The sequence below is a fragment of the Amphiura filiformis genome, chromosome 13 (assembly GCF_039555335.1).
Source record: "Amphiura filiformis chromosome 13, Afil_fr2py, whole genome shotgun sequence".
Classification (NCBI taxonomy): domain Eukaryota; kingdom Metazoa; phylum Echinodermata; class Ophiuroidea; order Amphilepidida; family Amphiuridae; genus Amphiura; species Amphiura filiformis.
In genome coordinates, this window is record NC_092640.1 from 53,817,679 (window position 1) to 53,879,544 (window position 61,866).

A 61,866-nucleotide genomic window follows, 5' to 3' on the forward strand; every position below is an offset into this window, starting at 1 on the left:
GCAAGGAGCCTGTTTCCCACCAAAATTACCCCGATCATGCACCAAAATGAATGTAAAATACCAAATTTTTGCATTGTCTCAATAAAGACATTTTGGCCCGGTTTTTGGAGGCTCGAAAACTTAACAGTTTATATGTAGGCCCTACAGTCTCGCTAAAAAAAACCCAGTGTATGTACATATCGCATTAATAATACCGGTTCAAATTGATGATTATTTTTGTATTTTCCCCCAAAACCTTTATTTTTCCCCTCTGATCACGAAAGCTGACTACGCTCCTGATATGAACTCATTTTAACATAAGAAGAACGTTTTTCGTGCTACGCGAAATTTAGGTGCTACAAAATGTAAACTGTTTGCTTCATCGAGACGCTAAAAATTGCTTCACCGAGGTAGGCCTACTAAAATTGTCACGACTCAGCCCCCCCACCTTGATATCAAATGGTGCGTCCCTATATTGTACCATACCTGCCATGTATGCATGCATGCAGGGACCGTCTTTAAAATAAATTATATCAAGTTGGCAAGTTACTATTTTTGGTGAATATTTTGTATTGAACCATGATCTTTCTGACATAAACATTCAGAGAACACCTCAAGGAAATATGAAATGTCCCATATATATCTTTACTTTAAAGTCGAAGCTGCAAGATAGCCTGAATAAAATTTAAATTTGCCGGCCAAAAATGTGATATTGTAACTTTTTCTTGACCACTTTCATGGAAACAAAAACTTACAAGAAACCTCGGTAAAACTGACGATTTACAAGGAATTTCAAGTCTCAAAAGAAAATCTATCCGTGTTATTTTGCACACAAAATAGTTCTTGTCTCAAAATCCAAAAGAAGAATGTGTTTTATCTGTACTTTTTATAATAAAGCTTCGGGACTTTAGGTCTCGAATTTCGTACCACGACAAAAGAAGTACAGTACATACATCTGACACAAAGCATACATCCTTTTGGCCTGATATGGAAACGTAATTAGAAGGTAGCTATTGTATTCTAACAATAAGATCGGGGTCAAATAGCTTACAAAAGGCTCCTCCGATTTATAGTGATCTACAATCAATCGGCAAGCTGCGAGTTATTTATGTTTAATCAATTACGTATTGCACTCCCCAACGGTAACAGAAGGGTTTAGCCCAGGTTGAAATCTCATCTCCTCCCAGTCGTCATAAGCGAATTATAAGTATGAATTGAAATCCTCTAGAAGTGCCCAAAGTATACCGCACATGGCGCTATTTATAAACCTGAAAGATTTCTAGCACAGGTCGAATGCGAAAAAGACGGATGTGACATGTAAGGATGTGAAACGGATTTAGTACACCAGAACTCTTTTAATATAGGCTATAAACATTTAATATTGGTTTCACTAAAATACATTCAGCTCCGCTTCAGTATACACTACCAGGTTAAGTTCAACACGTAAATAGAATCACCTCGTTTGATACTGAATGAGTCTGGAATAAATTACGCATTAATATCAATAATATTGACGTGTTAGCATTTTTGTGCATTTAAAAAAAAAATCAATATGTATGTTGTATGATATTTTAAAGTATATTTTTTTTTGTATTTTATGTCTCAGTATCGAGCGCCTCGAAGAGGAGCTGTACGAGTAGGTCTACTAGTTTTCTGAGCGTATACAATACGGTTACGCAAATGACTGCTGGGAGCTGATCGTACAACACAAACATGGAATCGTCGCACACCACTCCACGCCATACATAAATTCTGCCAGTCACATTTCCCCAATATGAAATTTTTTAAAAGTAAAATTTCAATTTTAATTTTACTTCATTAAAGTTTGGCGGAGGCGGGGTTCGAACTCACGGCGGCGGACTGCTTTGGACACACTATGAACCCATCAGCGCCTTAGACCACTCGGCTACTTGTCTTGTTGGAATTCATTTGAAACTTATTCGAAGATATAATCGCAACTTCAACATAGGCCTACCACGTGACAAGCAAAGGCAGAAAACGTACCATATTTTGGAATTTTATTTCAAATAAAAACATTTATGTGTATTATTAGCGCTCAATTGTTGTTAACTGCGTGGTTTATACAAAAAAAATCAACGATAAGCATGATAACTGGGCGTCTATATGGACAATACATTATATCGATTTTGACACGCGCTTGTGTCTCAGTACATTTCCATGGTCAGTAAAATACTATAGAGAAAAACCTACCATTTTCTTGTATACACGTTCGATGTTTTGATCAAGTATGTGAATATTCGACATTAGACCCAAATTGTTTTTTCAGGAAATAAAAGATTAGATTACCATAAAAACGAAACAGTAATCTTTTGCCGGGTCTAATGTTATTTATACATAAATTTTCAACGTTTTTCTATCCTTATTCTTGCTCAATTAAAAAATATTTTGGCGTATATAAAATTGAAATAAAATTCTCTGTCTCATAAACGACATCAAATGTGCCACAATTGGGTATCACGAATCGTTATATATGATGTGCAGTTAATATTCATATTTTCTTTTATACAGAGGATGCTTCAGTTTTGACAGGAAAAATATTTTCTTGAAAACCCTCTCACTCGGTTATTTTAAAAAGGTAACCACGCTTCCCTAGAATGTGCAATAAATTAGCATTAAAATTTTTCTTATTCTAACAGCAAGCGTTTCTAGAATGTATTATGGCGAAATGTGGTGTAGAATCGTCGATAGATACAGGGTGGAGTTGGGTGGTTGTCATAGCTGTGTTTGGTACAAGCATGGAGGTATATATATACCTCCATGGTACAAGTGTTCTAAGTTTTGGTTTTCTTCAAAGTACCAGTGTTTTCTTCGTTGATTGGCAGGAAGATTTAAATGCCAGTGCACAGATGATTGGCTGGTGTAGTGCGATTTCAATAGCAGGATTTGGTTTAGCCGGTAGGTTCAAATGTACCTCTCTTTGAAGCACGACGACCAAAACATAGAGAGCCTACAAACTCTCTTCACATTCTGCAAAGAGCAAACTAAATAACTTTCACCTTTTATACTCGCAAAAACCCACAATTTATTAATAGACCATTCTGTCACATTCATTTTCTGGGGGGAATTCCCAAAATGATGTCATATTCACTTTACACTCTTGGGGATTTTCCTAATGGTACAATACAATGAATTTTCCAGAGGATTCACAACAATCCAAAAATGGCTAAGAGGGGATTCTCCAAATTCTCTCTAGAATAGTTTTTAATAACAAAGATAACTAATCAAATTAAATAGTTCGTTCATAGTTCATAGCTATTTTATTTCCATCATTAAAATACATACAAAATAGAAAATAACAAAATACAGAAGATGGAGGAGGTACAACGAAAGGCAATCAGCCTGCAAAATGTTGACCCCTATACAAAACTGAGAAAAATACTACCTTACAAAAATACTACCAAAAAACAAAGCCAAAACATATTTACTAAAAAACAAATCTTTTTTTTTTTTTTATGTTCACAGAGCACACAAGGTGCCCTGTGTATTTATTTATCAAACATGATCTCAGTTATACATAGTTATATAAGCCACAATTATACAGATAATTACAATAATATTACATTGATGAAAGTAACTGTTTACATATTTATAGAGTTCCATCTTTTATTCCATTCATACATTTTACCTTTATTGTTTGCAATGTGTTTTTCAGTCTCAACGACATTATTAAGCATACCTTTAAAACCGTGTATGTCCAGCTTATTTTTATTACATCTTGCATTATAAATAAACTTTTTCCCCTGAAGAACAACAAAATTATAATGACAATAATCAACATCTAATATGCCCATCAGAACATCCTTCATGGTAAGAGTTTCCTGGAAATTTTGGCTGAATATTCTATTGTCTTCGATCTTATTTGACATTTCACAAAATCCCATAAAATATTAGGATTCAACTCCTTATTACTATCATCATTAACAATATCATTAATACATTGTTTCACAACATTAACATATTCATTATCATGCAACAAGGATGTGTTAAATTTCCAAAATCCGCGCCCTCTAGCCTCGCTTGTTGTTACAACATTAAGGCTGATGGAGGAGTGATCTGTTTTAAACCCAGGGTTAATTTGACAGTCTTCAATCTGAGAAAATGAATTGAAGGAAACAAGAAAAAAGTCCAAACGACATTGAACAGGAGGCTTTGAGTTGGAGTGCCAAGTATATCTGAAAACATTAGGATTCCTCTTTCTCCAGATATCAATTAGATCGTAATCTTTCATAACATCCTGAATTCTGTTTTGAGAATTGAAATGGGTATGAGCACGACCACCTCTTTTATCCCACACAGCATCAAGGACACAATTGAAATCTCCTCCCCAGATAATTGATTCACAGTCAAAATCAGACAATTTTCTATGAATATTCTCAAAAAAAACTTGGGTCATCCTTATTTGTGACCGTACAGCACGAATGAGCCGTAAATGTCCTCAATTGTATTCCGAGTTACAGTGTAAAATGGGCATGAAGGTCATATTCATAGGTATTTCAATTTGGTGCTACGTGTACCTCATTTAATGAGATACACGTAGCACCAAATTGAAATACCTATGAATATGACCTTCATGCCCATTTTACACTGTAACTCGGAATACAATTGAGGACATTTACGGCTCATTCGTGCTGTACGGTCACATTTGGCCCATAGACATTAAAGAGTAACTTTATTATCATTTAAAATAAGATCCAAAATAATGACACGGCCCTCATCGTCATTAAATTTTTTATTAATTTGGAAATTGCACGAATTTTTAAATAAAATGCAAACACCTCTACTGTTGGATGTCCCATGCGAAAAATAAACATTATTGTTACCCCAATCATCAATCCATTTTTGTTCAATGTCTGATGTTGAATGAGTTTCCTGAATAAGAAAAATATCAGCATCCCTGTTTCTGAGCCAGGCAAACACCTGGTTGCGCTTATTTTGATCCCCCAAGCCACGTGCGTTCATTGAATAAATGCTAACGCCCGACTTATCCATTCAAATGCAAATATACATGTTCTCTGAAGCCAAGACTAAAATTCCACGAAGTATGCATTATCTGAAGATACATAAACAAACCGGTGTATTTTATATGACATGCAAACATTGTAGCTCAATAAACTTACAATATAATAGCAATTTGAATCAACAAGATTATAGATTATAATTTTTTCATATTTAGCGACCATAAGCGAAAATAAGCATTACACTGTCTGAAGATAAAGGACTAACATAGTTACACAGAGGTCTGAGCTGAGATATGCTGGTGACTGTGAGGATATTTATCTACAGCCAATACAGGAATCTATTAATAACCTGTGCAGAGGGCAGCACATTCTACAACTTTTACTCTTGACAGAATATTAAATGAATGTTATGTTACAGCAGAGGTAAATCAAATCAAAATTACAGACTTTCAGAGAAAACTCGGGTAAAGGGAAACTGGGAATCGATTTTCATTAGCCTTTAGTTTTGATCAACGAAACAGTTTTGAATGTTTTTGGAAAATCAACGCAAATGTAAAAAAATGTCAAAATCTGAAGTTATGAATTTAAGGGTTTCTGCTATTAAATCATGGAATGGCTAAAATAGTAATGCAATTTTTTTTCCTTAATTTTTAGGTTTGATATCTAGTGTAATAAGTTCCTATGTTAGTTGTCGATGGCAAGCCTTCATTGGAGGATTAGTCACAACTGTCGCATTGGCATGTTCAAACTGGGTTACACATGTGGTTCATCTGCATGCTATCATGTGCTTCATAGGTAAGAGCAAAGTGGGCAAAAGTACAAACTTAATTCTAAAATAACACGAAAACCACAGTTTCACCACTTTTTTACAGTAATTGACAGAACGTGTGGCAATTGTTTGACAATCGTGTGATTGTTTTAAAGCACCAAGTTGAGTGGCCCCTAAGATCTCCTTATTATATAATTCTTATTTTTATTCCAAATTCTCCGTTTTCTACAACATACTGTAGATGATGCAGTTTGTTCAGCAGGATCTTCGAAAACATGATTAATATTGTGTTGTTCCGCGTCAAACAAGAAGATCTTCTTGTTTGACGTCATCTACACCTACACATGTGACGTCACCGGAGGTGTCTCAACAAGTCAACATCACTAGCAACGACAAATCCTCTGAGAAATAACATCTGCTGAAGACGCCGGTTGAGCCGGTGAAAGCGCCCAGGTGAGTGTATCAAATTTGAGTAGCGTAGAAGCTTAATTTTGCTTTTAATTTAATGTTTGTTATTAATTTTTTTTTCCGATAGGTATCGGGACAGGAATTGCTTACATCAATTGCTTCGTTATCCTTGGTTTTTACTTTAACAAAAAACTTGGTCTTGCTAATGGACTTGGTGCCTGTGGAGCAGGAATGGGATTCTCATCTTATCACCATTAATACGATACTTAAACGATGAATATTCATGGAGAGGCGCCATGTTGATTTGCAGTGGCATTCTGGGTAATTTATGTGCTTTTGCTGCATTATTTCGAATGAGTAAAGCGGAAAAGAAAAGCATGATGGGATTTCGTCCGAAAAGTGAAAACAAAGAAGACAGCATGAAAAATAAAGAAATTGAAAATGACAGATCCAAACGCCGTATTAAGTCTGACACGACGCAACTGTCACAAAAACCGTCAAAACGTCGCCACTCTGTGGTTCAAAATGTTCAAAGACATTCTTCCGCATTTGTGAAGTCCTACACAACCGTTCTCTCCATCAGATTGGTAATGATTTGCATCGTGTACACATTCTTAATAGGTTTTGGCTATTATTCATCCATTATGTTCTTCGTCTCCAATGCTGTTAATCTTGGCATATCAAAGAGGGACGCCGCATTTCTATTCTCTATCGTTGGAATCAGTGGTGCAATAGGACGTCTGGGACACGGACCAATCCTTGACAAAAAGATCATGACTCCTTTTCAATTTTAAAGTCTCATGTTAGGTATCTCAGGTACATCGTGTCTTCTAGGATCTCTCGCCAGATCCTATCCGGCTCTTGTGGTATTTGCAGCGACGCTGGGGTTTTCAACGGCAACTTGTAATGTGGTTATCCCATTGATGGTGAGAGCAGTAGTTGGAGTGAACCACGTAAAGAAGATACTTGGTGTTGGGATTATCATAGAACAGAGTGGTGCCATTATTTCATTACCATTGATAGGTACGTATATCGAAAGTAGTTTCTACAAGCATGCATTTACAACACATATTGTGCCATACACTGTACACAATACCCGGGGCGTAACCAGACCTGACCTTCCGGGGGGCAAGATCGAAAAATTTCCCAATTTCTGATCATAAGTTGTAGCATTTATGTGCGAGCGATACTTGCCGCGAAGCGTTAAACGGGTGTGGTCCAGGGGCCCGCCTTAGGGCCCCTTGTGGGGTCCAGGAGCAAAGCCCCGGCGGGGGCTCAAGGGGGCGGAGCCCCCTGAAGCTCCTGTTTTTGGGATATTAGAAAAATCAGTGTTTCAGAGTACAAATTTCACAATGAAAGTAGTATAGATCTTCCCTCTTTCTTTCCTTTTCTCTTCCCCCTTCCCTTTCTCTTCTCCCTTCCTTTTTCTTTCCTCTTTTCTTTTCTTCTTTCCCTTTTCTTCTTTCCTCTTTTTCTCTTCTTTCCCTTTCTCTTCCCTCTTTTCTCTCCTTCCCCTTTCCCCCTTCCCAATTGTTTGCTCTTCTTCCCAGTTTTTTGTGCCGGGGGTATAGCTTGCCCCCGGGCCCCCACTGGTCACGCCACTGCCCCATACTTCGAAAAAGATAATGTTATGTTAAATCCAACAATAACTATTATGACATTTAAGGGAAAAGCGCGTGTAGAGTTTTCAAGCGTTTGTCAGAAGTGGCTCAGTGCTGCTGAAGGCGGATCACTTCTGATAAAAGGTTGACCCTACACGTGCTACGGCCTAACCATTGAGCCCGACCTTTGAAACTTATGGCCCGTTACGGATTCCTGTCGCAAGTTTAGGGTCTTGGTTAGAAGTGGCTCAGATGCTGATGAAGTTCGAAACACTTCTATTAGAAGTAGCCATTGAAACACATGGTGTGTCCCGTCGCACGTGTAGAGTTGTCAAGCCTCTGACAGAAGTGGCTCAGTGCGGCTTTTATCTAACACACGCGTCACGTCACGTCACGTCACGTCGCGTCACGTCGCGTCACGTCACGTCGCGTCACGTTGAAATGTTATCAAAAGTTCAAAGTGATAAATAGTCCGTGAAATAGTCCATGGAATTCCAGCTTTTCATCAATGCCGCAAAGCACAGCAAAGCTTCAATGAATAAAATAATCGGGATTGCTGGAACTACTTTTAAACCACAGCCCGTGTCCTAGTTTAGTGTAGCCTCTTTTGCAGGCGGTGCGTTTTCGCTTTTCTCAAACTATGAGTGTGATAAAAACACGAGTAGCCTGCGATGGAGGCTAAGTACAGTGCGCACACCACTAAATAATGCTCCCACTGAAACACACGTGAAAATGGCCTATCAAAACAAAATAAGCTACCTCATTCGCGTGTTTCAGACTTATAAAACACGTTAGCCATTTTGCAGAATCTGTGAGGTATATGATGCGGTATTATTTGGTCTTCTTTGATGGCGGTGTAAATAGCTGGTCATATAATTCGCAGTAGGGGATATTTGCTCTCGTCTCGGTTGTCTTTTGCTCCTTTTTGCATTTGGCAACAAATGTTGCCAAATCTTTCTTTCACCCGCATTTCTTTCTTCTGGCAACATTTCAAATCGCTATAACATCCACATACTAAGTTGGATTTTAACCAAACTTGGTCAGAATGACCACTGACCACTCCCATTTATGGTTTGTACCCCAATTTGACCTTTGACCTTGATTATATAGTTGAAAATGTGATTTTTTTTTTTTTTTTAAATACTAAGGCTTCTAGACGATTAAGCCGATTTCCACCAAAATATTTTAGAAGAATCCCCTACCCATGCTTCATATAGGATGTACACAAATAAGGGGTCAAAGGTCATTTTTCTTCTTTCTGGCAACATTTCAAAATGAGTCTAGCACCCGTATACTACATCGGATTTTGACCAGGCTTGGTCACAATAATCACTGACCACCCCCATTAATGTTGTGTGACCATGACCCTAATTTGACCTTTGACCTACTTGATATGGCCAAAATGTGATTTCACGACATTTTTTTCACATGCCACAAACCTTGTGGGAAGCACAAGTGGGTAAGTGGCTACTGTGGTGCGAATCGTCATCGTGGTTTAAAGCTGGTAGGACCTACATTTGTATAGGCCAAGTAAAATTAATAAGGAATATTTTTTCATACAAATACAAGTAAATATTTTGCCATAGAAAAAAGTCATTTTTTAAATAAATGATCGTGTCTGGAAATTCATGGAAGGTAAAATCGCGAATCTGTTTGCCCTTTTACGTGCATTTCGATGGGGCTTATTTGGTGGTGTGCGGCCGTCAGCAATCGCCACGCCGATAACCATTTCACTGTGGGCCTGGGATAATGACGGGTTCGATGCGGAAACACCCCGGGGAAAAGTAAACGAAATCGTGAACTGAATCCGTATGACTTGTTTGTAACTTTTAAGAAGATATCAACGTGACGTGACGCGACGCGACGCGACGCGACGCGACGTGACGTGACGTGACGTGACGTGACGCGACGCGTGTGTTAGATAAAAGCCCTCAGTGCTGGTGAAGTCGGAATCACTTATGATGAAATTTTGACCACCGTCATGACCGTACACGTGCGACGGCGTAACCATTGAAACTTTGGGCCTGTTACCATGGTTACGGATACCCGTCACACATATAGAGTTATTAAGCCTTGGTCAGAGGAAGCTCCGAAGGTCCGATTTTACATGTTTTGTTTTCTATATCAGATGAATGCCTACAATTACAATAACTCGTTTCCAAAATTTGAGTTGCATTCCTGCAGCGCACAGTGTCATCGCCCCGATATCTTCATGGCAGAAATCGCCATGGTAGGTTGAATCCACCGCCACGCTTGGCAATTTTGTTCCGACCTGTTTAATAGTTTTGAGACGCAGGACATCTGACTAAGGCTACTGACAATAAGCTACAATAGCCCCCGGTGACTGACCTCGCTGTGTGCATGGAACCATGGTACGCCATAGGTCATTCTGCTTTTAGACTACCTCCAAGATTGGCCTATACACTTCGCTATATCGGGCACATATAAAATCACAATTACTGTCTGTTTTTGAGTTCAAGACGCAGGCTTCTTTCTCAAGACGCAAGCTAACTGTTCACCACATATATCCAAGTGCAAGGAACCACATCTGGCTTCTTTAGACGAAATCATTTACGGGATATATTCATCATTTTCTACCCCGGTATCCAAAGATTTTCGTATGAATATCAACATCGTGCATAGCATATTCACGTGTATTGATCCCGGGTATTTATTTTAGTATCTCTGCATGTACCACGTAATTATTAGCCAGGTGATGTCGGTGTGCAGCGGTTTGATGAGAAGTAGGAACGCCAAATGTCGTTAAAGGGGTTCTTTTTCCTGCAAACCTGGGCCAATTGGGTATTGCTAAAGATCGTGCAATTCGAACGCAATCATGACTAGTTATATTTTTATCTGTATTATGAATAAATTTGAAATGATAAAAGTATCTAGAAGCTATCATCTCGTTGAGGTCTTTTAAGATAGAAAAAGAATGTTGTGCAAGTTCAGAATGAAAATATTAAATATTAAATAATCATATTGCAAAAGCTTAGACAGACAGATGTGTACGATGTTACACAGGTATTCCTATTGCATCTGTGTTATTAATTTACCTTCTTGATTGAAAAATGGTGTTTTTTTAATTATTGCCTTCTTCTTTATAGGTCATTTATATGACACAACAGGTGATTACGCAATGGCATTCTACATATCTGGTGGCGTCATGCTGTTAAACGGTACTATCTCACTATTGGACCCAGTATGGATCAAATTGGATAGAAGAAGACTTGGAACTAATGAACGTGATGGGTACGATGCTCAAGAATTGGAATGATTCAATTAAAAATTTAAATTAAAAATGATACATATGAGACGAAAGCTGATCGGGTCAGTCATATGTTGGCGGCAATTCCAAAGATTGCTATTGCTTACGCCATTGCTTCTTTCTACGCTAATTAAACCCACAAAGTTAAATCACTGAAAAATCATTGTGTTCCTTGTTCCTGATACAAGCAATAAGTACAGTCATTAGTGTACCAAACCAGAGTCCCGAAGCTGCTGAGTGACCGGCCCCCTGGTTTAACATTTTAGGCTTTGGGGCCCATTGTATTTGACCTATGAGGCTCAAGGTATAGGCCTAATGCTCCAATGTTATTAGTGTACCAACGTAGAGTGCTGTAGCTGCTCTAGTTACCGACAAACCGTCAGCCTTTTGTTTAGACCATAAGACCCATAATATTTAGCATATGGGGTTCATGTACATGTGTCAAAATAAAATCAAGGTCTACCAGTTTACAAATTTATTTAGAGTCTTGAAGTTGCTTTAATAACTAAGAAACCGTCATCCCCCCGATGCTTTGCCGTTTGCATGATTTGGGACCCTTGAGTCCGAAATCATAGGACGTATGGGGCTCAAATATCCATATAAAGGTAAGATACTGATGTTGCAAGGATAACGGTATATTTTAAGCTTTGTACATACATGTAATGTTTTGTTGAGCAAAACGTTGCGTTCCTGATGAGAGGATGTGAAATGTCAATAATAAATTCAGCTCAGCTCCGGGGCTCAGCTTAATGTTCAGACTGCCTGTCCATGGTATTGAATTTAGCACGTTTAGTAGCTTCGTCTTTTTTACACATTTTATGACCAAAATTTACTTTAATTATGCCCAAATTGGTGTGAAGGCATGAATTCGCAGTCTTCGTGTACATGCTCAAGGAAACGCCTTTTAAGACTATATAATTCATTCATTTGCGAACAAACCCCTGCTTAATCACGGTAATTAGTGAAAATTTATTATTACCATAATATTATCATGTGGAAATGTTAATAATAAACAGAACAAAGTTACAGAAAGTCAGAAATTGTGTCACATAAGATTTTACCCCGGGGGGGGGGGGGGGTGAAGAGTAATGAACCTAAGAACCAGAGCAGATTCAGCCTACTTTTATAAATCCGCCATTTAGGCAAATTCGCCACATTATGAGCATCATAATACAAACTCATGGAAAGCACATTTTCTATCAAACAATTATTTTACACCATCTCCCGACACATCCCAATTAATATTTTCTATATTCCGTGTGGTTTATGCAGATTCATTCTAGTTCTAGACTACACTCTAAATTTGAAGGATTTAAAATAAATCCCAAGGGACTGTGATTAGGGACCAATCAAAAGTTAGATTTAAAATTAAATCTTTAAGATTTAAAATTAAATCTTTTAGATTTAAAATTCAAATCTATAAGATTTATTTTAAATCTAAAATTGATTGGTCCCTAACTACAGTCTTAAGGATTTATTTTTAAATCCTTGTAATTTAGAGTGTAGTCTTGGCACTTCGTTAAGAAATATTCGATACTTTAGCTGCCAAGCTCCCAAATTTGGTACAAAGTGCACAATGAATCAGCTTAGTAGCTGTACTATTAAAGCCATAATATATGATCTTATGATATGAAATTGGTTAATATTTTTCAAACATGAAAATGTCCTAACTTGCACTTAAATGGAAATTGATGAATTTGCTGTCTTTGCAGGTCAATAGAGCAAAGTTCGACATAAAAAGTCATATTTTCTTTCATTATGACTTTATGTCTTCCCATAGAACTGCATGTTAAAGGTGAACCTCATTGAAAATAAAGTTATATATCAATGGAAAGCTTATGATGTCAGGAAGCAGAAAAGAATATTTTTTATTTGCCAAACGTACCAGGTTAGACATAATCTCAATGCAAAGATTGGATACTGGCACCCCCCTAAATCGTTCAAATTGGGCGCTTTCGATGATGACGTCAGCTCAGGGACACACAGCTACTTCCGTGTTTGATTGTAAATACAATGTCCATGCATCACTGTGTCATACATCGGGCCAAGAATACACGAAGTCAGTCATTATCATCTTATTTTACATGAAAAATATCTTTAATAAAATAAGAATAACACGAAGGAAACATCATGATCAAATCAAGAATGAAGTTCCTGAATAAAGTGCGTGGATTTAAAAATGGGAAACCTAAATGCTGGGGTGATTTGGGATGCATTGCGATTGCGAAGAAATTGCGGAGCCCGTACATGTAAAGCCAAGCCATCCAAGATTCGCCGAAGAACCGGAATGAAAACAGGCTGCAGAAATAACTGCTGTGCTACCAGTTCAGATCGTCACACCAAGTTGAGATGAGCTTATCACAATGAGAAAATGAAGAAATAGAATAAGGTACATGTACGGGATTTTTAAATTTTCTTGACATTACAACCGCCGGTGCGGCATGCGGGGAACCGGCCGGTGTAAATAGCTAAGTAGCTGCACTTGCTGAATCAGCGACGTACTTGCATGCAATAGATTTTATATTCCCATTCTGATATTTCCAACTTATTGCTATTTCATCAGCAAAATATATTCCTGTAAATGTTCCAAATATCAAGGAACGATTGATCAAATCAGCTAGTTCAGCATCATTCCATATCAGAAACATTGGTAGAATAAGAAAGTACTTAAGTCCTCATGCTACTGAACAAATTGTTCACAGTTTTGTAACCTCCCGGCTTGATATGGGCAACTCCCTCTTGTTTGGCCTTCCTCAAGATCAGATTGCACGTCTACAGCGTATTCAGAACACTGCTGCGCGCTTGGTCACTTTAACTAGAAAGAGATCTCACATCACTCCAGTTTTAATAGAGTTACATTGGCTGCCGGTTGGTTACAGAATTGTTTACAAACTGTTGCTCATTGTTTTTAAATCACTAAATGATCTTGCACCAGAATATATCAAATGTCTCCTCCAACCATATAACCCTCCTCGTATGCTCCGTTCTAGTGACAAATCGCTTCTCTGCGAACCCCGTTCAAAACATTCATGGGGGATAGGGCTTTTTTTTTTTTTTTTCCACGTCTCTGGAATACTCTGCCAACCCACATTAAACTAAGTACATCTTTAACACAGTTTAAAAGTTCTTTAAAAACTCACTTAATGAAAGAAGCATTTTACTGATGTGCATCACCATATTTTGTTCACCTATTTGTTGTTCATGTGTAGATTAAGTTGTAATGAAAATTAATTTTTATTTTGTAGTTTAAGTTAATCTTTGTATCGCGCCTTGAGCGCCATTGATTTGGTGGAGATGTGCGCATTAGAAATTCACATTATTATTATTATTATTATTATACACAGCGGGAGTGATCCCGGAAGACGAAGCGAAGCGCTAGCGCTGTTTGGGCATATCCGCCTCGCGGACATCAGCTCCGTGGAATTTCTTCAGTATTTCGCTACTACCATCATCCATACAACAATTACATGGGTGTTTTTCTTTTTCAGTAGGCCTACACCGATTGTGTTATCATCCAGAACTGTGACAGAAATGACAATATTATAATTCAGATTTCAGAATTCCATCAAATAACGATATACCAAGCCTAAATTGTATTTATAAAGTATTTGTTTCTTTCAATTGTGAATTCGTGGAAAGAATATTTTCCGCAATGAATGATATCCGACCGGGGAATGATCAAGTTGGCCCAATCCTGAATGGCATTATAATAAAAAGAGCCAGAAGTGATGGTAGTGGATTTTGGAACACGAAAATTTTGAGCACTGTTTCTGGTACTGTATTGGTGCACGTTTGAAACTCTGGTAAAATTTGAACTAAGATAGTCTGGGCCAACTTCATTAAAATAACAAAAACATGGTTCAACCTGAGTTGTTTTGCCCTATTTTGTATGTTAAGGAAATTAGATCTTTAAAATCATCTTCTGTAATATGATACATGCAATTCTTATTTAAAATGAATCTGATAACTTTGTTTTGAGCAATTTGAAGGCTTTTACTCATCTGCTTATGTGTGCCAGCATGCCAAGAAGAAATAGAATAATCAAACAAACAGAGTACAATACAAGAGCAGAGCATAAAATTTTCTTGATATTTTGATCAAGAAACTTTGCCTGTCTGTAAAGAAAATTGAGTCTAGAATTTACTTATTTTATGACACCAAGACCCATTTCTTCACCATTTAAGCACTGGTCAATAGTAAGACCTAAGTATTTAACTGAGGGAGTAGCATGACTTGTTTGCCCTTCACACTCAATGGTATAATTTTGCACATTCTTCAATTTACGTTTTGTTCCAAAAAGAATGAGTTCTGTTTTACCCATATGGAGAGACAGTTTATTATCAATGAGCCATTTGTTACAGCTTTCCAGATTTTTGCTAAGCTGCTGCCCAATTTTTAACGGATCCTTATCAGAAACCAAAAGAGCGCTATCGTCTGCATACTGAAGGAGCATACAATCAACACAGTTGGGCATGTCGTTATCGTAACAAAGGAACAAAATGGGACCCAATATACTCCCCTGTGGAACTCCACATGTTAAAGCCATAGAGTTGGAGTCTGAGCCATTAACATTAACAATCTGAGATCTGCAATTCAGATATGACTCAAACCATTTAGTGGAGTTCATTCCCAGGGCAGTAAGCTTTTGACATAAAATAGAGTGATTAACACTGTCGAATGCTTTCTGGATGTCAAGAAGCACCATTCCAGTAAACAGACCAGCACTGATTTGGTTTCTGATATGATCTTGAAGATAGATAAGACATGTGTCTGTGGAATATTTACCTCTAAAACCTGACTGAAATTTAAATAAGATGTTATTTTCCGTGAGATACCTTTTCATTTCACTTGGAAACACTTCAGTCCTGATTGGAGTTGTAATGACCTCTGCAGCATCTTTCAGAAAACGAGCCGGCAAGCCATCTAAGCCAGTGCTTTTATCGATGTTAAGATTGGTTAGCTCATCATAGACAAAGGCCTCACTGACCTCATGGAGATCAAAGGATCCATTCCTAATATGACTGTAATAGCTTTGGAACCTGTTGGAGTTAACATCATAAAGACCACTTGGTTCAGGTAGCTCACCAACAAGTTTGGCAGCAACCCCAGTAAAGAATTTGTTGAAATAATTAGCAACTTCTTTGTTCTCAAAACACTTTTTACCATCAATATCTAAAACCATATTGGTAGAGTCTTTTGTTTTGTTTTGGTACCCAAGCTCTTTGAGATTTTTCCAGAGCTTTTAGAATCATTTTTATTTGCTTCAATCTTATGCAACATGTACAGTTGTTGTTTCGCAGATCTCTCTCTCTCTTTGGACTTTATTACGTAACTTACAATACTCTTTATCATGTTTATAATACTCAGATATATGTTGTTTTTATTAAATTTTGCAAGCAAACAGTCTCTTTCTCTGATGTCATCAATAATCTCACTTGTCATTTATGGTTCAGAGCGTTGTTTAATCCGAACTTCCCTTAGAGGAGCAACATAGTCAAGAGTGTTCAGGAATATGTTACAATACATGGACCAAGCTCTATCAACATTGTTACATAACAATATTTCAGACCAGTCAGTTTCAGACAACTTATCAATGAAAGATTCCTTGCTGTAATTCTTTAAAGATCTTACTTTAACTCTTTTATGCTCGTTAAATGTTGGTTTGGGTGACTTCCTTGTACAGTACGTGAAAAAGTGATCACTTAACCCAGTTGTTACCACACCATATTGACTGATCACATTATCATAATTACATTATAATGTGATCGAGAGCAGACTTTGTGGTAGGGGTGATTCTAGTTGGGGTATAAATAAGTTGTTTATGTCCAAACAAGTGGAGCATGTTAGCATATTTGGTGTATACTCGGTCTTTTCGTAAAGCACACATGTTCATATCACCCAAAATATTCACTTCAGAATCAGCAGGCAATTTTGAAAGGACATTCTCAAGATTGTTGATAAACTGTGAATGCTTTTCAGGCCTGTAACAGGAACCAACAATAAAAGGTTTGCATCTTGGTAGCAAATCTCAGCTGTAATGGCCTTGGAGCTATTCCAGCTGCATGATAGAGATACTGCTTGACCCCTGATGACCCTTTGTGACATCATGACATGTTCTTGACATATCGATTTACCACGTTCAAGCCCAATTGGGCATACTTTAACATTTGACCCCATACGACCTTTGACCTCGAATATTGGGTTGATGCGTCGAAGCGCGGCGGAATGCATAGCCAGACAGACATACAGACAGACAACGCTTATGATCTTTATAGTATAGATTATTTCAATATTTCAAGATTAAGGGGCTGTGCAATAATTATGTGTACTACCGGGATGGTGAATTCTCAAAATGGTCTGCCCAAAATCGCTTGCCCACCCCTTTTGGCCATGCCAAAGTATCTTTGCCCCCCCCCTTTTTTTTGACGTGCCAAAAACCTTTGTCCTTTGCACATGTAAGATTTTGGGACACCGAATTCAAAACCATATAATGCGATGCGAGCGCTTTAGAGCGTAAAAAATGTTGATCAAAATATCTATGCTAAAAATCGCCCCCCCCCTTCGACCTGCCAAAAATCACTTGACCCCCCAATAATTCATCACCCCGGGGTACACATAATTATTGTATAATAAAAAATATTGTAAATAAAAATTTCACTGAAATCGCGCAGTATGGCTTTAATGTCAAGTCTGCACATACATGTACACATTATACATGACCTAGTTCATACTCTAGTGCTTTTCAATGCTGACAAATATATCACGTATTGGTCCGCTATACATGTATCACAAGGATCGCGTGTGTTTGTTCAACTTTGTATATAGCCTAAATGTAAGGATGTGAAACGGATTTACGCCAGAATTCTTTTAATATAGGCTAACATTTTATATTGGTTTACTAAAATACATTCAGCTCCGCTTCAGTTTGTCAGTACTACCAGGTTGAGTTCAACACGAATCACCTCGTTTAATTAATATTGAATGAGTCTGGGATAAATTACGCATTATCAATAATATTGACGTGTTGGCATTTTTTTTTTTGCAATGTTTTTTAAAAATCAATATGTATGTTGTATGATATTTTAAATTATGTTTTTTTGTGTATTTTTATCTCAGTATCGAGCGCCTCGATCTATGGAAGAGGAGCTATACGAGTAGGTCTACTAGTTTTTTGAGCGTATACAATACGGTTACGCAAATGACTGCTGGGAGCTGATCGTGCAACAACAAACATGGAATCGTCGATAGATCGAGGGTGGAGTTGGGTGGTTGTCATAGCTGTGTTTGGTACAAGTGTTCTAAGTTTTGGTTTTCTTCAGAGTACCAGTGTTTTCTTCGTTGATTGGCAGGAAGATTTAAATGCCAGTGCACAGATGATTGGCTGGTGTAGTGCGATTTCAATAGCAGGAATTGGTTTAGCCGGTAGGTATGTGTGCCCTGAGTAATTTAAAGGGGCATGGCCCGATTTAACTATATAAAGTTTTCTTCTTGATTGAATGTCCTTTACCACCAATTCCGATCTGTGAAGTTTCACACCGGTGTTTCAATTCATTTTGATATGAGAGCTAAAATTTAATTTTCTAGCCCCATAGGAACACTGTGGATTGATTAATTGGTCGACCAAAAGGTGCACCTTTTCATTCATAACATTCAAACTAAATATCTTTGACCCGTGAAATTTCACAGAGTAAATGAGAAAACTAGTATCTTTCTTCTGATACCAAAATGTATACCACTTCCGGTAAAATCTGGAGTTCTGGGGATGAGGCTATTAGCGATCGTGCTACGCCCCTTTAATTTGATTTTTTTTTACAACATAAGGAGGCCTAAATCACGAAAAAACATGTACAATAACACTAACCCAACCCGTGGTCATCGGAAGGTAAAGAAGAAACAAAAAAGGAGAGAAGATGAAGAAAGACGTCACTTGGTACCCCGGGATTCGAACCTGAGAGTTCTTTTATAAGCTAGAGAAGAAGTAATGAACATGTTCACGTAACCGCCTTCAACTCATTTGCATAGAATTGGATACCAGGATCGTATTCTGATTCGTTGAACGTCTAATTAGCATACTTTTGGATATCTCCATATTTGGTGTTACCTAATTAATTATTAATACTCGAATGTTGTTTACATAGTGACGTCATTAGAGCTGGTCACTTCGTCCAAGAGCCGACGAACGAACGTTTGTAGTTTTCTCTCCATTAGTGTTATATTGTGAAATACCATACCGTAGAAACCCGTCTATAAGGAATAGAAGCGACTGTGATGATAGCATATTTCACGCTAGCGCCCTCCACAATATTATATCATTATGGAATTTGAGCAAATCATTTACCGACACAAGCAGGTATACAATGTATTATTTTATCTTTATTTCGCATCTCACGAGCATAGCTCACTTGGCAAGGCATAAGACTTTGGTTCTTTAGATCGGAAGATGGTGAGTTCGAGCCTCATCACGGTCACACGAACTTTTATAAACAAAATATTGTTCAAACTTTTCATTTATATTTTCTTGCATTTTCGTGATCATTTTTTTTTTCATATTTAGTTTAATTTATTCTATTGTTTTTCTTTTATTGTTTCTTTTCTTTGTCTTTTTTCTTGTTTAATTTAATTTTTTCTTTATTTTTCTTTGATTCATATAATATTGGCAGGATAAGGAGAGGAGGGAACTAAAGACCCATTCAGTGATTTGCTCATCCGGACGATCGTAAAAATCATCAAAATTCACCTTTGTCATTGTCATAGATGTGGTAACATAGCCTGCTAGTGGTTCAGCAGAAAACCGTGTGACACATAATATACATTTGGCTACATTTTATTATACGATAAATACGAATTTATTAAACATGGTAACAAATATTCTCTAGCAGATCGGTTATACGATGGAACTGGTAGGCATAGGCCTATTATAAATTCGGGATATTAAATATCTTCCTGACGAGACAGATCTGCGCATGTGGTCAAAGACGATTCCTTAATAGCCACAGACCGTCCGCTGGAATTAGTTGAACATGAACCATTCGATATGGCTGTTGGTCGGACCTCTCATCTCTCCACATCGATTGTGACCTATTATACACTGATACGTTCAGGCGGTACCTCTTCATTGAACCATATCATGCTGCACCTGTAAGATCTTTGAAAAGACCAGTATTGTATTCAATCTATGATTGCAGACATACACAGTACAGGTGATGAGTGTAACCTGCTTGTAGCGCAGCGCGATATGTTCAAAATTGTTTTCACCTATTGCTATGGTAATTAATCCGATTAATTACGCAACTTCTCCAGCGTATAATGGCCGAATAAATTCTGACCATCACTTGGCTTGTTGGATTCGTCTATACTACAATTCGCTGTCGAAGTGACGTAATAATAGCAATAACTACCATCAAGCAGATTGCACTAATCACCCGCGTATGTCACCAAACATAGATTGAATACCACTCTTTTCATAAATACTAATCTTACATGGCGAGTGATTAGCATTTCTTTGACAACTATGGTTTAATGCATAGGTGCCACGTGAACGATGAAGTGCAGGGCTATATATTCGAAATTGTATTCATCAATTGCTATGGTAGTTAATCCGATTAATTACGTCACATCGACAGCGAATAGCCTATAGTATGGGTTCAAGTGGAACAAAAAATAGTGTATGTCCATTGCAGGTCTGGTCCATTGCTAGCTATGGTAATTAATCATGTTAGTGTTTACATCACTACTTCGGTGAAGACAAGAGAAGTGTGCCTTCTCTACCAACGCCTGTGATATAACAGGTGCAAGCGAAACAAAATTGAATGACCAGAATAGTTTCCTTTGTCAGATGAATTGATTGAAGTTTTTGAAGACACTCTATTCTTGATGGGACAATAGATTCAAATATGGAATAATTATTATTCCTCATCTATTTTTTTTTTTATTGAAAAACTGCAATTGTGGCAACAGAACAATATTTATTTTGATTTCATTTCAAGTAGAAACAAAATCGTGCTTAAGCCAAAAACGCACCCTACCTACAATTCCTCAAGAATTGGGATGGCACAAAGGTGCAACATAGGTCATTATTGCAAAGACGAGGACAGACAAGTAGTTACAACACATCTGTCTAACCGTGGGTTTCGCTATTATTAAGAATAAATGCTTTTACTAGTTTCTATAAAACCACAAAATTACTAAAAAAAACTATAAAAAAAACTAAAAAAAAAAAAAAAAAAACACCTAAAATTAAAAGTAGAAAGGTAGATTTGAAGAAAGATAAAAAAGAACATGTCAAAAGTTAAAATTAAACGAGAATGAAAAAAAACGGAACCGGTGCCCGGACCATGCTCTCTTCAGCATGTCTTCAGTTCCAAAGTCTGACGCTCTATCAATTGAGCTATACGATCCTGATATACGAAACAGTCGTTATTATGTCAATACAATTGATTGGTGTTACAACATACTTAGATGGAATGCATAGCCACCCAGTGCCAGTATATATTTGCTCAAACTCCAAATACAACAAGCAACCAATTTTATTGAGGGCGTTTCTTAGGTATATCCTTGTAGACGGGGTTTTACGGTATACCTGATGTGTTAGTCCAGTATGATAAGAAAATATTTCTGGCGATCGGACCCCATGTTCACATTGGCTAAATAAGCTGTATTTTCGCTGGAAAGGGGCCGAGTCATGTCCGCCATTTTTTTCGCAAAAGGCATGTTCTTCCTCCTGGAAACCCGGAGGTGACAGCACCAGAACAAATGACGTCATTTCTGGATTTCAGCCGGGACTGTTACGTTCACAGCCATGCACCAGTATACGCATAACCGGATCTAGTTTTACTAAAGAGGGCGCACCACCAAATCACTCCACGATTTATGTACCAGTGAAATTCGGTTAAAATAGTCCACCGCTTATTTGAGCTTGTTGAAGCTTTATTTTCAAAACGTATAGTCAAAATTTGCCCATTTTCAGCTCATTTGCTTCCGACAAGTGTCTACATGACGAAATATGAGAAAAAGTCCCGATGTTTTATTTCAGAGATGGAGTTTTGGCGCGAATTTGGACAATGTCCGGTTTCGAAAATTGAGTGATTTTTTAAGGTTAAATTTACACACTTTTTCTTTGCGGCAAAATAGCAAAAAAAGTAGATGGTCACCAATATGTTCTGTTAAAAGAATAATATTCTATGCATGAGTAGCTTTAATTTGATACCAAACTTGATAGCTGAGTTACGTTTTGAACTGCTGAGCGCGATCCAAAAGTGCGTCTTTCCTGTGTATTTCAATGGCGCGTCTAATGGTGGTGCGCTCTCTTATAAAAGGCTTTCAATGTGTGTTGGGGTGTACGCGCTTCTGTACAAAAAGCGCATAGAAAAAGGGCGGAAGCTTTAATAAATCATTTTATTTCATTCGCAAACGCTTTAAATGACTTTTGTGATTAATTTTAGGAATATTTTTTTTAATTCATCCAAAAAATACAAGTCTGTGACGTTAAGAAAAGCATGAAAAATCACTTTCGTGAGTGTTTTTGCTGTAGATTTATACCAGATCAGAATAACGCATAAAAATTTTGTATTTTTGCTTCAATTGCCAATATCAGTAGGCCTTGTTTTGAAGACAGGGAAAGAGGAGGGGGGGGGGGGTACTTTGACATAATTATGTAAATAGGCCTATATTGAAGATATTCAAAACATGAATACACACATTTTGTACTTTTCACAACTAAAAATTAAAATTAGAAAGTATCTTTTGGCATCAAACATTCAATTTTCTGTCCAACATCTGCAAAACTCTGCGTGTTGATGAACATGTTGAAATTTGGGTCTTTTGGTGACTCTGAGCTGATTTTTGAACATCATTTCTTCCGAACGGAATGTCGCAGAGGGATGAAATCTTGCAAAATGACTAGAAACTGTCTCTAGTTTACCTTAAAAAGTAAAAATTGGATTTTGATAACTATTGCCGGTTATAAGAGGGCGCACCACCAAATCACTCCACGATTTATGTACCAGTGAAATTCGGTTAAAATAGTCCACCGCTTATTTGAGCTTGTTGAAGCTTTATTTTCAAAACGTATAGTCAAAATTTGCCCATTTTCAGCTCATTTGCTTCCGACAAGTGTCTACATGACGAAATATGAGAAAAAGTCCCGATGTTTTATTTCAGAGATGGAGTTTTGGCGCGAATTTGGACAATGTCCGGTTTCGAAAATTGAGTGATTTTTAAGGTTAAATTTACACACTTTTTCTTTGCGGCAAAATAGCAAAAAAAGTAGATGGTCACCAATATGTTCTGTTAAAAGAATAATATTCTATGCATGATTAGCTTTAATTTGATACCAAACTTGATAGCTGAGTTACGTTTTTGAACTGCTGAGCGCGATCCAAAAGTGCGTCTTTCCCTGTGTATTTCAATGGCGCGTCTAATGGTGGTGCGCTCTCTTATAAAAGGCTTTCAATGTGTGTTGGGGTGTACGCGCTTCTGTACAAAAAGCGCATAGAAAAAGGGCGGAAGCTTTAATAAATCATTTTATTTCATTCGCAAACGCTTTAAATGACTTTTGTGATTAATTTTAGGAATATTTTTTTTAATTCATCCAAAAAATACAAGTCTGTGACGTTAAGAAAAGCATGAAAAATCACTTTCGTGAGTGTTTTTGCTGTAGATTTATACCAGATCAGAATAACGCATAAAAATTTTGTATTTTTGCTTCAATTGCCAATATCAGTAGGCCTTGTTTTGAAGACAGGGAAAGAGGAGGGGGGGGGGTACTTTGACATAATTATGTAAATAGGCCTATATTGAAGATATTCAAAACATGAATACACACATTTTGTACTTTTCACAACTAAAAATTAAAATTAGAAAGTATCTTTTGGCATCAAACATTCAATTTTCTGTCCAACATCTACAAAACTCTGCGTGTTGATGAACATGTTGAAATTTGGGTCTTTTGGTGACTCTGAGCTGATTTTTGGAACATCATTTCTTCCGAACGGAATGTCGCAGAGGGATGAAATCTTGCAAAATGACTAGAAACTGTCTCTAGTTTACCTTAAAAAGTAAAAAATTGGATTTTGATAACTATTGACGTTTATAAAAGGCTTTCAATGTGTGTTGGGGGTGTACGCGCTTCTGTACAAAAAGCGCATAGAAAAAGGGCGGAAGCTTTAATAAATCATTTTATTTCATTCGCAAACGCTTTAAATGACTTTTGTGATTAATTTTAGGAATATTTTTTTAATTCATCCAAAAATACAAGTCTGTGACGTTAAGAAAAGCATGAAAAATCACTTTCGTGAGTGTTTTTGCTGTAGATTTATACCAGATCAGAATAACGCATAAAAATTTTGTATTTTTGCTTCAATTGCCAATATCAGTAGGCCTTGTTTTGAAGACAGGGAAAGAGGAGGGGGGGGTACTTTGACATAATTATGTAAATAGGCCTATATTGAAGATATTCAAAACATGAATACACACATTTTGTACTTTTAAAAACTAAAAAATTAAAATTAGAAAGTATCTTTTGGCATCAAACATTCAATTTTCTGTCCAACATCACCAAAACTCTGCGTGTTGATGAACATGTTGAAATTTGGGTCTTTTGGTGACTCTGAGCTGATTTTGGAACATCATTTCTTCCGAACGGAATGTCGCAGAGGGATGAAATCTTGCAAAATGACTAGAAACTGTCTCTAGTTTACCTTAAAAAGTAAAAAATTGGATTTTGATAACTATTGACGTTTATAAGAGGGCGCACCACCAAATCACTCCACGATTTATGTACCAGTGAAATTCGGTTAAAATAGTCCACCGCTTATTTGAGCTTGTTGAAGCTTTATTTTCAAAACGTATAGTCAAAATTTGCCCATTTTCAGCTCATTTGCTTCCGACAAGTGTCTACATGACGAAATATGAGAAAAAAGTCCTGATGTTTTATTTCAGAGATGGAGTTTTGGCGCGAATTTGGACAATGTCCGGTTTCGAAAATTGAGTGATTTTTTAAGGTTAAATTTACACACTTTTTCTTTGCGGCAAAATAGCAAAAAAAGTAGATGGTCACCAATATGTTCTGTTAAAAGAATAATATTCTATGCATGATTAGCTTTAATTTGATACCAAACTTGATAGCTGAGTTACGTTTTTGAACTGCTGAGCGCGATCCAAAAGTGCGTCTTTCCTTGTGTATTTCAATGGCGCGTCTAATGGTGGTGCGCTCTCTTATAAAAGGCTTTCAATGTGTGTTGGGGGTGTACGCGCTTCTGTACAAAAAGCGCATAGAAAAAGGGCGGAAGCTTTAATAAATCATTTTATTTCATTCGCAAACGCTTTAAATGACTTTTGTGATTAATTTTAGGAATATTTTTTTAATTCATCCAAAAATACAAGTCTGTGACGTTAAGAAAAGCATGAAAAATCACTTTCGTGAGTGTTTTTGCTGTAGATTTATACCAGATCAGAATAACGCATAAAAATTTTGTATTTTTGCTTCAATTGCCAATATCAGTAGGCCTTGTTTTGAAGACAGGGAAAGAGGAGGGGGGGGGGGTACTTTGACATAATTATGTAAATAGGCCTATATTGAAGATATTCAAAACATGAATACACACATTTTGTACTTTTCACAACTAAAAATTAAAATTAGAAAGTATCTTTTGGCATCAAACATTCAATTTTCTGTCCAACATCTACAAAACTCTGCGTGTTGATGAACATGTTGAAATTTGGGTCTTTTGGTGACTCCGAGCTGATTTTTGGAACATCATTTCTTCCGAACGGAATGTCGCAGAGGGATGAAATCTTGCAAAATGACTAGAAACTGTCTCTAGTTTACCTTAAAAAGTAAAAAATTGGATTTTGATAACTATTGACGTTTATAAGAGGGCGCACCACCAAATCACTCCACGATTTATGTACCAGTGAAATTCGGTTAAAATAGTCCACCGCTTATTTGAGCTTGTTGAAGCTTTATTTTCAAAACGTATAGTCAAAATTTGCCCATTTTCAGCTCATTTGCTTCCGACAAGTGTCTACATGACGAAATATGAGAAAAAGTCCCGATGTTTTATTTCAGAGATGGAGTTTTGGCGCGAATTTGGACAATGTCCGGTTTCGAAAATTGAGTGATTTTTAAGGTTAAATTTACACACTTTTTCTTTGCGGCAAAATAGCAAAAAAAGTAGATGGTCACCAATATGTTCTGTTAAAAGAATAATATTCTATGCATGATTAGCTTTAATTTGATACCAAACTTGATAGCTGAGTTACGTTTTTGAACTGCTGAGCGCGATCCAAAAGTGCGTCTTTCCCTGTGTATTTCAATGGCGAGTCTAATGGTGGTGCGCTCTCTTATAAAAGGCTTTCAATGTGTGTTGGGGGTGTACGCGCTTCTGTACAAAAAGCGCATAGAAAAAGGGCGGAAGCTTTAATAAATCATTTTATTTCATTCGCAAACGCTTTAAATGACTTTTGTGATTAATTTTAGGAATATTTTTTTTAATTCATCCAAAAAATACAAGTCTGTGACGTTAAGAAAAGCATGAAAAATCACTTTCGTGAGTGTTTTTGCTGTAGATTTATACCAGATCAGAATAACGCATAAAAATTTTGTATTTTTGCTTCAATTGCCAATATCAGTAGGCCTTGTTTTGAAGACAGGGAAAGAGGAGGGGGGTACTTTGACATAATTATGTAAATAGGCCTATATTGAAGATATTCAAAACATGAATACACACATTTTGTACTTTTCACAACTAAAAAATTAAAATTAGAAAGTATCTTTTGGCATCAAACATTCAATTTTCTGTCCAACATCTACAAAACTCTGCGTGTTGATGAACATGTTGAAATTTGGGTCTTTGGTGACTCTGAGCTGATTTTTGGAACATCATTTCTTCCGAACGGAATGTCGCAGAGGGATGAAATCTTGCAAAATGACTAGAAACTGTCTCTAGTTTACCTTAAAAAGTAAACAATTGGATTTTGATAACTATTGACGTTTATAAGAGGGCGCACCACCAAATCACTCCACGATTTATGTACCAGTGAAATTCGGTTAAAATAGTCCACCGCTTATTTGAGCTTGTTGAAGCTTTATTTTCAAAACGTATAGTCAAAATTTGCCCATTTTCAGCTCATTTGCTTCCGACAAGTGTCTACATGACGAAATATGAGAAAAAGTCCCGATGTTTTATTTCAGAGATGGAGTTTTGGCGCGAATTTGGACAATGTCCGGTTTCGAAAATTGAGTGATTTTTAAGGTTAAATTTACACACTTTTTCTTTGCGGCAAAATAGCAAAAAAGTAGATGGTCACCAATATGTTCTGTTAAAAGAATAATATTCTATGCATGATTAGCTTTAATTTGATACCAAACTTGATAGCTGAGTTACGTTTTTGAACTGCTGAGCGCGATCCAAAAGTGCGTCTTTCCTGTGTATTTCAATGGCGCGTCTAATGGTGGTGCGCTCTCTTATAAAAAGGCTTTCAATGTGTGTTGGGGGTGTACGCGCTTCTGTACAAAAAGCGCATAGAAAAAGGGCGGAAGCTTTAATAAATCATTTTATTTCATTCGCAAACGCTTTAAATGACTTTTGTGATTAATTTTAGGAATATTTTTTTAATTCATCCAAAAATACAAGTCTGTGACGTTAAGAAAAGCATGAAAAATCACTTTCGTGAGTGTTTTTGCTGTAGATTTATACCAGATCAGAATAACGCATAAAAATTCTGTATTTTTGCTTCAATTGCCAATATCAGTAGGCCTTGTTTTGAAGACAGGGAAAGAGGAGGGGGGGGGTACTTTGACATAATTATGTAAATAGGCCTATATTGAAGATATTCAAAACATGAATACACACATTTTGTACTTTTCACAACTAAAAAATTAAAATTAGAAAGTATCTTTTGGCATCAAACATTCAATTTTCTGTCCAACATCTACAAAACTCTGCGTGTTGATGAACATGTTGAAATTTGGGTCTTTTGGTGAATCCGAGCTGATTTTTGGAATATCAGTTCTTCCGAACAGAAGGTCGCAGAGGGATGAAATCTTGCAAAATGACTAGAAACTGTCTCTAGTTTACCTTAAAAAATAAAAATTGGATTTTGATAACTATTGACGTTTATAAGAGGGCGCACCACCAAATCACTCCACGATTTATGTACCAGTGAAATTCGGTTAAAATAGTCCACCGCTTATTTGAGCTTGTTGAAGCTTTATTTTCAAAACGTATAGTCAAAATTTGCCCATTTTCAGCTCATTTGCTTCCGACAAGTGTCTACATGACGAAATATGAGAAAAAGTCCCGATGTTTTATTTCAGAGATGGAGTTTTGGCGCGAATTTGGACAATGTCCGGTTTCGAAAATTGAGTGATTTTTAAGGTTAAATTTACACTTTTTTCTTTGCGGCAAAATAGCAAAAAAAGTAGATGGTCACCAATATGTTCTGTTAAAAGAATAATATTCTATGCATGATTAGCTTTAATTTGATACCAAACTTGATAGCTGAGTTACGTTTTTGAACTGCTGAGCGCGATCCAAAAGTGCGTCTTTCCCTGTGTATTTCAATGGCGCGTCTAATGGTGGTGCGCTCTCTTATAAAAGGCTTTCAATGTGTGTTGGGGGTGTACGCGCTTCTGTACAAAAAGCGCATAGAAAAAGGGCGGAAGCTTTAATAAATCATTTTATTTCATTCGCAAACGCTTTAAATGACTTTTGTGATTAATTTTAGGAATATTTTTTTAATTCATCCAAAAATACAAGTCTGTGACGTTAAGAAAAGCATGAAAAATCACTTTCGTGAGTGTTTTTGCTGTAGATTTATACCAGATCAGAATAACGCATAAAAATTTTGTATTTTTGCTTCAATTGCCAATATCAGTAGGCCTTGTTTTGAAGACAGGGAAAGAGGAGGGGGGGGTACTTTGACATAATTATGTAAATAGGCCTATATTGAAGATATTCAAAACATGAATACACACATTTTGTACTTTTCACAACTAAAAATTAAAATTAGAAAGTATCTTTTGGCATCAAACATTCAATTTTCTGTCCAACATCTACAAAACTCTGCGTGTTGATGAACATGTTGAAATTTGGGTCTTTTGGTGACTCCGAGCTGATTTTTGGAACATCATTTCTTCCGAACGGAATGTCGCAGAGGGATGAAATCTTGCAAAATGACTAGAAACTGTCTCTAGTTTACCTTAAAAAGTAAAAAATTGGATTTTGATAACTATTGACGTTTATAAGAGGGCGCACCACCAAATCACTCCACGATTTATGTACCAGTGAAATTCGGTTAAAATAGTCCACCGCTTATTTGAGCTTGTTGAAGCTTTATTTTCAAAACGTATAGTCAAAATTTGCCCATTTTCAGCTCATTTGCTTCCGACAAGTGTCTACATGACGAAATATGAGAAAAAGTCCCGATGTTTTATTTCAGAGATGGAGTTTTGGCGCGAATTTGGACAATGTCCGGTTTCGAAAATTGAGTGATTTTTTAAGGTTAAATTTACACACTTTTTCTTTGCGGCAAAATAGCAAAAAAAGTAGATGGTCACCAATATGTTCTGTTAAAAGAATAATATTCTATGCATGATTAGCTTTAATTTGATACCAAACTTGATAGCTGAGTTACGTTTTTGAACTGCTGAGCGCGATCCAAAAGTGCGTCTTTCCTGTGTATTTCAATGGCGCGTCTAATGGTGGTGCGCTCTCTTATAAAAGGCTTTCAATGTGTGTTGGGGGTGTACGCGCTTCTGTACAAAAAGCGCATAGAAAAAGGGCGGAAGCTTTAATAAATCATTTTATTTCATTCGCAAACGCTTTAAATGACTTTTGTGATTAATTTTAGGAATATTTTTTTTAATTCATCCAAAAAATACAAGTCTGTGACGTTAAGAAAAGCATGAAAAATCACTTTCGTGAGTGTTTTTGCTGTAGATTTATACCAGATCAGAATAACGCATAAAAATTTTGTATTTTTGCTTCAATTGCCAATATCAGTAGGCCTTGTTTTGAAGACAGGGAAAGAGGAGGGGGGGGGGGGGTACTTTGACATAATTATGTAAATAGGCCTATATTGAAGATATTCAAAACATGAATACACACATTTTGTACTTTTCACAACTAAAAATTAAAATTAGAAAGTATCTTTTGGCATCAAACATTCAATTTTCTGTCCAACATCTGCAAAACTCTGCGTGTTGATGAACATGTTGAAATTTGGGTCTTTTGGTGACTCCGAGCTGATTTTTGGAACATCATTTCTTCCGAACGGAATGTCGCAGAGGGTGAAATCTTGCAAAATGACTAGAAACTGTCTCTAGTTTACCTTAAAAAGTAAAAAATTGGATTTTGATAACTATTGACGTTTATAAGAGGGCGCACCACCAAATCACTCCACGATTTATGTACCAGTGAAATTCGGTTAAAATAGTCCACCGCTTATTTGAGCTTGTTGAAGCTTTATTTTCAAAACGTATAGTCAAAATTTGCCCATTTTCAGCTCATTTGCTTCCGACAAGTGTCTACATGACGAAATATGAGAAAAAGTCCCGATGTTTTATTTCAGAGATGGAGTTTTGGCGCGAATTTGGACAATGTCCGGTTTCGAAAATTGAGTGATTTTTTAAGGTTAAATTTACACACTTTTTCTTTGCGGCAAAATAGCAAAAAAAGTAGATGGTCACCAATATGTTCTGTTAAAAGAATAATATTCTATGCATGATTAGCTTTAATTTGATACCAAACTTGATAGCTGAGTTACGTTTTTGAACTGCTGAGCGCGATCCAAAAGTGCGTCTTTGCCTGTGTATTTCAATGGCGCGGCTAATGGTGGTGCGCTCTCTTATAAAAGGCTTTCAATGTGTGTTGGGGGTGTACGCGCTTCTGTACAAAAAGCGCATAGAAAAAGGGCGGAAGCTTTAATAAATCATTTTATTTCATTCGCAAACGCTTTAAATGACTTTTGTGATTAATTTTAGGAATATTTTTTTTTAATTCATCCAAAAAATACAAGTCTGTGACGTTAAGAAAAGCATGAAAAATCACTTTCGTGAGTGTTTTTGCTGTAGATTTATACCAGATCAGAATAACGCATAAAAAATTTGTATTTTTGCTTCAATTGCCAATATCAGTAGGCCTTGTTTTGAAGACAGGGAAAGAGGAGGGGGGGGTACTTTGACATAATTATGTAAATAGGCCTATATTGAAGATATTCAAAACATGAATACACACATTTTGTACTTTTCACAACTAAAAAATTAAAATTAGAAAGTATCTTTTGGCATCAAACATTCAATTTTCTGTCCAACATCTACAAAACTCTGCGTGTTGATGAACATGTTGAAATTTGGGTCTTTTGGTGACTCCGAGCTGATTTTTGGAACATCATTTCTTCCGAACGGAATGTCGCAGAGGGATGAAATCTTGCAAAATGACTAGAAACTGTCTCTAGTTTACCTTAAAAAGTAAAAAATTGGATTTTGATAACTATTGACGTTTATAAGAGGGCGCACCACCAAATCACTCCACGATTTATGTACCAGTGAAATTCGGTTAAAATAGTCCACCGCTTATTTGAGCTTGTTGAAGCTTTATTTTCAAAACGTATAGTCAAAATTTGCCCATTTTCAGCTCATTTGCTTCCGACAAGTGTCTACATGACGAAATATGAGAAAAAGTCCCGATGTTTTATTTCAGAGATGGAGTTTTGGCGCGAATTTGGACAATGTCCGGTTTCGAAAAAAGAGCGATTTTCTAAGGTTAAATTTACACACTTTTTCTTTGCGGCAAAATAAAAAAAAAAGTAGATGGTCACCAATATGTTCTGTTAAAAGAATAATATTCTATGCATGATTAGCTTTAATTTGATACCAAACTTGATAGCTGAGTTACGTTTTTGAACTGCTGAGCGCGATCCAAAAGTGCGTCTTTCCCTGTGTATTTCAATGGCGCGTCTAATGGTGGTGCGCTCTCTTATAAAAGGCTTTCAATGTGTGTTTGGGGTGTACGCGCTTCTGTACAAAAAGCGCATAGAAAAAGGGCGGAAGCTTTAATAAATCATTTTATTTCATTCGCAAACGCTTTAAATGACTTTTGTGATTAATTTTAGGAATATTTTTTTAATTCATCCAAAAAATACAAGTCTGTGACGTTAAGAAAAGCATGAAAAATCACTTTCGTGAGTGTTTTTGCTGTAGATTTATACCAGATCAGAATAACGCATAAAAATTCTGTATTTTTGCTTCAATTGCCAATATCAGTAGGCCTTGTTTTGAAGACAGGGAAAGAGGAGGGGGGGGGGGTACTTTGACATAATTATGTAAATAGGCCTATATTGAAGATATTCAAAACATGAATACACACATTTTGTACTTTTCACAACTAAAAAATTAAAATTAGAAAGTATCTTTTGGCATCAAACATTCAATTTTCTGTCCAACATCTACAAAACTCTGCGTGTTGATGAACATGTTGAAATTTGGGTCTTTTGGTGACCACGAGCTGATTTTTGGAACATCATTTCTTCCGAACGGAATGTCGCAGAGGGATGAAATCTTGCAAAATGACTAGAAACTGTCTCTAGTTTACCAAAAAAAGAAAAAAATTGGATTTTGATAACTATTGACGTTTATAAGAGGGCGCACCACCAAATCACTCCACGATTTATGTACCAGTGAAATTCGGTTAAAATAGTCCACCGCTTATTTGAGCTTGTTGAAGCTTTATTTTCAAAACGTATAGTCAAAATTTGCCCATTTTCAGCTCATTTGCTTCCGACAAGTGTCTACATGACGAAATATGAGAAAAAGTCCCGATGTTTTATTTCAGAGATGGAGTTTTGGCGCGAATTTGGACAATGTCCGGTTTCGAAAATTGAGTGATTTTTTAAGGTTAAATTTACACACTTTTTCTTTGCGGCAAAATAGCAAAAAAAGTAGATGGTCACCAATATGTTCTGTTAAAAGAATAATATTCTATGCATGATTAGCTTTAATTTGATACCAAACTTGATAGCTGAGTTACGTTTTTGAACTGCTGAGCGCGATCCAAAAGTGCGTCTTTCCCTGTGTATTTCAATGGCGCGTCTAATGGTGGTGCGCTCTCTAAAGTAAAACATCTTTGCGTTAGCGGTACCGGTGTCACGTGATCGATCATGTGATATCAATCCATGTGACTCAAGAAGCCTTCCGTAGTTCTTAGAAAGGTGGTGGCGGCCTCTATCTTGGTTACGGTCTAGGTTGTTGGTGGCTATGTAAATTGACTCCTTCACCCCTCTCTTATACCATCTTTGATCTGTGTCCAGTATGTTGACCTCCTTGGGTCAAAAGAATGTAAGGGGCATTCGGTGAGAGCAAAATGTAAAACATATGGGGTCATTAGGTGAGAACATGACAAACATGATTCGACCTTTGCAGTACTTATCAACAATCAATCGATAAAGTCTAGTCTATCCTCCACATTGAATGATGGACGGCACTTATGCCCAAATATGGCACTTGCCAATCAATAATCACCCACTTGAAATCCCCTGACTCGCTGCACTGACCAAAGTTATGGACAGATATGGGAGCTGTTTTTTGCTGTTATCTGTCATTTACAATCAGGGAGGTACGAACATTTGCAGACGCCCACATACTCAGTTTTTAGCTTACATGTAATGTATACATTATTTTTGATTGACATCAAGTACAAAAAATATCCGTCAAGCATGTCAAGTGGTTTAGCTTAAATGCCCTTCCTTTTTAGAACCATAAGAAAGGACACACACAAAATGACACGGTCAGCTCATAGGAGATATATCAAAGATTACTGCCTTGAATCCAAGAAGCAGTTTTGGTCTTTTATGAAAAGTCTTCGTAAAGACTCTTCAGGTATACCAGCTCTGAAAGAGCATGGGTTACTGGTTTCAGATAACACCAGAAAGGCTGAACTTTTAAATGACCAGTTCAGTTCGGTGTTTACCACCGAGGACAGTTCATCCATGCCGCATCTTAAACCATGTACTCTCCCTCCTATTCCTGAAATTGTCATCTCTAAAGCAGGAATTGAGAAATTGCTCTCAAATCTCCAGCCAAATAAGGCCCCTGGCCCTGACGGGATACCGCCACGCATCCTGAAAGATTGTGCACCTGAGATCGCACCTATGTTGACTGTAATTTTTCAGAAATCAATTGATACAAGCCAGCTCCCTGGGGACTGGAAACTGGCGAATGTTACCCTATATATAAGAAGGGGAGCGCACAAAGCCTGGAAATTACAGGCCTGTGTCGCTCACATCAGTGTGTTCGAAAGTTCTTGAACATGTCATACATTCTCACATAATGAATTACTTTGATAAGCATCATATATTAACTGACCAACAACACGGTTTCAGACAAAAGCACTCATGTGAGACTCAATTAATTCAAACTATACATGATCTCAGTTTATCACACAATAATCGTGTTCAAACAGATGCCGTCATAATGGATTTTTCGAAGGCATTTGATGTCGTTCCGCACAACAGATTGTTACTCAAATTATCCCATTATGGCATAAGTGGTAAGCTAAACATGTGGTTATCTGCCTTTCTTACTGGACGTAGACAGCGAGTCATTGTGGGTGGGGAACATTCTAAATGGGTCAGTGTTGAGTCCGGGGTACCCCAGGGCACTGTTTTAGGCCCGCTGATGTTCCTTGCCTATATCAATGACTTGCCTGATGAACTCCAGTGTACCACCCGCTTATTTGCGGATGATTGTATTATTTATAAATCCATACACTCACAAACTGATTCTATGTCATTGCAAGAAGACCTCAACACATTGTCTTCTTGGCAAAAGAAATGAAAAATGTCTTTCAATATTGCAAAATGTTATGTGCTACGCATACCGGCTTCAAAGTCAAGCTTAGTTACTCAGTACACTCTCGGGGGCTCAGTACTTCAAGAGCCTTCATCTCACACATACTTAGGCGTGGATATCACCCAGGATCTAAAATGGAATACCCACATTGACAGAACTGTAAACTCCGCAAATAAAACTTTAGGGTTTATACGCAGGAACCTTAGTTCATGCACCAAAAACACCAAGGTAGCTGCCTATAAGGCACTTGTGAGACCCACCCTAGAATATTGTTCTGGGGTCTGGGACCCGCACACCGCTGAGCAGATATAGAAGGTTGGCAAGATACAAAGACGTGCAGCGCGTATGGTTTCCAATAATTACGATTGGAAATCTAGTGTGTCGGACATGATGAGGGAACTTGATTGGGAGATGCTGTCGACACGCAGGAAGATTCAACGCTTATCCATCTTGCACAAATCATTAGGGGGCCACCTGGCACTGCCAGTTCACTCGTATTTGTTACCGGCTCAACGGCTTACTCGGCGATCTAATACACGATCATTCACCCAGCACCAAACACGCACCGACATTTACAAGTTCTCATATGTGCCGAGAACTGTGAGAGACTGGAATGACCTCCCACACAACATAACTGAAATCACCAGCACTGAACAATTCAAGGAAGCACTACACAGCTACTTCAAAGCAAAGGAAAGCAACATAAGAGACTAAGAAAATCACACGCATGCGCAAATTCCTGCTTGCCTTATTCCACTTGGGACGTTAAGCAGTATCCGAGAAGAAGAAGAAGAAGGAAGAGAGCGGTCTACAAGAGAGTGATAGTCACTAAAAGTTGCATTCGATTTACACAGGGAATTTTGCAGGCCATGCCGTGCCCTATTTGCTAAAACACCAAAGTGCGAATATTTCCAAACATCTAAATTAGCTAAAAATTTAGGACATGTTACAAAACTATATTTCCTAGAATTTCAGAGAGTACAATAAATATTTTTTCACACAGTGACGTTAACTAGGAAATGCCCTATACCTCTAACATACACTGTTTGTAGAGGTCACACCTCATTGGTGAGAGCACTTTGTATTGTGTATAGGAATATGAACAGTAACTGCAGTATGACCTTTTTTAATGGAATCTTTGGGTCACAGTGAGAGCCGAAACAGTGCCACAGAAGCCTCGAATATCGAATTTCTAGTTCTAAATGGCTTCAAATTTCTTTGTTTTTATCTTCAAAATAAGTAACAAAATCAGTGATAAAGGAAAGTTGCTGTTCAAATTGACCTTGTAAGGGGCTTTTGGTGACAGATCAACTGGAAAAGTAAGGGGTCTTCGGTGACAGAGCATGTGTTTGTAAAACAATAAGGGGTCTTCGGGTGACAGCCCTACATACGCGTCACCCCCAAAGTGGGAGTGCCCCCGGGATATGGCCATTGCACCGACTAGTATTTCTTTTCTTTTGTACTGTGTTCTGAACATCGCGTACGCGTTTAACTAATATTTCCATCGTAATAATTAAATGACGATTCCTGCGTTTTATTTGAAATGTCCGATTTTGACAGCACTACAGCACATAGAGTCTTGAATTTTGCAGGGTATCTTGGTTTAATACAGTACACTATAATTGTGTAAAAACAGAATTTTGAAAAATATTGAGGGCGTCCTCCGGCGGCAAATATTACAATATGGCTTTAATAATACTTGTCAATGAATATGAAAATAAATACGGGGTCTTAAGGTGACATTTGTGAATGACATTGGGGTCTTTGGATGACAAGAGCATAGGTTTAAAAACACAAGGGTGACAGCTATGCTGCAAAAAGGGTCCTATAACAGCAAAACATACGTGTCATCCCCAATAATTTAAAACGTACACGCCCTACACACATAGGTATGGGTTTATACAGTGTGTTTCAATGAAACAAACCCTGGATGCTAAATTATAACTCCAAAAGTACATATTGGAGTTATGGAGTTATTACAAAATAAAGGTGTCCGGTAACTTTATTGGAACAAACTGTAGAAGAGCATACTAGTTTGAAATAACCCCAAATAACTGTTAAAAATAATGAGCATAATTAAGTATGAGAAATGCTAAAATCTGAAGTTATGAATTTAAGGGTTTCTGCTATTAAATCATGGAATGGCCAAAATAGTAATGCAATTTATTTTGTTTTCTTTAATTTCTAGGTTTGGTATCTAGTGTAATAAGTTCCTATGTTAGTTGTCGATGGCAAGCCTTCATTGGAGGATTAATTACAACTACTGCACTGGCATGTTCAAACTGGGTTACACATGTGCTTCATCTGCATGCTATCATGTGCTTCATAGGTAAGAGCATAATAATTAGACTTTCCTTTTATCTTCATTATCCTTAACATTAACATAATTAGAAATGGACAAATTCTGTGCATATCATTATCCTTGTCTTTAACATAATTAGAAATGGACAAATTCTTTGCATTTTCAACAATGTATCCACGCAAAATCTGGCTAAATACGCGACCTCACTTCAATACAGGTGAGTGGTTTTGAATAGATCGACATGCGTCCGATACCTACGTTTGGAAATTGCAATCTCTCTACTGTAGATGATGCAGTTTGTTCAGCAGGATCTTGACTAATATTGTGTTGTCCTGCGTCAAACAAGAAGATCTTCTTGCTTGTCGTCATCTACACATGTAACGTCATCAGTGGTGTCTCAACATGACTAGCAATAACAAATCTTCTGAGCAATAACATCCGCTGAAGACGCCGGTTGAGCCGGTGAAAGCGCTCCGTTGAGTGTATCAAATTTGAGTAGCGTAGAAGTTTCATTTTGCTTTCAACTTTATGTTTGTTATTATTTTTTCTCCATTAGGTTTCGGGACAGGAATTGCTTACATCAATTGCTTCGTTATCGTTGGTTTTTACTTTAACAAAAAACTTGGTCTTGCCAATGGACTTGGTTCCTGTGGCTCAGGAATGGGTATTCTAATCTTATCACCATTAATACGATACTTAAATGATGAATATTCATGGCGAGGCGCCATGTTGATTTGCAGTGGCATTCTGGGTAACTTATGTGTTTTTGCTGCGTTATTTCGAATGAGTAAAGCGGAAAAGAAAAGCATGCTGGGATTCCGTCCGGAAATTGTATGGGAAAGTGAAAACAAAGAAGACAGCATGAACAATGACGAAATTGGAAATGACAGATCCAAACGCCGTATTAAGTCTGAAATGACGCAACTGTCAAGAAAACCATCAAAACGTCGCCACTCTGTAGCTCAAAATGTTCGAAGACATTCTTCCGCATTTGTGAAGTCGTACACAAGCGTTCTCTCCATCAGGTTTGTAATGATTTGCCTCGTGTACTCATTCTTAGTAGGTTTCGGCTATTTTGCATCAATTATGTTCTTCGTCTCCAATGCTGTTAACCTTGGCGTGTCAAAGAGGGACGCCGCATTTCTATTCTCTATTGTTGGAATTGGTGGTGCAATAGGACGTCTTGGGCAGGGACCAATCCTTGACAAAAAGAGCATGACTCCTTTTCAATTTGCAAGTCTTATGTTAGGTGTCTCGGGTACATCGTGTCTTCTAGGATCTCTCGCCAGATCCTATCCGGCTCTTGTGGTATTTGCAGCGACGCTGGGGTTCTCAACGTCAGCTGGAAATGTGGTTTTCCCATTGATGGTGAGAGCAGTAGTTGGAGTAAACCACGTGAAGAAGATATTTGGTGTTGGGATTATCATAGGACAGTGTGGTGCCATTATTTCATTGCCGTTGATAGGTACGTATATCGAAAGAACCTTTGTAGGTCAAGTAGTAATTTTTGTTTGGCAAAACCAGTAAGTTTTTACTTACTAATATTTCGTCCATCTCGTCGGAGGACTTCATCAGATGTGAGCATCTGATCCACTTTCCCGGGAAACTGGCTTCCGGTTTTGAGTAGTCTTATTTCCAGTCTTAAAAAGTGGGTCAAATACGTGACTTAGGAAATAAGTGCCTTCCTCTCTATTCATGGTCTTGGTCCCCCTCTTTCTGATCTCCATCGCTTCTCGTACTTCTCTTGACTTTCTGACATGCTCCTTGCCCAGTATCTTGGAGTCATCCCAATTGACTACATGATTTGCCCTTGCGACATGATCCGATATGGCCGACTTTGTTTGTTCTTGCTCGGATGCCCTACGTTCTGACCGAGTAAACTTTTTCTCGTTGGCTTTCTTTACTTCCGCTTTGTGCTCCGCAAGTCTTATCCCAAACAGACGCGAGGTTTCGCCAACATAAGTGAGATCGCAATTTTGGCAGCCAATCTCGTAAATACAATTGCCTGTTTTTAGCTTGTCTCTTTTGTCTTTGGGGTGGACCAGGATTTTGTTGAGGGTTTGATGAGGTTTCATAGCGGTGTCGACTTTATGCTTCTTGAAAATTCTTTGAACACGCTCGGAAATTCCATTGACATAAGGGAGCACTACCATACCCTTGCTTTTGTCCTCATTCTTTTGGTCTTTTCTTTGCGGTAGGTTTCACAGCTGGTTTTGTTTTTAAGTTGCATTTTGATTTCACTTGGTCTACTGCCCATTTTGGATAGTTTTTTAGGGCTCCTCGCACATGTTTCTCTTCATTTGCTCTGTCCGTTTCGTCCGTGACCACGCTGTACATGCGATCAAACAAGGTACGGACTACACCCATTTTCTGATGGAGAGGGTGTTCTGACTTAAAACTGAGATATTGGTCAGTGTGGGTTGGTTTCCTGTATACCAGGAGCTTTACCGAACCATCAGGTTTCCGGACAATTAGCGTGTCGAGAAATGGAATTTTTCCTTCTTTCTCTTCATCATAGGTGAATTTTATACTGTCTGTTTTGTCGATTGTGTTGAGGTGCTCGGTTAAGTTTTGAACTTGGCCTGCTTTGATTATTTCTAGTTGGTAAAACTTACTGGTTTTGCCAAACAAAATTACTACTTGATTTGATTTACAAACCTGATGAATCTATTCACTGAACCTTTGTAGGTGTTTACAAGCATGCATCCACAACACATATTGTGCCATAAACTGTACGCCATACTTCGAAAAAGCTATTGTTATGACATTTAAGGGAAAGGCACGTGTAGAGTTGTCAAGCCTTTGTCAGAAGTAGCTCAGTGATATCTGCTTGGATGTCAACTTGAAACTTATGGCCCGTTACGGATTCCTGTCGCAAGTTTAGGGCCTTGGTTAGAAGTGGCTCAAATGCTGATGAAGTCCGAAAGATTTCTATTAAAATTTGGACAATCCTACAAGTGCGACGGCGTAGCCATTGAAACCTATGGTGTGTGACGTTTTCCCGTCGTACGTGTAAAGTTGTCAAGCCTTAGAAAGGAGTGGTTCAGTGAAGTCGAAATCACTTATGATACAAATTCGACCACCGTACACGTAGGATGGCGTAACCATTGAAACTTTGGATCTGGTACGGATTCCCGTCGCACGTTGTTAAGCCTTAAGCCAAATAAAGTATACAATTTGAGAAATGTCACCAGATTAAAAGGTATGAGGCATTTGGTCAAAATTCTATAGTTGATTGCTGAATCAACATCTTGTCTTCCCACAACCATGGCAACTATAAAATTGCTGGTGTGTGACCATTAACAAGGACTCATCGGCTATTATTGCGTGGCGAGTAAACTACAGTTGCGCGAAGTCAATTAAAAACAAAACAACATGAATATCACATGTTTGGCCACTTTCTTTACAGTAATTGACAGTCTTAGTCTTCCACATAACCACCAGGGAATGACCATCATTCCTCTATCTTCAGATATCAGCTCTGCTCAACCTGGCATACACACCACGTCTTATGTGAGGTATGTCTTGCTTGGATGTCAACTTGTGTAATTATGATGTGTCTCTGTAGTTCCCCAAGGTCTGCAGGAGGACTTGTCAAATACTTCAAGAATCGAGAGTAAAGATAAGGAGATCTTAGGGACCATTCTACTTGGTGCTTTAAAGCAATCACACGATTGCCAAACAATTCTGTAAGACGTTCTGTCACTTACTGTAAAGAATGTGGCGAAACTGTGGTTTTCATGTTATTTTAATTGATTTCACGCAACTGCATGTTTACACGGCTCATAAAAATAGCCACTGAGTGCTTATAAATGGTTAATGGTCACACGCTAGTGATTTTACAGTTGTAGAAGGACAAGCTATTGAGGGTTGGTAAACTGGCTGCTTATAAAGTTGTAGGCACAAGAGGCATTTCCATCAGTCCTCCTGTTCCTAATCACCTCTGTAGTTTCCAACACCTACGTTTACGAAGATTGCAAGTCAATCGCGTACCACCTGTTACGGCTTTGCTTTGCGGTATAGAGTTAAAAGACGGGGGCTCTGGGGCAATATTCTGTGACCTGAAATGCTGTTGGAGCTGCTTGAAAAGTTACAGAGTATTGTCAGGTGTATGACATCTTCAAGAACACCAAGCCTAAGTCTCCAGGATTGTCTACAGAAGAAGTAGAATAAGGGGAGATAACCCTTACAGAAAACGTCAATCGACATCACGCTTTGCCAGCGCGTCGATTTATAGCAAAATACCCTTCAAGCATGGATAAGAAATTGTAGCAACAGATCCAGGGACCACTCAGGAGCCCATGCTTTGGATGAAATCGTACAGTCAAACCAAAAGGAAGCTGTGAGGTAGAAGGGGATATGGAAACTGGAAAACTGACCACAATTCACCTATGTACTTATAATGTGAGAACGTTGAAAGATGAAGAAACGCTGGAAAACCTAATTGAAGATCTAGAGGGTTTCAAGTGGAATGTTCTTGGTCTGGCAGAAACAAGACGGGAAGGCGAAGGACTAATACAACTAAAGGGAGGCACATGGCTTTTCAATCATGGCAAAACAGAGGACAATGTAAATGCAAGAAGGGTGGGTTTCCTCATCCACCCTAATATTCAAAAATTGTTTTAACCAATTGCTATTGTAGTTAATCCTGTTACATCATCACCTCTACGGCGAATTAATATTGATTAGCCTTTCAATGTGCAGTATTTTCATTATTTCTTTGTGTGTACATGATATCTAATATTTTTAATGTATTTAAGGGCTGGGGTATGAGCGACCTTGAAGTTCCGGTATCTGGAGAGGGGAAGCAATGAGTTACCTCAAATCACAGCGGCAGGTAGTGACTGGGCCGCCGAGTGCTAATATATATTTATTTTGGAAGGTTCGTGTTTGTTTTAAATTTTGGGGCATGCCAAAGACAACTCTTTGGGCACATAGTTTGTTATTGTTATTGCAGTTCTTTTCCACATACCTACGTTAACATTCGATTGGGTGATTTACTAATATTATATATTTTATGACTGCAATTTGGCGTTTTCAATGCGTTTTACACGTATCATGAAATTAACGCAAATATCTAGTCACGCTGCTTTTAGAATTTTTACCTGATCGTCGGCTTTTGCAGGCAACAGAATGCAGATTGGCTCACGATAGATGTCGTATTCCTCTATGTGGTTCACTCATTGATAAAATGAGTTTGCATTCCTTGTAACAACACACACATTGCCGTCTGGAAACCGGGTCTGGTACTGATTTTGGGACAGCCAATAGACTTCAGCGCCGTATCAAATCTCATAAAAACCACACGACTGACGACTATGTGTTTATGTTTCCCGCACGAAAGCTTGTGTCTACATCTATTACTATACTTCTTTGGAAACGTTGACCTTTGACCATTCTTTGTATAACGCCCTGATATGACCTTGATATGTTCGCTTGATTGGGTACGTTATAGCATCCATTTCATTGAGGTGTTAGGACTTGGTCAGTATAATACTTGCAGGGATACAATAGTTTAACATGGTGTGTGAGCATGGTGAAAGACTCATTATTGATTAGGCGCGGACATATTAAAGGCACAGGTCCTTTGCGTGTATAGCAGAAAATTATAAAAGAATGTGTGAATAGAATGTTTGGAATTTTGCAACTAAAATACTAACTGCATTCTGCATTATGTATTTATTTATTTATTTAGGCCTATGCCTATTTATTTATTTACTGACTTATTTATTTATTTTATTTATTTGGTATATTAGTTAGTAGGCCTAGTTAGTAATATTCCATGATAGGCCTACGTCGGTTTATTATTGATTGTTGATAACTTGACAACTTGATTGATTGATCGATTGATAGTCATTTCACATTATATTCCTAGTTTATAGGCCAATTTGAATAACATCGTACATTAGATAAATAGACCTATCAGTATTGATTTATTCTATTCAGCAATATCAAGGATTACTATCAAACTTCTCAAAGCTGATTGTCAGTTGGCTCAGTGGTAATGCAGTAGGTTTTACAACACCGAGGTCCCGGGTTCGATTCCCACCTCTGCCTATTTTTTGCAAGGCTGAGAAAAATGAAATTTCTGGACTGCAAACTTATTTGGCGCGCGATCTGAGCTGGTCCTTTTCTGGTGGCTGTGTCTGTTACAGGCACACTCCTCTGCATCCAAACCAGGTTCACGCCGTCATTAGACCTCCCTTAAGGATCAATGAATTATCTATGGACATGTATAGTGGTAAAGGTCAATGTTGCTCTTGACTCCCGCCTTGAAAGGGAGACAAAATGGTCGAAAAAACGTTATGATCTAGTTGAGGTCTTAAGATAGAAAAAGAATGTTGTGCAAGTTCAGAATGAAAATATTAAATATTAAATATTAAATGATCCTATTGGACAAGCTTGGACAGACAGATGTTTACGATGTTACACAGGTAATCCTATTGCATCTGTGTTATTAATAGAGGTTATCCACTTTAATCATGCGTGACTTCTAACAAAAGGCGCTGATTCCCGTAGTATTCCTCATTCAAACCAATTCAATGTACGACCTCGGAGTTACCTTCGTGACTTTGGCGGGCTATTTTGAAGCAGTCATGGTTGCACATGCAGGTACTTCTTTTGAAAGTCCTAAACAAGGTATAGCAGTCGCTGATAGGATATGCAACTTATAGAACACGGATAACCTCTATAAGCCTTCCTTATCTGCTTATTGAAAAATGTTTTTCTTTTTTTTTTTTTTTTTCTTCTTTATAGGTCGTTTATATGACACAACAGGTGAGTATGCAATGGCATTCTACATATCTGGTGGTGTTATGCTGTTAAACAGTATTATCGCATTATTGGACCCAGTATGGATCAAATTGGATAGAAGAAGACTTGGAACTAATGAACGTGATGTGTACGATGAACAAGAATTAGGATGATTCAAAATTTGATTTCGCAGGAAAATTGAATGGGAACATTTCACTTTATTTTGATAAAAGGGATTCAGGGAAACCTACCGCAGTGGTAATTTCAAGAAAAAACCTGTAAATAGTAAAATAAACGACATTTTGTGAGCGTTTCGTTTAGCGTATCTGGATCTTGAGTTTTGCGCACGCGTTGCATTATGGGATTGAGCCAAGGCAAATTTCGGTGTCGATTTGACAGCTGTGGTGACAACTCGCGATACACGTAAACATTGACATGTGGACCGTACAGCGAATTACGCCGTACTAATTATAGGGGCCTATTCAGTTTCTTTTGAAAAGATAAATGATTTCATCTAAATATATTACGTGTTTTTAAATCTCACACTATAAAATTAAAATAAGAACAGCTTTACATGAAGAACCATGCATTGCACGTACATGTAAAAGGCAGTAAGCTTATATGATACAATTTTCCTCAGTACATGACTATTACGTGTAGTCAGTGGCAGCACCAGGACTTTTTTCGGGATGGGGACTTGGGGAAGGGAAATCAAACAATTTTGCATGGAAGTTGCAGCAAAAATTGGAAATGTGTGTGATTTGTGGGGTTAAGTTGCCTCAAAAATGGGCGTGGGGTGGGGGTGGCAAGAAATATAGTGGGGGAACCCCCCCCCCCCCCGCAGCGCCACAACTGGGTATAGTAGATCAGTCCGATGGTCATAAGGGGGCTATCCTTTTCTTCGGAAGGGGGTCCCAAATTTACGACCCCCCTATTTTGGCAACAATTTTATGACCCCCCACCACCACCACCAATACACCTTACCCCCAGCAGGCTGTATTGAAATATTGAAATCAGTCTTTTTGAACAAAATAAACACACTATCTGTGGTCATCTTGTGACTCCCTACATTTTGGGACCCCTTCCGAACAAAATGACAGCCCCCTAATGCGGGGTCATACGATATCCGAAAACCCAGAGAAAATCCAATCAGGATCATAGTAAAATGTTGACCCTTTATGCAAACCACAGATACTGTGTTCAAACCCAACAAAAGCCGGAAGTGTAAAACTAAGTCAGAATTGTGTTTCAATTTTTTAAAATTGCATTTGCGAGTTACACAATTTTGCAAAGCACAAACACCTAGAAACGCAAGTGCATACCCATACACAAGAGCATACCCACTTGCAAACGTATCCATAAACACTTGCAAATATAATTTTCTAAAATCTTTAAAAAAAATTCTGACATGCTTTTTACACTTCTTGACTTTTGCTTTTTACATTTTCGCTTCAACCACTTTATAGTTTATACACCAAGCCCTTGGTCATTGCTTGAGAATCTAGGGCAGTTTTGTAACATGACTTGTAACCTGAGGTAAATGAGGCAAGTGATATTTAGTGACTTGCCTCCATACAGTGACGTCAATGTCGTCAAGTGACTTGAAATGACTTGACTTGCCCTGAATTTTTGGTGACTTGTTACAACTGGGGTCTGGGTGGACTCAACATTCATACTGGTATTCAGTGCTTGGGTAAGCTTTTTGAACTCAACAATGTCATCAGGGTGCTGTCAGTTTCTTAAGGGATCTAAAATGAGCGTTTATTGTGTTTCGACAGTATTTTTTGTGGGACATGAGAGCACCTCAGACCTATCGAATTGCATTCTGAATACGAAGCATGTCTTTCTGATATCAAATAATTTTCATTTTTGAAAATTACAATATAATACAAATTTTATGACAAATTATAAAAATTTGATATTTTTCAAATTTTGATATATAACAGTCCTCGAAGTAAATTATATAAATCTAATGATATATTCTTAAAGTGTATGTAGCAGGAAGGAAAAGCCGACGGTCAATTAAAAATTTTGACCTTTCATATTGAAGATATGGATTTTTTTCCCCAAAAGACCTAATTTTTTTTTGGTGTTTTTGTAAAAAAAATCCATACCCTTACGACAATGCATGCAATTAAAAATGTGTGCGGAAGCATGCAGCACGCGTGCGGCAGTGTGCAGCACACGTGCAGATGTGTGCAGCATGCAAGCAAGGCCTGCTGGTAGCGTGTTCATGCGTGCGAACCAGCTGAGTGCATGCAGGCACCGCACACAAATATCCACCGCGCACACAATTTGCTTGCAGAACCTGCGTGCAGACTACCAATCTGTACGCAAATTACGTGCAGACTACACTTGTGTGCGGACTGTAGGACTGCATGCAAATTGCACGCATCTTGCATGCAGCACGCATATTGCTGCATGCATGCAGGATTTCCAGATCACAAAGTTAGAATGCTGCACGCATACAGGGTTTCCAGAAGCAGTAAAGGTAAAATGCTGCATGCATGCAGGATTTTCAATGACTAATTCACCTTTACACAACTGACATCAAGTCACAATTTGGCAATGATCTAGAAGTGAAAATATTTAAATGTTTACAATGAATAAATAAGTTTAGTTAGCCTTCGGACCAAAATTTTCTAAGTATTTAACCTTCAGACCAAGATTTTTGGCAGACCAAGAGGGGAGGGGGGGGGCAAGCAATTTTGGCAGGCCAACAGGGGAGGGAGCAAGCATATTTTGGCAGGTCTAGAGGGGAGGGCAAGCAAATTCTTGTTTCGATAGTTGGCATTTCAACTTTGGGCCAATGTTGGAATGCCATTCCTGTTTTGATAGTTGGCATTGAAACACTGGCCCAATGTTGGAATGCCATTCCTGTTTCGATAGTTGGCATTGCAACATTAGGCCGATGTTGGAATGTCATTCCTGTTTCGAAAGTTGATATTGCAACATTGGGCCAATGTTGGAATTCCATTCCTGTTTCAATATAGGCATTGCATCATTGGCCCAATGTTGGAATGCCATTTCTTTTTCGATAGTTGGCATTGCAACATTGGGCCGATGTTGGTATGCCATTCATGAATCAACAGTTAATTGGCACTGCAAAAATCAAAACAAAATTCAACATTTTTATAGTGAATGTTATCAATATTCACAGTAAATTTGATCAATATTCATAAAATGATGCACTTTGGCCGGTTTAGTCATCAAAATATTGCTTATATTAACTTAAAACACTTCATCAAATGTGTATACCCCAATAGCTCAAATGGTAAAGCATCAGACTCCCATGCAGAAGGTCCCAGGTTCAAAATCAGGTAGGTTAAGTTAGATAAGTGACTTGTATAAAATTAAGCTAGGCAATTTTGGTTCATTGTGAAATGGATAGCCAGGTTATGTAAGACTAATTGTAAGGACAGTATACACTGTTAACCATTATTTTTGATTTTTTTTTTCATAATTTTGTCTCGCATATATATGGCCAGTACGTGCTGCACGCATGCAGTGCACGCTAATGGATTTGCATGCTGCATGCAAACTGCACACGCTCATGACCTGCACGCATGCAGCAAGCATCTGCACGCTTTCCTGCATGCGTGCCTCGTTCCAAATATACGCATCCGCACGCTACCAACTGCACGCGTGCTGCATGCGGTGCGGCACGCGTGCTGCTTGCATGCTGCATGCGTTCAAAAACTGCGTGCCATTTTCGTAAGGGTATCTTCAATACGAAAGGTCAAAATTTTCAATTGATCGTCGGCTTTTCATCCCACCTACATACACTTTAAGTATAAATCATCAGATTTATAAAGTTTACTTCAAGTACTGTTAAATATCAAAAATATCAATTTTTAATGATTTGCCATAAAATGTGTATTAAATTGCGAATTTCAAAAATCAAAATTATTTGATATCAGAATGACATTCTTCGTATTCAGAATGCAATTCGATATGTCTGATGTGCTCTAATGTCCCAAAATAAATACTGTCCAAACGTTCATACCCCAGCCCTTAAGAGGGGTCCCAAATAAGTGGAGGATCATGATAGGTTTGGCATAGGCTATTAAAATAAGGGGTCAAATCGTTTTCCGCTAAATGTGGGGGTCATGGAGGTGTTTTTTTACAATTGAAATTGAAAAAGATTGTGAATGAGGTATTTTATGCCCCTCCAACCTATCCAATGCTTAAAAACCTTGTTTACATTCAAATTTCAGGGACAGGGTTCTGCCCCTTAGAACTGACAGTGCCCACATAACTTTATATTTGCTGATGTGCATAAAGGGGATGTAGTCATAATATTATCAACTTCACTTCAGATACATGTAGGTGACAAAAACAATGGAATCTGGTCACTGATCCAGGATCAAACCACTGAAACAGCAACAAACATATAAGCACGTGGAAAGTGGACACAGTATTGAAGAAATTGCAGTCTTTTATGGCAATAAATATGATTATTCTTTTATTTTCTTCTGCTCCTTTTCTTTTATATAACATTGTAAATTACAATAATTATATAAAAACACCCCCCCTCCCTCCTCACTTTTCCCAGAACATGGGGATGTCAAATTAATTTTATGTGGCCTATTAATTTTATGTGGCCTATTATTATCCCTACATACATGATTGAACCATTGTTTTTTTATATTTAACAATTTTAATGAAATTTAATTTTTGCAGCAAAATCATTTTGGTTAACAATAGTGATAGGCTACATGTACATGGTGTATACAGGGTTCAAAAAGAGGGATGTTTCACATTTCGACCGTTTCGGCTTAAATGCCAAAAAATATTGTTGGCTTGTTCATAGATCACCTTTAGAAATTTTTTCCATACCTCTTCTTTTTCCAAGTACCTAAAGTAAAATGTGGAGTACCATATAGTATGGTATACAAATATTACATGCCTATGAGTGTGATAGTACAAAATATATCATGAGGTCAAATCTTGACTTTTCGATTTCAAGAGGCGAAGCCTCGTGAAATAGATCAGTCAAAATTGACCAAATGATATATTTTACTATTACACAAATATTGGCATGCAATATTTGTTTTATATCATGATAGCACATGGTTTCTTTTCATGCCATGTGATAGTAAAAACTATCACATGGCTAAAGTCACTGTAATCATGATATAATATAGTATAGTAAAGTCCCACGTTCAAGTCAAGTCCCACCCCTAGTTTTTTGACAAATTCCAGAAATTGTCCAAAAAATTGGATTTTATTTTTTGGATTTGGAGTGTCCCTGGACGATAGAGCTAAATGCTAGGATCATTCATGGTTGACTTGCAAAAAATTTAAAAAGTTACATTTTGTGTTTTCACTACCGGTATGCAAAGTTATAATTTTCACTTCAAAATGCATTGGATTTGTATCCATTTTGAAATCATCAATAGACTAATGACATGAATAGGCATACAAATAAATAACTTTACATTATATTGAAGATACAAAATGTATATTGTGTATTAAAGTCCACCATGAATGATCCTACATGTAGCAGCTACCTCTATTTACAACGATTTACACACAAAAAATATTTGTTGATTTACGCTATGAAGTACGATGACATTGTCACTATTTCTAGTTCTGGATCTGGATCACCATTTGCCAAAAAAACTTCACTGACTAAATTTGTCAGTCTCATTTGAGGCATCACATCACGAAAAGAGCTATGGAAGTTTCTTTTGAATGTTTCCCTGCTGTCATTTCATCAAGATTCAAGTCATTCCAGTCCCCGGTTGATCGCCATTGACAGTTCAGTAGGACTACCGTACATATGTATCCTTCTTGGCAGCTCACACTGAATTTTATACATACATATGCTGTTAACATATGCTGTTATATTTTTTTTTATAACCGTATAAAACGTGCAGACAAAATAGCAATCAAGTAAGCAGCACATGCATATACATGTATATTATGTAATCACCTGCAGCTGCATGGGACTCAACTCAGCAAGTGCACTGTGCATGTACATTTTCTGTCATCATTTTTGTCCATAAACTGCAATGAACGGTGCTGTGTGCAACACGCAGTGCAGGTAGTTCACTACAAGCTTTCACACGCCGGTTTGGTTGCTAAATGTACACTTTTCGAACTTAAATCGGCTCCTGGCTTAAGGGTACATGCCCATGAGTTTCATTCAGGGGCGTGTTTGTAAAACGGCACAGCGCATTAGTAAAAAGAATAAAAATACTAAAATTTTCACCGGGGTTCGAACCACTGCCAATTTCACTGAATGCTAAAGATGCCTATGCTGTGCCACGGTGACTGTGGTTAATAGTCTGGCTTCCTTCTGCTTCTAGCGTTATTTTGAGTGGCACACTAAACTCTACTACGATATCTGTCCATGATAATTTTTCTAAAAATGTACAAATTGCAATTGTGTTTATCCCCACGCGTAAAACTATCCGGTTTGTTCAAAAATGAATAAAAAAACCGTTTTTAAACCACCGGAAAGTGTTTGAACAGTTAGTCCCGATTAATTTTGGATTGTGAGCGCTACACGTGTATTTCGTATAGCACTGTATGCACACGGGATCGCGAATGCGGAAGTGATTGCAGCCTCGATCCAATAAACAAGTTGTGGTAAACATGGCGTCTTCCAGTGAAAACGAAGAATCGTCGCATGGCAAAAAAACATGCATTATGTATGAAAATAAAGATATCAAGGGGTCATAAAGGAATATACAGATAAAGGATGGAATAAATTCTTAGAATGTGCAAGATCTTGGGTGAAGTTTGACGTGAAAGAAGGAGAAATAGCGAATGAAGTTGCATCACGAGCAGGCTTCGATCTCACGCATGCACGGAAACAGGCATTGATATACACCATCCATTCGCTGGGTACTATCACTACAAATGCTACAAAACTTGCTACGATGTTAGCAAGATAAGGAGATTTGAACAACAAGAAGAAAAGAAGAGTTAGAAGAAACGTCTTGCAGGTTTGTTTTATTATTAATAATTGATATAAGCTTACGAAATCCCGTTCGAATCCCAGGTCCGGCTCTTTGTGTCCTTGAGCAAGACACTTCACTCTACTTGCTTAGTGCTTCGGAGGGCACTTTAAGCTGTCGGTCCCGTGTACATGCATATTTTCTCACATTAATGTAGTGTGCACGTTAAAGAACGTCACAGGCTATTCGAAAAGAGCAGGGGATCATCCCGGTCATGTTGACTGTACTTCAAAATACACTCATCTACTCTAGGTTCCAGAGTAAAAAATAAGTACAGCTTGTCTGTACGCAGTGCGACAATACTCATACATATGAGGGAGGCACTTATAAGGAAGAAGAAGAAGAAGAAAGTACATCAACCACGAACCACATGATCATCATTGGGCTTGCAAATGGCGATGTGACAATGACATGCATCCATGTGTCAACATAAACAACGCCACGAACATGATCATGTGTATTAGTAGATGCATGGATGGGGTCACAATATTGTTTTGAGCCTTCTCCAACAATGTAGCATGACTAATTTAGCAATCCTCTCTTTTTAGGATTACTTTAATATAATGATGAAGTGCCACTGCCTGCCATCATGGCTATTGGCTTCCGTAGCCTACATAGATCTGATTGAAATTCATGAATGAATGTTATTCATCACAAAATCAGGAAGAAAAATAATTATGTATTCCTTTGAAATCTGAATAAGACACGTACAGTGAGGTGCGTCACCTCAGTGAAATTCTGCATGGATTTTTTCAGTTCGTAAGCACGTCTATACTGAGTGCAATTTATAGCACACCTGACAACCCGCCTTGACATTTCGAGAAATTATTGTGCGATTTATAGCAGGCCTGTTATATTCAAAATTCAACCTCTGTTATTATTCTTCGATCACATGAATGAGAGAGTCTGTACTCTACGGTGGATGATCCGTGAATGTACAGTAAATACTAATTCATGTACATTGCACTAAATTGGAAATTAAATGCAACCTAAAATACATCTGAAATGTAATATTCTTTGCATTATTCGCTGGATCGTAATTAAATCCCTTTTTTATTTTTTATTTTTTATGAACAGAAACACAACTTGCAAGCTACACAAGAGGATCCAGATATTTAAGACGGCCAAGACCCAACAAGATGGCCAAGAACCAACAAGACGGCCATGAAGACCAAACAAGAACGGCCAAGAACCAACAAGACCAAGATGTTATGAACGCTTGCTACATGAAGTACGAGCTGTCCGACGTACATGTGTTGACAATTTACAATATATCTGTGGGTCATGAAAACTGCAAAATTAGCCCACCACAAGTCATTAAAATCGGTTGATCCAAACAAAACGGCTCTTTACTTCCAATGTCTTCAACTTCGCATTCACCTTTTCTCCCAGATGGAAAAAAAAATTGGACGGTGTACTTTGCGAATGCTATAATAATTTACCAGCAAATCGTATATACATCTTTTATGGACAAGAAACTTCAATTCTCTAAAATAAAAAGGGGTCAGAGGTGCATTGTGAACTTAGCACACCCGAGTCCTTTATAAATTAATTGGTGCCTCGTAAATTATGTCAGTCGAATGCACCTTTTAGTCACATGCATACTTGTCAGCACCAGTGGCGTAGCGTGGGTCATCATATTGGGGGGCACCGGGTCTGATTGAGGGAATCAAGCCGGTTTTTTTGCTATTTTCCTACATGTATGGGATTTTATTAAATTTTGCAATTGATTTACGACTTTACGAAGTTTACGTGCCCCCGTACCCCTACAATGCTACGCCACTGGTCAGCACTCTGCTATAATGTATCTAGAGAAAAAGAATCTGCTCCAATTTATGTAAAAACAATGAATGTGTAATAATGAAAATAATTATACATTGTTGAAAATGTACAGAATTTTTGTGTACTTAATTGTCATACTCTTCATGTGACAAAACATGAAAGATTATTATTGAATGTATGGCTCTCACCTAACGGGTAAATATGTACTCAGGTACCCAATTGAATTTTCCCGAAAATGTAAAAATCCGAACAATTTTTTATCTCCAAAAATTGAAAAAAAAAGTTATAGGCCATAAATTACTTGTTATTCAAGGCTGGAAACCAGAGAAATACTTCTACAAAAAAAGTGCTATTTTTTTCCAAGTTGGATAAAGTTGTACATTTTAATTACTTTAGCTTCTATTGAACAAGCAGGAACACATTGAATTAGCATGCATTGCTAGTTTGGATAAAAAACTTTAAATCCAACTTTGAAAAAAAAAAAAATTCTTTTTTAAGTAACAGTATTTCTCTGGTTTACAACCTTGAATAACAAGTAATTTAGGACCTGTTTTTTTTTTTTTTTTTTCAAATTACTTTGACCCGTGAATTTTGACCCGGGTAGGCCAAGTCGCCACCAAGAAGGGGCTGGAACTCAGGTACCCGGGAATTGGTGAGAGCCATAATTGAATAAAAATAATGAAATAAAGCTCTTTCCACGCCTAGTGAGACAGAATTTTTTTTTTTTGCCCCACAAGTTAATGAAAAAATCCCTTGCCCAGCTCGGATATAAAATTGGATCGTTTGAATTAAAAAATATTGGACGAGAGTTCAATATTTTAAAACTCATAGCGAGACCAATAAAAATTGGGCATAAAGAATCGAATTTTATTTTCATTATGTTTTTATCTCAGAGCACCCCTAATTGCGCCACCAAAAATGATAAGGGGCACACCATATATTTGATTTCTAGGGTGGCATGGAAGTTTGAGTAGTGTGGAATTGTCGCCGCCTATTGGGGCAATTTATTTTGTATTTGCAACCTTTGGTAGCGATTTTGTATACCTTAATCTTCACCCACCTAGTGAGATGAAAAAATCCCTCACCCAAATCTGTATAGAAATAAAAATTATTAAATCAAAACTTCCATTTAGATTCATACTCCCCTTGAAATATCTTATATGCCCCTAAATATTTCACCAAACAATATTAAGATTCGCACCAATAGATCATTTCCAGGGATAATGGAGGTTTGGTTTCAGACCGAATATATAGTTTTTGCCGCATAAGGCAGCTTTCCTTTTTACATTCGACTGCACAATTTTTCTTTTTTCAATTGTATACCCTTAAAGTTTAAAAACGGTGTATTTGGGATTTTTTGCTCATCAGTGGGACAAAAAAAAACACCTGAAAAATTTCACCTCATATTTCATTTCTATTCCTCTCGTCTGGCTTCAATCAGGAAGTGTTGAGAGTATCTTCCAGGTTCAGACTTGTCAAAAAACAAACAAATTCCACCCCACCAAATTTTGGACCATACATTAATATCTATAAAGTAGTGTAAGTAACTTGAGCTCTGTAGTCATAATACTCATGTGATGCTAATTCCGGGTACATGTTCATGTAATTAAGACCACAATGATTGCTATGAAATAAAATTTGAAACTTTCAAGTCCTGTGTGAACTTGTAATTTAATTTGTGTTTTTTTTTTTTTTTTTGTATAATCTGTTGATATTAATGATTGCAAGGTTTGTCCCTCTTCATTTCTCCCAAAACTATATTGTTCCATCAGCAGTACATAATTTCTACAAGTACTGCAAGGTCTTTTTATGCATCTGTGTAAGCAAACAAAATTTGTAGTAGTGTCATGAACTTTTTCTGAACGATAATAATATAGAACGAGCATTGGCAGATGTCATATAGTGCTTCGAAAGAAAATCAGAAAATTGCTGACATTGACGTCATCTCGAGTCGCATAGCAAGGGCAAGAAAGTGGGGCGGCCAAAGTTAAAAAATGGGGGCAAAAGTAAAAAAAAGCATGCGAATCGTCTCTATAATAGGCCCAGGTTCTATCGATTTGCAAACTCGGGTAGTAGAAGGGCTACGGCTTTATGCCTTTTATTGATCTCAATGGTACATAATCTGCCCCGAGACCATACTGGATTTTACAATGCCAATGGGCCAAATACTTGGAACAGAGCAATTTGTCATGTTTGGACATACCAAGCTATGATTGTAATTTTGGTGAATGAAAGCTTATGAGAAATTGTATGATACGGTCGATACCCGAGATTGTTTATATAAACAAAAAAGAAGACGTCATGATTGAGACTGGTCTGCATGGCACGAACTGGACTCTGGAGTAATTTTAGTAAGCTTAAAAAGCAACCTGGGTATGTACTTTGCAGCAAATATATCGTCGCTTTATTATTCATCACTCCACTTGGTTGAATAGAAAGGTAAATCATTTAATTTACGAAGAGAAAGCTTCAAATAGCAAGCAATTTTGTCTCGTTCTTTGTCGTATTTAAAACCCTTTCGATATCGACGATTGTTTGTTGATATCATCAGTGACCGTTCCTTTTACGAAAAAAATCATCAACACATCGGTATTTTCCTAAAACATGTGACGTCACGGCAAGATCGTATGTGTAAAGCTGCCGAATTCTGAAGCCAAAATCAGAGCAGCCGGCGTCATTTCAAGCATAAATTTCACGAAATATAGATATTTACATTTGGGGGGACAAGCAGAATTTTAATAAGTATGTATTCCTTTATTGAAATCTGAATAAGAAACGTAGTACAGTGAAGTGCGTCACCTCAGTGAATTTCTGCATGGATTTTGGGGGTTGAAAAGCACGACTATAACATTCGGCGATTTTCAAAGATATACATATCAACACGTTTCTAGTGTATTGAAAATCATTTTGATTTTGATTTTGGTAGGAATACGGTCATAGAAAGACATATGACTCTACTTGTCTGTTTGTTTTCATTTAATACAAATTAATTTTGATGAATTGAACTGGTACAACTCTTAGCACTCGTGATAAACGACGATTAATTTAGTAATAATAAAATGAAAACGCTGGGTCATTCACAACGTCATTTGTAATGTATGTCAAAACCTGGGGAGGACCACACACATCCGTGCTGCATGTATACGTGCTCAATCGAAACTCAATGATCCAGACAATAGCGTTTGAATATACCGCCCTGCTTGACACATCTTGTCACTTGCGGGAAGATATACTATAGGCCTACCCTAATAGCTTACAATAGATACCCCACCGTAAATAGCTCTGTTCGTTATCTCGCTGTGCTAGTTTATACACGCAGCGTACGGACTTTTGAACCATATTTTGTTCAAAAATGATAGGAAGGACTGTTTTCAGCTAAAATGTTGGTTATCAGCAGATGCTTAATGATACCGGGAAGTGTTGCAGAAAGGTAAGCGTACTCTTTATTTATTCAAAATATGTATATCAATAAATTTAAATTTGAAATCCAAAAAGTAAATGTCAGGTCAAAATTCTTACCTTAGAATTATTGTGAAATAAAATCAAACCAAATTTAGGCTCCGCAAACAACGTCCAATTATTCCCATTGGTGTTTGCTACACGTGCATATAATAAATTATGATTTAGGGCTAATTTGAGAAGAGTTAATGCCTCGAGTTTCAAAATACACCGAGTGATGTTTTTTGATCAAAAACATCGACAATTCAAGACTCTGTAAAAACAAATCAAGAATTTTCTGGGATAATTGCAACTAAGTGCAATGAAAGTTATGATCTAAGCTACCAGATGCATCATTAATTTCCTGACTATGATATTTAGTTGTGGGAAAAGATTACTTTAATGTTTTGGCGGGATTATTTCCCGCCAAAAATTTCAACCAAAAAGAGCATGTAGCCTTAACTAGGCTGCTAATAAAAGAATAGTTGTACAAAGATTTTACGTCCTGGTGTGGGTTTATCGCAATATTGGTATGTGAAATATCAATGTTTTCACTCGCTCGCTTTGCGTCAAGTTCACTATGTCAACAACAACCAGCTGATCGAACAACGTAGTAAATCGATGGCTCAATCCCATGATGCAAAGCACTCAGTCAACAGGAATTAATGTCCGGATCCGGACATTTATTCGAAAATCATGAAATTTTACCCGAAAGACGCCGAATTTCGCTTAACTATTTCAGATTATGATTTGTATATGTATAACCATTGCGTACATGTAAAAATCCAGACTTCGAGCTAGTTTGACCGAAATTGAGGGCGTTCTGTGCGCGATATCTCTCACTGCCCCTTTAAGGGTATACGATCACGGTATACGATGTATTGTTGGTCGTAGCAGCAAAAAAATGTAGTTCACAGCATCTTGCGAATGGTAGTGAGCTTTAGCAAAAATTGCATTGCACAATTCATAGCGAGCGTGTAGAAGAATTCAAGTATCACAGATATACTTTTGTAGGTCCTGTGGTTCTTGAGTTATGTTGTAAAGTGGGCTGAAACAACAACATTTTTGTAAAACGTACATAACTCATTAACAACAATAAATTAAGCAATTTTCAAAAAGCATATGATTTGTAGAATGAACTTATGCAAAACATCAAAGTGTTATTTTTCAATAATATATTGATTCAGATAATGTAAATCGAGTTTTTTGGCTGCTTCGTCCAACAATACCTCGTATACCCTTAAAATGATAGATAAGGGAGGAAAGCTGATCAGGGATAGGTTACTGCCGTATGTTGGCGGTAATTACAGTTGTTTTGGTTTGGTAACTATTTCTTGGGAGCACGGTGGCCGAGTGGAACAGGCTCCGACTTCTAATCGGAAGGTTGCAGGTTCGACCGTATTTTGCCTTGGAAATCAGGAACCAGACCAGTTGACTAATGACTGATCTGATGAACGGTATGGTACAAGGATTGTGTGTTATATTTGTGTAAAATCCTGCTTGATGTGACTCTGTCCAGTTTACTCAAATCATTATTATGTAACTTTTTGTTTAAGGGGTACTACACCCTGCCCAATTTTATACCTATTTTTGCATTTTTCTCAAAAATTATACCGCATTGGTCACAAGTAAGATATGTACTATATTATAGGGACAAGGACTACAACTACTGCACTGGACATTTTATTTCAACACAGACAACAGTTGTGGAGTTACAGTCAAAAATGAGGGAAAACCAATATTTGATCAATACATCAATAACTACTTGCCGTGAGTTGTTGAATAAACATATCTTACTTGTAACCAATGCGCTATATTTCTTGAGAAAAATGCAAAATAGGCACAAAATTGGCAAGGGGTGTAGTACCCCTATAAGCCATGTTTAGACGTAGTATATTTGGTGTGGTTACTGATCACACGACTTGTGTTCTCAAATTTTAATGTTTGATGTGTGAGCACGAAATCTTGTGTTCTCAAAATTTAATATTTGATGTGTGAACACGAAAATTGTGTTCTCTAAATTTGATGTTTGATATCATTATTGGAAAATTGTGATTTAATTACGGAACACGTGAAAAGTGTGTTCCGTAAAAAATTTTAAATTTTTAAAATGTTTAAAATTTTAAAATGTTTTGATGTAATTATGATTGAGTGTATTATCAAATTACTCATATCAAATATTTGATAGTGATCATTGTTCGGCTCACACAAATCTAAAACAATGGGTTGAATTCATTACGGTCTTAAAAATATATAGACCCTGTTTTATGTGATGTTGTCGGGACGTGTTTCCCATCCCCCTTTTAAACTTAAGATCAAAGTATATATAAGCAGTCAGAGTTTGGCTATTCGCGTTCAGCTTGCCATGTTAACAACTTGTTATCGCTTCACTTGAAGTCGAGGTTTTTCGTGACCTAAAGTTGGTTTATGTCGCATTTTTTATTGCCAAATTTTTTAGTGTGTGTGTGACCTCTTTTAAACTTGGGTCAAGATCAAAATTGGCGGCCATCTTTGGATCACGAAAATTTATTCGCATTTTGGTAGCAAGAGTATAGCGTGCTGTGGGATACTGTTTATACATAAAAAGGTAGTACAAAGCAAGGAGTTTATATAGGAAGGAGAGAAAATAGATTATGTAACGCTTATTGTTCCTTTGTGCCAATTGGAATTCCCGACACGCTATTCATCGAGAGGTACCTTTTGTTCGAGACAAAGCGCTTCCGCCATTAAATCGGTACTGAACTGACCTGACCAGCGTATTAACGCTATAATAGGCAGGCTACTGTCAATAAGTGATGAAACAAAAGTCACGTAAAAGCGCCTATACGAACGAGAGGTACCTTTTGTACTGTCCGTCCCAAGGGTGTGCGTGAGTTGTCGCATGCACACAAAACAGAGGTTCACCTACAATACAAACCTATTGCAGCGCCCAAATTGGTTTGGGCGCTCATTTGATTATACTCAGTGAACACGCTTTGCTCTACCATTTCGCTACGGACAGTTCAGCAGCATAGGCAAAGTGTGCGTTCTGTGTGGCGGATATAAGAATCTACACAAGTAAGTTGTCTACATTGTTTGCCAATAGGTCTACATATAAGGATTTGAAGTAATTATGATATCACTCCTAGTGTAGTATTTTTAAGGACATTAGCCGCGGTCCACATCGTGTTTTATTATGCATAGGCCTACCATAGTATTTTACATGAGCATCGCGTATATAGAGTCTACCCTGGACCTCAAATGTGATATATTTGCTGATAACTCGAGAAGCATATAGCCATACTATTTATGAATCAATCAATAAAGCAAAGCAAATCATACTTGTAGGCCTATAATACTATATTAAATATAATTGCGGACCATATCAAATCCTTTGTCAACCTTTAGACAAGAACTGTCCAGCACGAAATGTCCCATTGCAATTCATCCACAAAAGTTGCCAAAATGGGGTCATTTTTTGTTTTTTTCAACACAGCATGAACATTTTGGAATGTATAGGCCTCACCTGGTACCAAAATGGAGCTAAGAATATTCTCCATGCTTCTAGACTATTTATAAGTCCACAGGTTATTTTGTTAAGTCGCGTGAAATTTTTAAGTGCCAAGTTTTTTACTTCTTTTCTGTGAGTTTACTGTGTCAGTGCACTGTTTTGACCAAAAGTTAACTCTTTCTTCTATCCGTACGTGGACTAGCGCCATCCATTTTAACTCACCAGTCCCAGGAGTATTCTTGTACTATTTCTGGAACTAACAATGTCAAATACATCATGATAGGTCAAATATCAGGGTCGCGAATCTAAATTATAGTAAAAGTTTTGGTGGAACTACTAGCTACTCGCTGAATTCTCAGTGACTAGCAGCTACTAGCCTCCAACACATGCATTCGCAACGCGCATGCGTTGTATGCAGAAACAGATGACTGCAGACATAGGTTAGTAGCTGTTAGTGGATTGGTGTAATATGAGCTTGCATGTAAGCTGCACTGGACTCTCGTTCATTCAAGGTTATGAGCTTCACTATACATTCCCTCATTTCAAATATATAGTTTTGGTTTCTCTTTTGTTCAGAAACCAAAAATCAAGGGATTAAAAAGTAGAGCTGATCTGGTCTGCATTCATAACACTATTATGCTGGGAGGACACAGTATAGGGTATATAACCAGAAGTATACAATAGCTTATTGTGCTAACATAATTATTATCATGATTGATATCGGAAATCTATCCCGCGGACGACAGTTGATGCTCTCTGTCGAAGTAGGTGGCATATTACACTCACGAGTTCTAGGCCTAGAAATCATATACATGTGCGTATATTGAAGGATGGGGCGGGGTGGGGGATTTGTTTGTTTGTATGAAACATAAACGATGCATGGAGATGATTTGATTATGAATTAGTTTATTATCCCCAGGAAGCACAACCCCTCTTTAAGAGGGGCTCCCCTCCCTATATAACCACATCTTCCCTAAATTACCCCTTTCCCCTCCTCCTCCCCTACATTCGATATCTTCATCTCGAGCTCTCCTCCCCTTCTCTTTCACTTCCAATGCTCTCTCCCATCTGTTTCTCTCTCTCCCGGCCCATATCCCCCTTGCCCTCCACCCCCCCCCCCACACACACACACACACCCACACACCACACAATCTATTCTCTCCTCTATCTTCTACTTTTTGCAGTAAAAATTGCTTCAGTAAAAGTCATTAGGTTATTAGAGGTCATATAATGGCCTTCCATCGATTCTGGTACATGGGATTAAGGACACGAATCGATTTTGTTCATAGCACCTATACAATTACAATAGTGGCCTCTTTTGTAATGTCGAATGCAAATATTTCGATGGTCTATATTTTTTCACAGGTGAATTAGTCTAGGCTTATTCGGTTTTGTAAACCACGTCTTTCAATGCAGATTACCATGCTCGATTTCTCTCCTCGTGAATATTGCACTGCGAAATTTAAACATTTCTTTTGTATACTTAGAGTAGGTTACTTCAAATCAAAAAATTTTACGATCCACACCACTTATAAGAAACTGAAACCAAAACCGAAACTGACTGACACAAATGTTCGGTTTTAAACAAAAGGTAGAAACAATGAGTTCGATATCTTATGATTCAAGTGGTTAGGCAGGACAATAGGAAACCACGTGACCAAAACCAAAACCAAAACTAAAACTATTTATTTGAAATGAGGCATTCCCTCATTTCAAATATATAGTTTTGGTTTCTCTTTTGTTCAGAAACCAAAAATCAAGGGATTAAAAAGTAGAGCTGATCTGATCTGCAATCATAACACTATTATGCTGGGAGGACACAGTATAGGGTATATAACCAGAAGTATACAATAGCCTATTGTGCTAACATAATTATTATCATGATTGATATCGAAATCTATCCCGCGGACGACAGTTGATGCTCTCTGTCGAAGGTAGGTGGCATATTACACTCACGAGTTCTAGGCCTAGAAATCATATACATGCGCGTATACTGAAGGATGGGGTGGGGTGGGGGAATTTGTTTGTTTGTATGAAACATAAACGATGCATGGAGATGATTTGATTATGAATTAGTTTATTATCCCCAGGAAGCACAACCCATACCTCTTTAAGAGGGGGCTCCCTCCCTATATAACCACCTCTTTCCTAAATTACCCCTTTCCCCCTCCTCCTCCCCTACATTCGATATCTTCATCTCGAGCTCTCCTCCCCCTTCTCTTTCACTTCCAATGCTCTCTCTCATATGTTTCTCTCTCTCCCGGCCCATATCCCCCTTGCC

General features: G+C 37.6%; 2 protein-coding genes and 1 long non-coding RNA gene across 3 annotated transcripts; all 3 read left to right on the forward strand.

Annotated features, from left to right (window-relative positions):
* Positions 1-2,657: 2,657 nt before the first annotated feature.
* On the forward strand, positions 2,658-12,234 carry LOC140167764 (monocarboxylate transporter 12-like). Its single transcript, XM_072191054.1, is given in 5 exon segments — positions 2,658-2,895; positions 5,613-5,753; positions 6,263-6,364; positions 6,367-7,158; positions 10,844-12,234. Coding segments are annotated over 4 exon segments (1,044 nt in total). The 3' UTR covers positions 6,930-7,158; positions 10,844-12,234.
* A 5,521-nt stretch (positions 12,235-17,755) lies between these two features.
* On the forward strand, positions 17,756-45,761 carry LOC140168520 (monocarboxylate transporter 12-like). The gene is made up of 5 exons (XM_072191923.1): positions 17,756-17,836; positions 18,121-18,426; positions 37,041-37,181; positions 37,711-38,619; positions 43,911-45,761. The coding sequence occupies exons 2-5, from the start codon at positions 18,237-18,239 to the stop codon at positions 44,078-44,080; spliced, it is 1,410 nt and encodes a 469-aa protein (XP_072048024.1). The 5' UTR covers positions 17,756-17,836; positions 18,121-18,236; the 3' UTR covers positions 44,081-45,761.
* A 4,749-nt stretch (positions 45,762-50,510) lies between these two features.
* Positions 50,511-52,218, forward strand: LOC140168521 (uncharacterized). Its single transcript, XR_011861219.1, has 2 exons — positions 50,511-50,863; positions 51,953-52,218. It is a non-coding gene; the product is annotated as an uncharacterized lncRNA (long non-coding RNA).
* The last annotated feature ends 9,648 nt before the right edge of the window (positions 52,219-61,866 follow it).

Coding starts and splice junctions, on each gene's coding strand:
- LOC140168520 (XM_072191923.1), top strand. CDS start 18,237: ATGGAATCGTCGATAGATCGAGGGTGGAGTTGGGTGGTTGTCATAGCT. Junction 18,427..37,040: donor AGCAGGAATTGGTTTAGCCG/GTAGGTATGTGT, acceptor TTTAATTTCTAG/GTTTGGTATCTAGTGTAATA. Junction 38,620..43,910: donor TATTTCATTGCCGTTGATAG/GTACGTATATCG, acceptor TCTTCTTTATAG/GTCGTTTATATGACACAACA.